The sequence below is a fragment of the Zea mays genome, chromosome 9 (genome assembly GCF_902167145.1).
Source record: "Zea mays cultivar B73 chromosome 9, Zm-B73-REFERENCE-NAM-5.0, whole genome shotgun sequence".
NCBI lineage: Eukaryota > Viridiplantae > Streptophyta > Magnoliopsida > Poales > Poaceae > Zea > Zea mays.
The window spans coordinates 106,050,528-106,122,616 of NC_050104.1; the positions used below are offsets into that span (position 1 = coordinate 106,050,528).

The 72,089-nt window shown below is 50.4% G+C and overlaps 1 protein-coding gene across 1 annotated transcript; it reads right to left on the reverse strand.

Moving 5' to 3' along the window:
- Positions 1 to 24,881: 24,881 nt before the first annotated feature.
- On the reverse strand, positions 24,882 to 25,999 carry LOC100382367 (uncharacterized). Its single transcript, NM_001175112.1, has one exon. The coding sequence runs from the start codon at positions 25,980 to 25,982 to the stop codon at positions 25,044 to 25,046; it is 939 nt and encodes a 312-aa protein (NP_001168583.1). The 5' UTR covers positions 25,983 to 25,999; the 3' UTR covers positions 24,882 to 25,043.
- Between the last annotated feature and the right edge of the window lie 46,090 nt (positions 26,000 to 72,089).

The window sequence follows — 72,089 nt, forward strand, 5'->3', positions numbered from 1 at the left end:
TGGACTGAGCCTTGACCTTAATCGCGCCCATCAGGCCTTTGCAGCTTTGTGCTGATGGGGGTTACCAGCTGAGATTAGGAGTCTTGGGGGTACCCCTAATTATGGTCCCCGACAGTAGCCCCCGAGCCTCGAAGGGAGTGTTGATACTCGCTTGGAGGCTTTTGTTGCACTTTTTTGCAAGGGGATCGGCCTTTCTCGGTTGCGTTTCGTTCCGGCGGGTGCGCGCGAGCGCACCCGCCGGGTGTAGCCCCCGAGGCCTCGGAGGAGTGGTTTTACTCCTTCGAGGTCTTAGTGCGTTTCGTGATGCTTCGGTCGGTCTGGTTGTTCCCTCATGCGAACTGGCCGTAGCCCGGGTGCACAGTCGAGTCCCAAGTTCTCGGGCTGGTATGTTGACGCTGTCAACGATTCGGTCGGAGCCGGGTTTGCGAGAGCAGCCCCCGAGCCTCCACACAGAGCGAGAGAACGGTCAAGGACAGACTCGGCTTTTTACATACGCCCCTGCGTCGCCTTTCCGCAAGGAGGAGGGGGGAAAGCGCCATGTTGCCCTCGGAGGGCGCCGAACATGGTGTCTCCAGTGAGTTGCTAACGGGTAATCCGAGTGGACGCCCGTGCCCCATTCGTTAGGGGTCGGCTAGTGGCCCGGAGGCGCGCTCCAAAAGTACCTGAGGGTGATTTGCCGGACCCGGTCCCCTTTTGACGGGGTCCGAGGGCTCGATGCCTCCCTCTGGTGGGATTCCGTTACAAAATCGTTCCCGTGGGTCTCAAAAATGTCCTAGGGTACCTCGGGAGCGTAGCCCGAGCCTTGGTTATGTATCGAACGTACCCAGGGTCACCCCTCGCTCTGCGTGCTCTGAGGCGGCTGTCAGAACCCTTCGGGGGCCAGCCTACGAACCCCTAATCAGTAGTGGGCGCGGAGCCCGAGTGGCCTGAGGCGGCCGTTGAACCCTTCCGAGGGGCCAGCCTTCGAACCTCTGACCAGTAGTGGGCGGAGAGCCCGAGTGCTCTGAGGCGGTTGTTGAACCCTTCCGAGGGCCAGCCTTCGAACCTCTGATCAGTAGGGGGGCTCGGGGCCCGCTTCCTTCACGGAGTAGGATCCCTTTCGGAGTATCCCCTTTCCCGGTCCTTGTGGCAAGAGAGAGAAAGAGGAAGTGGAAAAGGATATGAAATCGAATGACGTGGCGTACCTTTTTTGACGCGGTCATCATGGCGGAGGTGAAGTGTTGCCTGCTTCGCCTGCCAACGGTGTCGCCTGTCCTGCCGCAGAGTTAATGCGACGGGACGAGTGGTTCGCGGGGCGGCCGTTGTGTGTGTGCGAGCCGTTCGAGGAACGGGCGTCTCGCTTTGAGTTTTGAATCTCGCGGCGGGTTCGGGCGAAGTGTTGAACGGGTCTCGCCTGGGCCTTTATATATTCGGGAGAGGGACCGATGACGGTTCTTTACTCTGCTGCTCGCCTCCCACTCAGGTTTTCGCCACCCCAGGGAATAGCCAGAGAAAGGAAACCGCACACCCAGTCCTCTCTGTCGCCACCTCTTCTGTTTGGTGATGGCCGACCGGGTGACCATTGTTTCGCCGCGCGACCCGTGGCCTTTCTCCACCGTCACGACGGATGACCTGGAGGCCCTTGTTGCTGATGGTTTGCTTCGCCCTCTCTCCGGTGACTCGCAGCCGAAGTGGATGGCCCCTCCGAGCGGAGCCGCCCCGTCCCCGCCGTCGGGGTATGTGGTGAGCTTCGTCTCCTTTCACGAGCGGGGGTTCGGAGTGCCGGCAAGCCGTTTTATGCGGGCGATTCTGCACGTTACGGGGTGGAGCTGCACAATCTCAGTCCCAACTCCATCTCGCAAGCAGCCATCTTCGCGGCGGTTTACGAAGGATATTTGGGGATTGCCCCCCACTAGGACCTGTGGACCCATCTCTTCTCTGCGGAGCTTTTTGCCTCGCCGACGGGGGAAAGAAGGGTTCGCATGGCGGTGCGGGCCGGTGGCTGCATCCTCCAGTTGAGGCAGGCGTGGGCGCTGCAGTACATCCCTGCCATCCTTGCGTCTTCGAACAAAGGGTGGCAGCGCCGGTGGTTTTATCTCCGAAATGACGACGGGAGGCTCCCGTCGTTTTCTCAACGAGTGGTGACCGCCACCGCCGATAATTGGCGCTACGGGACCCCGCGCGAGAGACAGAAGAATCTCTAGCCCCTTTTGAAGGCCTTGGAGGAGCTGCGAGAAGGAGGGCTCACCGCCGTGGGGGTGGTCGCCACCATTCATCGCCGGAGGGTGCTCCCCTTGACGGAGCGGCGGCTGCCGCTTTGGGAGATGACGCCGGGGGTCGACTTGGAGGGTTTGCAGATGTCCTCGGACCCCCTTCCCACCGACGACCTCCACAGGCGGGTAGCCGGCACGGTAGGGAAGTTAGAGGCCGACGCCTTTTCCCAGCCCTCGATGCGTCCCGATCGCGGGTGTGTGTCTCTGGTGAGTATCCGCTCCTTCTTCCTTCTTGCGCCGGATTGCCCTCGGTTCTCACAGCCGAGACTTTTCGTCCGTCTCCAGGAGGTGGGGTTTCACAAGCCTTCCCTGCCACCGGTCCCAGAGGACGCGGTGGACCGAGCTGCACGGAGGGTCACCGCGGAGAAGAGGAAGGAGAAGAAGGACGCGAAGAAGGCTCGGGCCCGTGAGCGGATACGGGCTCAGGACGCCTTGGAAAGGCTTTGTCGTCGGCAGGAGAGGGATGGGCTCCCGAGGGAGCCGTCGCCGGAGACGCCTGATGACGACGACGACGATGAAGACGATAATGAAGATGACGACATGGCGGCCCGCCTCGGCCTCAGCCCGGATCTGAGGCTGGGCCAGGGGTCGTCGAGCCAGCCCCCGAGCGGGCTGGCACCGTCGGTATCCGGGGCCGGGATGTCAGGGTCCCGGTCCTTAGAACAGGGGCAGGCCGAGGGGGTACTTGACCCCTTGGCCGAGGTAGTTGAAGTGACCCCGGGGAGTCAGGCCGAGCCGCCCGTTTCCCGAGAACCGTTGCCCGTGCCGACTGCGCAGGAGGGTGATCCTCGGGTCGTCGTGGCTGCGCCTGGGTAGTCCGTCCCTCGGGCGCCCAAGGCAAGGATGGTGCCGAAGCCGGCAGCGGGGCAGACCTCGGTGGTACCTTCGGGGATCGAGGTTCAAGAGACCTCCCCACAGGCACGATTAATCATGGCCTGGAGTGGGTAAGTATCTTAGGATATCTTCGTCCTGGCTCCTCCTTCGTATGTCCTGATCCTGGTTTTCCCTTTCTCCTTAGCAAGCGGAGGCATGGTTCGACCGGTCTGGCTCCCCGGAAGGTCCTCAAGACGGCGTCGGCTTCTGCAGCCAGTGCCACGCCGGCCAGCTGAACCCCTCGCAAGATGCCCCAAAGCGGGGGGCTCAAGTGGCACCAGTTGCCGTGGGGCGAGCTCCCGAGGCTGACTCCTCTGTCGAGGCGGCCGTCGTGCTGGGGGAGGCTGCTGGCGCGGCTGTGGCCTCGGGCCCACCAGACGTGTTGCCGGCGCTGGCACCGGCTGCTGCCGAGGTCGTTGCCGTTCTGGCCGTGGAGACACCCGTCACCGCCGATGCTGAGATGGCCGAGGCGACGCTACCTAGTGCCTCGGAGGAGGGGGGCACGGAACCACGACCCATCCTGGGGAGCGACAGCCTCGTCCCCGCGTGGCGCAGTCCCGACGGGCGGCGTCAGTCGCTCCGGTTCTGGACCAGTGGGGCTTCGGATCCCCTCTTCATTCTTGACGATGAGCGAGAGGAGCAGTCTTGGGACGGGCTTCGTGAGTGTGCCGAGGCAACGGTGGGGTCGCTTCGGTCGACCTTGGAGGTCCTTCGCAGGGACGTTCCCAAGATCTTCCAGGTAATGAGTTCAAGCATACCTTTCACGTGTTCACGGCATTCTTTGTGACGCTCTGCTTCCTTTCCTCAGGATCTGACGGATCTGAGCGCCACCAAGTCGTCGTTCATCTGCCGCGAGGTCGATGTCTGGGGTTCGCTATGGTCCCTGAGGACCACGCTTGCCGGGGCTACCGAGCGCCTCTCCCAATGGAGCGCCGAGGTGGCGGACCTTCGGTTGCTCTGTGTCGATCTGGGAGCAGAGGCAGTGGCGGCACGCGCAGAGGCACAGCGGCAGCAGTCGGAGCTTGGCCAGGTCATCGGCGAGCGGGACCAATCTCGGGGCCGGGCCGCCAAGGCTGAAAGCCGGGCTGAGGCTCTTGGAGTCCAGTTAGCCGAGGCGTCTGCTCGAGCCGGAGCCCTTGCGGCAGACCTAGCTGTGGCCCAAGCCGCATCCTCGGAGCAGCGTGCCCGAGCCGAAGGTATGTCTTGGCTGTTTCAAGATTTTGATTCAGCTTCGTTCCTCAACTCATGTTTGAAGTCTTCTGCTTTGGTTGTTTGCAGAGCTCGAGTCTGCCCTTAATGAGTCCATCAAGGCACTTGCCCAGGCGGCCGAGCAGAGGGAGGCCGACCACGCGGCCATGTCCGAGGCCATCTCGGCCTTCTGCCGGGTCTTTGGTTCCGACGATGTCCCCTCGGGAAGCTCCCCTCAGAGTCGCCTGCAGGCCTTGGGTGACCACGCGCGAGGTAGACTCCGTGAGGCGCTGCATCACGGCGTCAGGCGGGCCTTCACCGTGCTCGCTTCCCACTATGACGTGGATCTGGAGCGGGTCAGCGAGGGGTATTGCCTTCCCGACGAAGATGAAGCTGCCCTGGCCGAAGTCCAGAGGCTTGACGCGGCCACCGCGGGCCCAAGCGCGATGCTGGCGACCACCTTTGAAGCAGAGATCCTCTCGCTTGCACCGTCGTCCGAGGCCGGGGCGGATCTTGCCGAGGGTGGGGACGAAGCTGAGGGCGCGGCTCCTTCTCCGGGCGACGCCTGATTCTGCCGGAGCAGTTTATTTTGAATGCATATGTGTCTTTTGCGGCCGCCGAGGCCCGAACACTTTATTATCGTAATATAAGGTTGTGTCTCTTTTTCTCCTGTTTTGCGTATCCGGACTCGTTCGTCAATAGCAGGATCGCTTACCCAAGTAAGAGTTATTTTTCGTGGTAGGCGACGAGTGAGGTATCCGTATCCCAGAGGCATAGGAGTCCCTCGGCTCGGTCGGCCTTGCCACTTACATGCACCCTTATTCGTTTCTTGGGGTCCTGTTACTGATATAGCCGGGAGACGCGAAAGTCATTTTGATGGAAGACTTTTTTCAAGGAAAATTTTGACACGGAGGGGGTTCGCCCCTTCTAGCCCCCGAGGGAGGGTCGGGCTTTGCCGAGGCAAGGCTGACCCTTCCTTGATGGTTAGACTTTGTATGTGAACGGGGTGTACGAATGACTTGAAAGCATCTTAAGGGTAGAAGCGACATAGCTGTCGGATGTTCCAAGCGTTGCTGTAGACCTCGCCTTGACTGTTGGCCAGCTTGTATGTTCCGGGCTTCAAGATCTTGGCGATGATGAATGGCCCTTCCCAGGGAGGCGTGAGCTTGTGCCACCCTCGGGCGTCTTGTCGCAGCCGAAGCACCAAGTCGCCCACCTGGAGGTCTCGGGACCGAACCCCTCGGGCATGGTAGCGTCGTAGGGACTGCTGATACCGCGCCGACTGTAGTAAGGCCATGTCCCGAGCCTCTTCCAGCTGGTCTAGTGAGTCTTCTCGGTTGGTTCAATTGCTTTGGTCGTCGTACGCCTGCGTCCTCAGGGAACCGTATTCTAAGTCTATGGGCAAGATGGCCTCGGCCCCATAGACTAGAAAAAACGGTGTGAAGCCCGTGGCTCAGCTCGGCGTTGTCCTTAGACTCCAGACCACCGAGGGGAGTTCCTTCATCCACCGCCTGCCGAACTTGTTGAGGTCGTTGTGGATCCTTGGCTTGAGTCCTTGCAGAATCATGTCGTTGGCACGTTCTACCTGCCCATTCGTCATGGGGTGAGCCACGGCGGCCCAGCCCACCCGGATGTGGTGATCCTCGCAGAAGTCCAGGAACTTTCTACCGGTGAACTGGGTGCCATTGTCAGTGATGATGGAGTTTGGGACCCCAAAGCGATGGATGATGTTGGTGAAGAATGCCACCGTCTATTCGGACCTGATGCTGTTTAGGGGTCGGACCTCGATCCACTTGGAGAATTTGTCGATGGCGACCAGCAGGTGCGTGTAGCCCCCGGGTGCCTTCTACAAGGGACCGACGAGGTCCAGACCCCACACAGCAAACGGCCAGGTGATGGGTATTGTTTGCAGAGCCTGAGCAGGCAGGTGGGTCTGCTTCGCGTAGAATTCACACCCTTTGCAGGTGCGGACAATTCTAGTGGCGTCGGCCACCGCGGTCGGCCAATAGAAACCTTGTCGGAAAGTGTTTCCAACAAGGGCTCGAGGCGCTGCGTGATGACCGCAAGCCCCCGAGTATATTTCTTGTAAGAGCTCCTGGCCTTCGGCGATGGATATGCATCGCTGGAGGATGCCGGAGGGGCTGCAGTGGTAGAGCTCCTTCCCCTCACCCAGTAAGACGAATGATTTGGCGCGCCGCCCCAGTCGCCGAGCTTTGGCTCTGTCGAGGGGTAGCTCTCCTTGGTGGAGATATTGCAGGTACGGGGTCTGCCAGTTTCGATTAGGCGGGACCCCATTCTGCTCTTCCTCGATGCGCAGAGCCTCATCCTCGGTAGCCGAGGGTGTCTCGGGCTGAGCCGAGGGTGCCTCGGGCCGAGCCGAGGGAGCCTCGGGCTGGGCCGAGACATTCTCAGGCTCGGGCGTGTCGTCGGTCTTGGCTGAGGGTTGATGTAGGTCTCGGGAGAAGACGTCGGGAGGTACGGTCATCCGCCCCGAGGCTATCTTAGCCAGCTCGTCCGCAGTCTCGTTGTATCGTCGGGCGATGTGGTTGAGCTCGAGCCCGTAGAACTTGTCCTCCTGGCGCCGAACCTCATCGCAGTAGGCTTCCATCTTCGGGTCGCGGCAGTGGGAGTTCTTCATGACTTGGTCGATGACAAGCTGCGAGTCACCGCGAGCGTCGAGGCGTCGGACCCCTAGCTCGATGGCGATGCGCAACCCGTTGACCAGAGCCTCATACTCAGCCACGTTGTTGGACGCCGGGAAATGGAGGCGCAGCACGTAGCGGAGGTGTTTCCCGAGGGGCGAGATGAAGAGCAGGCCCGCGCCTGCCCCGGTTTTCATCAGCAACCCGTCAAAAAACATGGTCCAGAGTTCCGGTTGGATCGGAGCTGCCGGGAGTTGGGTGTCGACCCATTCAGCCACAAAGTCCGCCAAGACTTGGGACTTGATGGCCTTCCGAGGGGCGAACGAGATTGTCTCACCCATGATTTCCACCGCCCACTTTGCAATCCTACCCGAGGCCTCTCGGCACTGGATGATCTCCCCCAGGGGGAAGGATGACACCACAGTCACCGGATGAGACTCGAAGTAGTGTCGCAACTTCCGCCGCTTCAGAATCACCGCGTACAACAGCTTCTGAATCTGTGGGTAGCGGATCTTGGTCTCAGACAGTACCTCACTGATGAAGTAGACCGACCTCTGGACGGGCAATGCATGCCCTTCTTCTCGTCTCTCAACCACGATCGCGGCGCTGACCACCTGAGTGGTAGCGGCGACGTAGATCAAGAGGGCTTCTCCGGCAGCGGGGGGCACCAAGATGGGTGCGTTCGTAAGGAGCGCCTTCAGGTTCCCGAGGGCTTCTTCGGCCTCGGGGGTCCAAGTGAAGCACTCGGTCTTTCTTAAGAGGCGGTACAGAGGTAGGCCTCTTTCACCGAGGCGCGAGATGAAGCGGCTCAGAGCCGCAAGGCATCCCATGACCCTCTGTACGCCTTTCAAGTCCTTGATGGGCCCCATGTTGGTGATGGCCGCGATTTTCTTCGGGTTGGCCTCAATGCCCTGCTTGGAGACGATGAACCCCAAGAGCATGCCTCGGGGGACTCCGAAGACACACTTCTCGGGATTGAGTTTCACGCCTTTCACCTTGAGACACCGGAATGTCGTTTCAAGGTCGGAGAGGAGGTTGGAGGCTTTCCTCATCTTGACTACGATGTCATCGACGTAAGCCTCGATCGTTCGACCAATGTGTTCGCCAAACACGTGGTTCATGCACCTTTGGTATGTCGCACCCGCATTCCTCAAACCAAATGGCATAGTAACGTAGCAGTACATGCCAAAAGGTGTGATGAAAGAAGTCGCGAGCTGGTCGGACTCTTTCATCCTGATTTGGTGATACCCTGAGTAGGCATCGAGGAAAGACAGGGTTTCGCACCCAGCAGTGGAATCCACGATTTGATCGATGCGAGGCAAAGGGTAGGGAACCTTCAGACATGCTTTGTTTAGACCAGTGTAGTCTACACACATCCACCATTTCCCTCCTTTCTTTCTCACAAGCACAGGGTTGGCAAGCCATTCGGGATGGAATACCTCTTTGATAAACCCTGCGGCCATCAGCTTGTGGATCTCCTCGCCTATGGCTCTGCGCTTTTCTTTGTCGAATCGGCGCAGAGGCTGCTTCACGAGTCGGGCTCCAGCTCGGATATCCAGCGAGTGCTCGGCGACATCCCTCGGTATGCCAGGCATGTCCGAGGGACTCCACGCAAAGACTTCGGCGTTCGCGCGGAGAAAGTCGACGAGCACTGCTTCCTATTTGGGGTCGAGCTCGGAGCCGATCCGTATATGCTTGGAGGCGTCGTTGCTGGGGTCGAGAGGGACGGACTTAACCATCTCTGCTGGCTCGAAGTTGCCGGCGTGGCGCTTCACGTCTGGTGCCTCCTTGGAGAGGCTCTCCAGGTCGGCGATGAGGGCCTCGGATTCGGCGAGGGCCTCGGCGTACTCCACGCACTCCACATCGCATTCGTACGCGTGTCGGTACGTGGGGCCGACGGTGATGACCCCGTTAGGGCCTGACATCTTGAGCTTGAGGTAGGTGTAGTTGGGGACAGCCATGAACTTGGCGTAGCATGGCCTCCCCAGTACTGCGTGGTAGGTTCCTCGGAACCCGACCACCTCGAACGTGAGGGTTTACCTTCGAAAGTTGGAGGGAGTCCCGAAGCAGACGGGCAGGTCGAGTTGTCCGAGGGGCTGGACGCGTTTCCCGGGGATGATCCCGTGAAAAGGCACCGCGCCGGCCCGGATCGAGGATAGATCGATCTGCAGGAGCCCGAGGGTCTCGGCCTAGATGATGTTGAGGCTGCTGCCTCCGTCCATGAGGACCTTGGTGAGCCTGACGTTGCCGATGACGGGGTCGACAACGAGCAGATATTTCCCCGGGCTCGGCACGCGGTCGGGGTGGTCGCCCTGGTCGAAGGTGATGGGCTTGTCGGACCAGTCTAGGTAGACAGGTGCCGCCACCTTTACCGAGCAGACCTCCCGACGCTCTTGCTTGCGATGCCGAGCCGAGGCGTTCGCCACTTGCCCATCGTAGATCATGAAGCAGTCGTGGACCTCGGGGAACTCCTCTGCTTTGTGATCCTCCTTCTTATCGTTGTTGTGGGCTCGACCACCTTCCGCCGGTGGCCCGACCCTGTGGAAGTGGCGCCGAAGCATGACGCACTCCTCGAGGGTGTGCTTGACGGGCCCCTAGTGATAGGGGCACGGCTCCTTGAGCATCTTATCGAAGAGATTGGCACCTCCAGGAGGTTTCCGAGAGTTCTTGTACTCAGCGGTGGTGACAAGGTCTGTGTCGGCGGCGTCGCGTTTCGCTTGCGACTTCTTCTTGTTCTTCTTCTTGGTGCCGCGCTGAGTGGACGCCTTGGGGACGACTTCCGGCTAGCGGCCCTAGGGCTGTTTGTCCTTCCAGAAGATGGCCTCAACCGCCTCCTGGCCAGAGGCGAACTTGGTGGCGATGTCCATCAGCTCGCTAGCCCTAGTGGGGGTCTTGCGACCCAGCTTGCTCACCAGGTCGCGGCAGGTGGTGCCAGCGAGGAACGCGCCGATGGCGTCCGAGTTGGTGACGTTGGGCAGTTCGGTGCGCTGCTTCGAGAATCGTTGGATGTAGTCCCGAAGAGACTCTCCCGACTGCTAGCGGCAGCTTCGGAGATCCCAGGAGTTCCCAGGGCGCATGTACGTGCCCTGGAAGTTGTCGGTGAAGGCTTGGACCAGGTCGCCCCAGTTGGAGATCTGCCCTGGAGGCAGATGCTCCAGCCAGGCTCGAGCGGTGTCGGATAGGAACAGGGGGAGGTTGCGGATGATGAGGTTGTCATCGTCCGTTCCACCCAGCTGGCAGGCCAGCCGGTAGTCCGTGAGCCACAGTTCCGGCCTCGTTTCCCCCGAGTACTTTGTGATGGTAGTCGGGGTTCGGAACCGGGTCGGGAACGGCGCCCGTCGTATGGCCCGGCTGAAAGCCTGCAGACTGGGTGGTTCGGGCGAGGGACTCTGATCCTCCCCGCTGTCGTAGCGTCCCCCATGCCTGGGGTGGTAGCCTCGGCGTACCCTCTCGTCGAGGTAGGCTCGACGGTTGCGGTGGTGGTGCTCGTTGCCGAGGCGACCCGGGGCCGCAGGCGCCGTGTTGCGCGTGCGCCCGTTGTGGACCGAGGCTTCCCGCATAAATCGGGAAGTCGCGGCGCGATGCTCCGAGGGGTACCCCTGCCTTCGGGAGGCAGAGCTTTCGGGCCGTCGGACCGCGACATCCTCCAGGAGATTCTTGAGCTCTCCCTGGATACGCCGTCCTTCGGTGGTCGATGGTTCCGGCATCACGCGGAGTAGTATTGCTGTTGCAGCCAGGTTCTGGCCGACCCCACTGGAAGCCGGTGGCGGCCTTGCCCTGACGTCATCGGCAATGCGGTGCTAGATGCCCTGGGGTAGATGACGCGCTTCTCCGGCCGGCGCTTGGTCTGCCCATTCCTGTCCGATGTTCCGTCGGAACTGCTCAAGTGTTCCTGCTCCCTCGTCGAGCCTGGCCTGCATCTCGCGGATTTGCTCGAGCTGTGCGTCCTGACCCCCCGCAGGGACTGGGACCACAGCTAGCTCCCGAAGGATGTCAATGCGAGGCGCAAGCCTAGGGGGATCGCCGTTCTCCGGTATACCAAGATGGTTGCCTTCGCCGGGACCCCCTAGATCGACGTGGAAACATTCACGACTTGGGCCGCAGTCCTCGTCGCCGAAGCTGCGGCTACCATCGGAACAATCGGAGAGGCAGCAGTCGCATGCGGTCATGAAGTCCCGCATGGCACTGGGGTTGCTGAGCTCGGAGAAATCCCAACAAAAGTCGGGCTCATCATCTTCCTCGGAACCTGAGGGTCCGTAGGTTGAGACGGCCGTCGGTCTGTCCCAGGGAGACCGCATATGGTACCCCGGAGGGTTGGTGCATGCCTCTATGAAGGCTTCCACCAAAGCGGAGTCGCTTGGTGGGTCGAGGCTGAATCCAAAAGGCACGAGATGGGAATCGGTCGGTACCTCTTGGTCGACGGGCGGCGACGAAGTCGCGTCAGGGGCGGACTGCACCGTTGTCTCAGGTACGAGGGCGACGCCCAGTAAGTCCTTCGCGAGTGTGCTGGTGTCGTCCATCTGCTTGGAGTTGGCGTGTTGCGGGGAAACGGCGCTCGTCTTCATCTCAGACGCGAGGTCGACGCCCGACGCGTCCCCCGTTGGGGCACCAGCGTCGTCGACTCGCTCGACAGCCGACGAGGTGCCGCCTCCTGCTTGGCCATGGTTGCCCCGCCTCCTCCTCCGTCTGCGGGGGAGGTGACGGGACAAACCCGAATGTTGTTCTTCCGCCACGTGGGGAAGACGTCGTTGATTCCGCCGCCGGCGGGCGGGCTGTCGGCCGCCATTGTCGCTGTCGCGCAGCGGAGGAAGGAGTATCATGTCGTAGCCGCCGTCGAGGGACATGAACTCAAGACTCCCAAAATGGAGAATCGTCCCGGGTTGGAAAGGTTGTTGGAGACTACCCATCTGGAGCTTGACGGGAAGCTGTTTGTCAACACGCAGCAGGCCCCTACCTGGCGCGCCAACTGTCGGCGTTTCGACCCCGGGGGGTCCCTGGACCGACGAGTAAATTGTCGCCGCGTGTTCCAGCCCAGATGGGTCGACGCGAGACGGAGCACGAAGGGGGGAAGGGAACAGGCAAAGGGGAAACCCGCGGCCTTCGTGTTGCCCTGCGCCCAGGTCGGGTGCGCTTGCAGTAGGGGGTTACAAGCGTCCGCGTGGGAGAGAGTGAGAGACTTACTCGTCGGCCCGTTCTCCCGCGCGGCCAACCTTCTCGTAGAGAGCCCTGGACCTTCCTTTTATAGGCGTAAGGAGAGGGTCCAGGTGTACAATGGGGGGTGTAGCAGTGTGCTAACGTGTCTAGCAGAGAGGAGCTAGAGCCCTAAGTACATGCCGTCGTGGCAGCCGGAGAGGTTTTGGCACCCTGTTCATGTGATGTCGTGGCCGTCGGAGGAGCGCTGGAGCCTTGCGGAAGGACAGCTGTCGGGGCTGTCGAGTCCTTGCTAACGTCTCCTTGCTTCCGTAAGGGGCTGAGAGCCGCCGTCGTCATGGAGCACGCGTGGCGCCATCATTATTTGTTTACCAGGACGAGCCAGATGGGACGCCGGTCTTGTTCCCCGTAGCCTGAGCTAGCTAGGGGTAGGGTAATGATGGCCCTTCCTGTGATGTGGTCGGTCCGAGCCCTAGGTCGGGCGAGGCGGAGGCTCCTCCGGGGCCGAGGTCGAGTCCGTCTTCCGAGGCCGTGGCTAAGTCCGAGCCCTGGGCTCGGGCGAGGCGGAGTACGTCGTCTTCCGGAGCCGAGGCTGAGTCCGAGCCCTAGGGTCGGGCGAGGCGGAGTTCGTCGTCTTCCGGAGCCGAGGCTGAGTCCGAGCCCTGGGGTCGGGCGAGGCGGAGTTCGTCGTCTTCCGGAGCCAAGGATGAGTCCGAGCCCTGGGGTCGGGCGAGGCGGAGTTCGTCGTCCGAGGTCGAGGTTGAGTCCGAGCCCTGGGGTCGAGCGAGGCGAAGTCCATCTTCCGAGGCCGAGACGGGGGCCGAGCCCTGGGGTCGGGCGAGGCGGAGCTTCCTATGGCGCCTGAGGCCGGACTTGGCTGCTGTCAGCCTCACTCTGTCGAGTGGCACAGCAGTCGGAGTGACGCAGGCGGCGCTGTTTTCTTGTCAGGTCGGTCAGCGGAGCGGCGAAGTGACTGCGGTCACTTCGGCTCTGTCGACTGAAGAGCGCGCGTCAGGATAAGGTGTCAGGCCATCCTTGCATTAAATGCTCCTGCGATATGGTCGGTTGGCGTGGCGATCTGGCCAAGGTTGCTTCTCTGCGAAGACTGGGCCTTGGGCGAGCCGAAGGTGTGTCTGTTGCTTGAGGGGGCCCTCGGGCGAGACGTGAATCCTCCGGGGTCGGCTGCCTTTGCCTGAGGCTGGGCTCGGGCGAGGCGAGATCGTGTCCCTTGAGTGGACTGAGCCTTGACCTTAATCACGCCCATCAGGCCTTTGCAGCTTTGTGCTGATGGGGGTTACCAGCTGAGATTAGGAGTCTTGGGGGTACGCCTAATTATGGTCCCCGACAATTATATTAATTGACCTTTATCAAATGTAAATTACTACTACTACTTAGTTTTGACTAAATTGCTATTTTACTAATAGACGATTAAATAGGCAGTTAATTATATGACAAGGGTGATTGTACGAGAACGATTAAATATCACGCGTAGACAGCACGTGATACGCAAAAAAATGGCGCGCGCGAAACACGCGAATGATGCGTGACGATGCACGACAGTGCTGAACAGCGTGCGGACGGCACACGAAACAACGCATGCGACAATGCACGAACGACGTGCGCGGACAACACGACAATGAGCACATCACGCTTGAATAGCGCTACGACATGTAAACAGCGTGTGAATGACACGCGAAATAACGCGCGAACAACATGCGCGACATACCAAAATAACGTGCATACACTAAGCGAGTATTAATTTCAAAATGTTTGAGTTCGCATTAATCAAATTAACGAGTATTTGTAAAGCACAAGTTAGAACTATCAATTAGTCTTAATTGGAAAGTCATTTTTTAACCACTATAACAAATAATTAATTACTTAAGACTTCCGACATACCAAAATAATGTTACTAATACGAAATTGATGTTGTTACGAAGTTAATGCAACTGGAACGAGTCGTGACGGGTTTACAACGTAAATTATATTGAATAAATAGCATTTCTCAAATTTAAACTACGTGGCGTGATTCTATTGGTCGAAGCGAAGCCACATGAACGGCCACACGGAATACAACCACATAGGATGAAAACGAGTGGGATCTAGTGTGGCTAGCATCTTGTTCCTCTATCTTCTCTGTTGGGCTCGTCCACGCAAGGGGAGGTTGGCCGGCCATGGGGGAAGGGATGGTGGCCGCATCGGCCTGGGGCAGGCTCGTCGGTGACCGATGGGGCAAGGCCGAGCTCACGCCACGGACTTGCCTGCACCGCGCCGCCACCGGTGGGGCTCCATCTGCTCGTCACTTGGCCATGGGGCCTGTTTCCCATGTCCATGCGGGCTCACGCAGGGGAGGAAAGAAGGCACGACACGACGGCCAGTGAAACTGCCCAAGCAGCTCGCCGATAGGAGAGAAGGAGAGGGGGAGAAGGAGAGAGAGGGGGGCTAGGCGAGGGCGCGCGGGGCCTGCACGCCGGGGCGCCGGGCTGGCCGCGCAGACCGAGCCGCCGGTGGCGCGCCACCGCGTCCGAGGCCGCCGCGCTGGGCTAGCCGCGGACTGGCTGCGCTAAGCTCGTGCGCACCCGCGCTGGGACGCCGCACCCGGGGACGTCGGGCAAGCCCCGTCGCGCCGTGGAAAACAGAGGGAGCACGCAGGGGAGGTTATGCGACGGCGGGGTGGATATTTATATAAAAAGAGCGAGCGCAGGAGATGGTTGCCGAATTCGTCGTCAATTGCGTTGCGACCGAGCGAGAGAGGCGGATACGAACACGACGAGGGTAAACACGAGCAGCATGACGTTTGCGAGGAAAAACATTTTAATTATCCTGTGAAAAGGACACGAGATCTAGAACGGGCTCGGCGAGAGGAACATTTATATATATATATATATATATATATATATATATATATATATATATATATATATATATATATATATATATATATATATATATATATATTATCGAGTTTCTAAGATTTTGTTGTTTTCGCAAATACTAAATGTTAGGTATTAAATTATTATTAGAAAAACTAAAAATAAGTATTTTAATACTCGAAGAAACATTTCGAAGGTTCCCGAAAGCCTCCAGGAAAAAAGATCAAGATAATTCGATATAGTTTGAAAAACCTTTACACTCATAAACACTATACAACAACATGAATGCAACAATCAAAGCTTCTCCAGGATTTTTTTACTACGCCAAAAACTCATATATATATATATATAATAAAGTTAATGTCCATTATTTAGAAACAAAAAAAGAGAGAAGAAAAGCAAGAAGAGGGTAACACCTGAATTTGGTTGATATTAGAAAAGAAATTTTATACCCTCAAATTCAGGTGTTACATCAACGTACTTAGCAAATGTCTTGTTTGGCTAAAGTGGACTAGTTGTATGTGTAGTTAAGGTTAAGCAGTTGCATTTAGTTGGTCAAGTATTTATTACTATTAGTAGAGCCAAGTTTTAGTAATAAACTTAGTTATTACCCAAATGTACTCCCTCTAAAAGGAAATACCAGAGATCAGAATTATAACCATCATTATTAATCATCATCATAAAAGTATCCAAAGTTCTTCTAATCAAAGAGGATCCCAAGGCCGCTCTTAACTGTGAGCTCGGTTGATATACCAGTTTCTAACACTCTGCAGAGGTTGCACACTTTACCCACGAGCGTGATCCCTTTCCAGTCTGGGTTGTACAGACTCGATCTTCACTACCGAGGTGAATGGCCAAGCATACACTACGTAGCCTTTACAAAGACTCCCCTGGTGCATAGCTGCTTGTTAGGTTTCGCCAGTCGTACAAACGTAGTACACCTCCCCAAGGTGGGTGAGTAACAAAACCAAATCGAATGAACCTCTGCACCCGCTTGGCAGAGCGAGCACTACGCCCCGGCCCCCATTGACGGCCCTCAGGCAAATCCAACTACACCCCAGGTTCATCTAATTAATCAGCTATGGGCGTCTCATTCTACCCTCATGGTTGCACTGTTATCCCGGGTGGTCACTCAATGAACAGGTCCTTACGGAGAGATACTCAGGAAAATGGTCTGAGTCCCCTAAAATATCACAAGATCATCATCGGGATAACATCATCGTATCATAAATATTCACACCATGTTCGTTGATTAAGTTAAAGCAATAGCATAAGCTAACCATGATTAACCCAAAAGGTAACAAGGATAAATAAATACAGACTAGTCAATCCTTAGGTTTCAATAATGTAATGTGGGACAGTGAATTATAAAGTACGTAGGACATAATAGGTCAGAGGACACTTGTCTTCACCAGGTTGTTGCTCAGGAAGATCTTCGGCAACACACTCAGAAATCATGGACTGCTCGTTGTCTAAATAAAACGATCATACATTCAATACATTTGGATAACAACAAATAAACAATACACCAAACATAATCAACCAAGTGGACACAAGCTTGACAGGACATTATAAGCTCAAAAGATAAATCTAAGTGCTAGGGATCAGTACATTTAGATATTAATGATTCCCTGGACATTATGGATTACATAACTTAGTTCTACTAATTTTAGCGAGACACAAAATTATACCAGAGATCAACTCATACAAGGAACATTATTAATCTCACAAAATTAAACATCTATGTACCATTAGGGTTTCCTTTCTATTTATTTTATTTCATCAACTAATCATTACATACACTAGTCTATATGTTAAGCATAAAATTAAAGTGCACAGACTGTGGATGGACATCATTTATTTGAATAGAGAATATTGCTATGAACATTTTTGCAATTTGAACCACTCAATTTGGAGTTCATATGAAAAAGATATGAAATAAACAAGTTTTGAAGTTTGAAATACAAAATTAGGCCCAAATATGTGATTATTTAAAAGGGCAGGGGTCTGTTTATAAGAAACCAGGGGCCTGCGCGTAAAGCCTAGGGACACTGGGTTCTATTACTCGAAAACTGAGGGTCCTTTTTACAAAACCGAAACCGAAGGGGTATCAGACAATCTCGACCGCTCGATCACAAATGAACGGTTGAGATTAGATCCGCGGACGAGCGCGCGCGCGGACGAGCGAGCATTGACAGGCGGGCCGACAATGTCAGCGACTGAGGGAGGCGGGCTGACCAGCCGGGCCCAGCGCCACGGGGCGCAGGCACTGACTGGCGGGGCCCAAGGGCAGAGCACGGGTGAGGGTGCGAATCCGAGCGGTCAGGTGCGAATCAGACAGTTAGTATTAGATTAGGTTTGGTTAGATCTGGGCCGCCCGATCTCAGACGGGCGTCTAGGATCTAATGGCCAGGTCCCTCGGCCATCAACGGTGGCGCCATTCGCGTCCATGGCGGAGGCCCACCGGAGACGAGGGCGAGAGCGCGCTAGGGCCCGCTGGGATGTCGCGAAGGACTCGGGGAATTCAGGGGAGTGCGGCAAACTCGGCTAGGGGAATAGCACCGACACAAAGGCGCTGGAGGGGGCGGTTCACAGCGAGGCGGCTCGACGACGGCGCAACACTACTCCGGCTAGCAATCGCGCATGACCGAGGGAGATCAAGGGAAAAATAGGGGCACGGCTGGGTTGCTTACCTCGAGAGAAGACTCCGGGACCGTTGAACGGCGGCAGGGACACGACGAGGGCTTGGGTCGACGACGGCGGCTCTCCGGTTGCGCGAGGGAAGGTCCGGTGAGCACGGACAGAGGGAACCAGAGAGGGAGAGAGTAAATTGAGGCACGTCTCAAGTTGCGGGCATCGAGGCGGGACTCACTGAGGCGAAAGGCACGACGAAGCCCCAATGGTGGCGATGGAACGGGCGCGCGGGCACGGCGAGCGGCGGCGGTCTTCCGAGAGCTCTGAGAAGAGACGACGCATGAGCGAAGGCGAGCTGGAGTGTCTGTGAGTGGGGGGAATGGCCGAGGGGACATGAGGGGGCTTGAGTAGGGGTTGGGCGCGTGGGTGGTGGCCGGGATTTGCACGGACGTGGGTGCGGCCATGGCAGGCGCGCAGACTGGAAGTTAGAGGAGGGGGAGAGCTGACAAGCGGGGCCCGCCAGATAGCGGCTCAGGGACACAGATGCGCGAGGGAACGCGCCGACAAGCGGGACCCAGGCGACAGAGAGAGGGAGGGAGGGAGCGTGCGGGCGCAAGAACTACCGCTGACAGGTGGGCTCCACCGGTCAGACGACGCGGGCGCTCGCACGTGGAGCTAGGCTGGCTTGGGCTAGCTGGGCCAAATTAGGATTTTCTATTTTCCTGGAATTTCTAATTGCTTTTCTATTTTATTTTCTCTAGGGTTTTCAATTCAAATTCAAACCAAGTTTCAAATTCAAACCAAATCAAACATGTGCATCAAATCAAATAATATCTTAGACTCAGCATGATGCAACAATTCATGACTTGCATTGTTTTGACAAAATAAATAATTAACTCCTCTCCTAATTAACCTAATTCTAACCAAAAGAAAAAGAGAGAGATTAGAGAGAGACAAGAGTATCACCTGAATTTGGTAGATAGTTAGAAAGAAATTTTATACCCCCAAAATCAGGGTGTTACATATTGACCCGCGACTACTACAACAAGATGCGTCATCATCAACCCACGTCTGAATATACGCGTCACGTGCCGAAGGGGCGCAGGGAGATCATCGTCAACATGACTGTACATCCCCACGAAAGGTCTCAAGCGCATCCCCACTGACCTATGGGGTCAGTCAACCTGAGTCGTAGGAGGACCTCAGCCCCTGAGTTCCAACAATGTCCCATATGTTGGAAAGATGGGACAACGCGCCATACCGAGCGTGCGCTTGTGAATGCTGGCAAGTGACGAAGGGCTCATGACTACTGGAGAAGCCACGTCACATATGACTGATCCGAGGGACCGACTGCACATCACTACGAAGACGTCAGCAATAGACTCACTATAGGAGTCGAAGCAACAGGCGATGCCATACCTGGAGTACAGCTACACGTGACCCTAGGAATGGCCCACCACACTTACCCGCGGATCCAAGCTCTCTCGTAGAATACTAGTCCCATTGTAAGGTCCTACCCATGAGATATAAAAGGGCAAGGCCCCCTTCTTCTTCCACACAAGCACACCAGTTGTAACTTTATGCTCTAGAGCAATACTACAATTAGCACTACACTGAACTAGGGTGCAAGCCTGAACAGTATAAACCCTATGTCTCAATTCCCACGTTCGAGTCTCAGCGATTCACCATTCGGAGTTAGTCCGCGCTAGCATCCCCACCAAACACAAATATTATTGTCCCCCGGTTTCTGAAACCATGACACATAGACTGGACTGAGAAAAGTCCATTTTGATGAGCCCCCCTCAAAGAAACCTATCTCTCGTAGAGCTCAGATTAATTGTGGCTAACAAAAGCGACAGATTTCGCCACTCAACTAATTTTACCCCATTATTGATATGCGAAAGGACAGATTGGGGATGGCACCAGATAATACATTTGCAACTAGAGCCATATTATTTCTCACTATGTTAAAAAGCTTTGGACATTGCTCTTTAAGAGGTCTATTTATAAGCCATTTGTCCTCCCAAAACCTGGTAGATTGTCCATCACCTACCCGAAACTGTCCCCAACTCAAAAATCATCTTTAACATTCATAAGGCTAGACCAGAATTGAGAATCACCTAGTCTTCTCGAAACATGAGTAAGCGCTTTGGTTCCTAAATACTTGTTTTTTAGAATTTGTTGCCAAATACCATCTTCATTAAGAAGCTTAAAAACCAATTTTTGAGGAAACAAATGTTCTTGATAGTGAGGTTAGCCACCCCTAGGCCACCTACCTTCTTTGGTTGACAAATAATTTTCCACTTGACAAGTCTATATTTGTTTTTGTGTTGTCCTCCTTGCCAAAAGAATCTGGATCGTATAGCATCCAACTTTTCTAGCACTCTGACTGGTATCTCAAAGAAAGACATCATGAAAATAGGAAGGCTACTTAGAACTGAATTAATAAGCACTAAGCATCCACCTGAGGAGAGAAATTTTCCTTTCCAATTACTAAGTATTTTCTCAAACCTAGCAATGGCATTTTGCCGCTCACTATTTCTCAACCTGTGATACCCCATAGAGATTCTGAGGTATGTAGAAGGCATCAAACCAATACCACAACTAAAAAGACATGAGTAATGGTCTACAGATTCCTTAGTCAATCAATAACAGAAAAGTTTGCTTTTATGGAAGTTAATTTTCAAACCTAACGTTTGCTCAAATGCGATCAAAAGTAATTTCACATTACGAGCGTGTTCCAAGTTGTGGTCCATAAAATAGATCGTGTCATCTGCATATTGGAGTATGGACAACCCCCCATCAACCAAATGGGGCACTACTCCTGTAAATTGACATGACTCTTTTGCTCCTGAAAAGGAAATTGCCAACATATCTGCAACAATATTAAAGAGGATTAGTGAGAAGGGATCGCCTATCATAGACCTTTTTGTGTACTAAAAAGGGCCAACATAATTGTTGACTTTCACCCTAACATGGTCTCCTGGTACTATAGATTAAATCCAAGTGCACCATTTTGGTGAAATACCTTTCATGTGCATTACTTGTCGAAGGAAATCCCATTTAATTTTGTCATAGGCTTTATTGAAGTCTAATTTTAGAATAATACCATCTAATTTCTTCTTATGCAGCTCATGAATAGTCTCATGAAGCACTATAACTCCTTCGATAATGTTTTGTCCGAACATAAAAGCTATCTGTGAAGGTTTAGTAATCCTATCCACGACCATACCAATTCTATTCATGAGAAATATATAGCTATTGTTGATCAAATTTTAATTCGAACATAATATCTCGTCTCTTCCATCCCACCTTTTCCCTCATTACTTATGTGTGGACAATTTCTAGTGATACTAAATTATGAGAGCTTGTATCTTTTGGTTAGCTCCACTGCTAAATAATATCACTAACCAAACCATTCGTTGTAACTCTTCAAACCTTAGGCCTCCTTTGGATCAAAAGATAATTTCGTGTTTGGTATATGTTTTTCAAATAATTTCTGTGAAATTTTTATACCATTCCTACGAAATTATTGTGTTCCAAAGAAGGCCTTAAAGTTTAGACCATCTTGTGCATTCTATGGTGGATCGTTGCTTTTTTGCCCAAAACATAGCCAAATTCATCACAAAACTGCATGTCTGTTGAAGCCCCTACTACCTCAAACCTTTTCTGAGACCATAGTTGCCGAATACCAACCCCAAGTATAACAATGTCTTACAATGTCAGACCCTAGAAAGGTTTTAGACCATCTTGTGCATTCTATGGTGGATCGTTGCTTTTTTGCCCAAAACATAGTCAAATTCATCACAAAACTGCATGTCTGTTGAAGCCCCTACTACCTCAAACCTTTTCTGAGACCATAGTTGCCGAATACCAACCCCAAGTATAACAATGTCTTACAATGTCAGACCCTAGAAAGGTCAAACAGTACACAACCCCATCAGCAAATGGGCATCGAATCCTAGAAAGGAAGCCTGTTTGAGTGGTAGTGTTATTTGTTACTATTAGGCCGTCCAGCAGCTCCTCTATCTCATCCCCTATCTCAAACTTCACTCTGCAAACAATATCAAATAATGTCATCTACAGTTTTGTGTCCCCTATTTTACAAGATACACCAAAGACAACCTAAGAGTATCTTAACTATTTCCTAAAAAAGCTCCTTAAACTTAGATTTAGCAAGTTGATAAATATAAATTGGAAACAAAATCAACATCAGTCTCCAGTTTCTAATTTTTAGGTTGTTAATTATTTTTAAATTAGGTTAACTCGGCTTTTTCTAGTTATTATTTGAACTTCAAATTTGATTTCATTTGTACAATACAATTCAATAATCATCGTTCTTCTTTTCATTGATATTTTAATTCTATATGAATCACGGTTGGTCATTTTTCTCTAAATTTATAGATGGGTATCTTCAGATTTATCAAACAAGAATGATGGGTTCATCCTTCCCGCTGCTCAAATCATTTAAAGTGCATCTCTTGTAATCTGATGCGAGCTCGATGGCGAGAAAGTGATTTTACGATGTGATTGAAGCATGAAATAGTCCAAGAGGTCCCCAAATCTTGGGGACTAAATAGGGATATTTAGGAAGTTGGTATATTTGGAAACATCATTTAAGGAACTGTTGAAGGATGATTTTTGGTTTATAGCATTCTAAATTAAATTTAGGAAGTCCTTTTGGGAACTAGTGGAGATGCTCTAAGTGCATATTTGAGAACAAGGGATTCAAAGGGATTTGATGGGGCTAAAATACTCTTCATATTCAAAATTGAATATGAAAAGGATTTTATGCCCTTCAATCCCCTCCAACCCCTTCTTCCAAACAAGCCATAATTGTTTTGAGACATTTGCTTTATTGTTTATTGAGTTAGACAAAGTAGTTACTATTGTTAGAAATTTAGATATTTTAATATTTAATTTAATTTAAATATAGGAGCAAATCAGTGATAATATATGTGTATGTGTGAACTACACAATTAACCTCTACATGAGCAAGTAGAGATGAAAATGGGTGGAAGCGGTCTCTTTACCGGTTTCTATTTACACATTTTAATACAAAATTAAAATAGAAAGTTGTAAAGCGAGACATGAAAAAAATAGGAACTAATACAATGTCTGTGTGTTGCCACGGTCTCTCCACCTCCCTTGTCCCCTTCTCCCTCTAGGCCTTTCTCGTGGCCAATTGCGGCATCACCCTAGCCTAGGCCAGGAGCATGTCTAGAAAGACGCTCGACAGGCATCCAAGTCGTATGATAGGGAGTTCAACGATCTCACCTCCTCTCGCTTTCACCTCGACTTTGAACCCGATGTTGTCCTCATTTTGCTATCTCGCATCAGTCTCACCCACGATGACATTGTCGACGTCGTCGTCGCCGACACTCTTCTCCTCTAGTCTCGGGTGTACATATTTGAGTTGTGCACCCTCGCCCTCCATGACCGCATCGCCTGCCCATTCCCTAGATCACTCGCTTTCTCGTGCTCAACCCCTGCGGGCATTAATACTGCCACGATGTCACACCCAAAATCCAGTCTGTCGTCTCCTTGTACAACCACGGTGGTAGAGGCGCACCACTCCAGCTCTAGTGAATCTAAGGAAATCGTGAGTTATGGGGAGGTGAGGACAACACAACTTATTTGTCTAAGGCACAATGAGGGCAATTTCTACCTAGTAGCTCGAGGATGAGATTTATAGTGTGTTGTTTGTCTCTAATGAGATAAGTTTAATCAGAAGCATGATTAGCTCTTTATTATGTTGGTTAGGTGGAGGAGAGGGGGAATGTGCGAACACAAGGTTGACTTGTCCCTTGTGGTTTGGGTTAATGATGAGTGATTGTCACAGATAGCACTCTGGGTTAGTCGATGGACTGACCAGAGTGTGAGATTATGCTTGTGCAACCATGTCGATCGTCTTGTGGTGTACAGGTGTGGTGAACAGAGATGGTGATCGACGACTGAGGTGAAGGTCATGCGGGCTTGTGCTGATGGACCGAAAGCAGTGAAGGGCGAGTGCAGGGTCTTGACTAATGGACCGGAGCAGCCGGGTGACCAGCCGTGGTGGCTAACACTTGGGACACACACTCACACAAGGATGTGGTGGAGTGGACCGTGTTGTCGGCGTGGTCGAGGATTGGCGGGACACGCGTCTGGCCATGGAGGACGTGCATGCGGCGCGGGACTCACGATGGTTTGGTGGTTTAGGCCTCAAAACCACCCAACGCTACGGATGACGGGTTTTGCTGAGTTTGGGCCACAAAACTCGGTGGCGGTGGTTTCAGAGGGAACTAGTGGCGGCATGTGGCAACATAGCGAAGCGTGCGTCAAGGCGAAGCAATTTCATATGGAGCGCGTGGCCGTCGGATAAAAAACCTAGTAGTTAGTCCATTTCACCCCTGATGGAGTGGATAAGCTCTACGTAAATAGAGCTAGTTTAGGAAGTGGAAATAACCCTCTATAAATAAAGGGGTAGGTTGTTTAGTTCAATATTACTTGGCTGCCATTTGTTTTGACTTAGGGTTTTAGTACTCATATTTCCTATCCCTAAGACTAGTCTAGGTTCAGCCAAAGATCCACAGCGATTTTGTACTTCGACTGTGATTGTGTTTCTTCAAGTTTAATCCGAGGAAGGGTCACTCGTATGGGCCACAGGTTTTGATCACTTCTCAGTTTTAGTTTTGCACACTTTGCTGGAAATTCTGAAGTTGAGTGTTCTTGGTTTCTCCCTCCCTGTTTTGCAATTTTATTTCTTGTTGTTCGGGTTCATACTTTACCGGAGAACTTCTTTTACCCCATGCAAACTATCTGTCAAATTTGAGATCATTCTGGCCATTTTTGCTTGCCTGGCACTGCCGCCCGTGTGCGCGGCACTGCCGCTCTGACTTTCTGGTGCTTTTGACTCTGAAATTTTCTATGAATGTCTACAGTTTTAGGGTTTTTGGTGCATACAAAAGGCACTGGTTTATGTAGCACTCTGATCTGCTGCTCTGAGTCCCTAGAAGGTTTTCGGGTTAAATTTTGGGATCAAAGTCACGTACTCGCAGGATGAGAATTTTTAATGGCTCCCATTCACACACCCCTCCCCCGTCGCCTCACCGACCCTACATTTAGTATCGGAGCCGGTTAAGGATTTTCATATCCTATCGGTTCGAAATCCACGTATTTGACAATTTAAAAACTAAAATAAAATAAAATGGAGGGACTAAAAAATAGTCCCTAGAAATCAAACACCCCCTAGCTAACTTGCCACTAACTCTGTTTTCACAAGCTGTACATAATGGTCTTTGGATATTTTTTTTATTTGCAAAATAAAGTCTTTGCATACAAGTCTCGTCACAAACCTCCATAAAGGCACACTGTTCATTTCTAGTGGACAAATATTATTCATCATCACCATACAAAAATTTATTATTTCCCTACCATTCAACAATCAATCACACAGTTGCTTCAACGGTGGGGATGTTGACGTAGTCATGGGCCATCACCTCCTTGCTCTCCATGGCTAAGTAGTAGTACACCATAATTCCGGCGAAGTAGAAGAGCTGTACCAAGCCGGAGAGCAGTGCGTATACGGAGAACAGAGCCAGCCCCATGGGCATGTTCTTCTTCAAGCATGCAAGCGCAACCGCGTAGAGCAGGGACGGAACCATCGCCACCAGGTGGACCGCGACGACCAGCACGAAGCCTTCCTTCCTGCACACCCGTGTCATCAGCCGCCACGCCAGCCTGAGCGCGCTCACGCCGCGGCTGTCCTCGTCGGCCACCGACGCGGCTACGGCGACAAAGAAGACGACGTCGAGGTAGAGGAACGCGAGGAACGGGAGCACGAAGAGGATCGCCGTGTACAGCACCCCCAACTGGCGCATCGCGAGCTGGAGCAGCGCGGCGAGGAGGAGCGCGCATGCGACGTTGAGGACGCCCACCATGGCGACGGTTATGAGAGGGCCCCTGAGGTGACGCCCCTTCATGATCACCTTGGTGAAGAGCTCAGGGAACGAGTAGCGGTCACCGGCGTAGGTAGTGGAGGTGGCGAAGAAGGCTATGATCTGTTTAGCAAAGCTTCCTGCAAAGGTGATGACTAGGAGCGCGATGGAGATCATGGCAAGCTCCTTGGCTTCCTTCATGATCTCCACCATGAGCTTGGCGTAATCGGCGCTTGAGGGGTCCATGTTCTTGACCTCGTTGATGTGGTGCAGCATGTCGGCTGTGCGCGGCTGGATGTAGAAGACATTGGTGATCTGGAGAAGAATGAGGGGAGCGGTTACCAGGAGGAAGACAGGGACGAAGAGCTTGGCGTTCTTGGTTGGAAGGAGCAGTGCGTCCTTCAGGAAGGAGAGACATGACGAGGAGCTTGATTTGGCTTTGGTAGCCATGGCTGCCTGATCAGTGCGATGATCAACCAAACGGTGGCTATGTGCTAGCTGAAGGATAAGCTAGGCTTAGCAATGAAGGAGCTGCCAAAGCTGAAGAAAATTTTTTAGATGGCCGTTGCTGTTGGTGGAGACATAAATGTCACATATGAGGTCTAGTCTACCGGGAAGACTTGGAAAATTACACCGGGAAGACTTGGAAAATTACGTGCCGTGTACTACAGGAGTCAATGGACGGCCTCAAAAATTAAACTTAGGCTATCGTGTACGCGTGGTTGCGTAAAACACTATTTTATACGGTAAATTGTAAGTAAGGTTTAAAATAGTATTACCTTCGTTTTCGAATATTTATTATCTACTAATTTATTTTTTACTAAAACATGATAAATAAAAAATAGAGAAAATATATAAGATATGATAGATAAGTCGAGACAGTCTTTGACTATTGTAATTTTAAAAACTGATATGTAGCTTCTCACTCTACTAAGTGAGTATTCGTGCGCTGCAACGAGAACGTATAATACCATGATAACTTATGTATAAATATATGTTATATTTTTACGAGAAAATGTTTTATAATTTATATGACTATATGAGATCTAGTCTACCTAGAAGACGTGGAACATTACGAGGGTGTTTGGTTTGAGGAATCACTTTATCCAAAATATGGTGGTACATCATGGGTCCATTCCTCAAATTTGGTGGGATTATCCCATTGCTCGTATTAGTACTAACTAAATAACTATAAGTAATGAGGTGATGATGGATTGACTCATTCCATTCCACAAACCAAACAAAAAAGTGAGGAGTGAGAAAATGATGGACTAGCTCAATCCTCCAACCAAACAGCCTATACGTGTGCCTTGCCTTACTATAGGAGTCCATGCACGACCTCAAAAGATATGCTCAGCCTAGCAGCCTAGTTATTGTACGTATTCTATATCTATAAATCTACTAGTTCAGTCCCTGCGTTGCTCTACGGTTTCTATAAGTCACGTAGCAAATAATTTACAACTCAACATTTAAAAAACTGTTTCTACTAACTGAAAAACAGCTGGTAGGTAGGAGTAGATGTAGATCATGCAAGAACATGAAAGAAACTACCAGCCTGAAGAGCATGATGAAGCCTACGACTGCACCATCATGCCAAAAGCAAGCCATCCAATGAGGACTAGGAAAAAGCAAAACCCGAAAAGACTGAACGCGGCAAGTTTGAAACTCATTTGTCAGCTACTCAGCTAGAAATATAAAGGCAAGTTTTGCACCGAGAAGATCAGTACCTTGTGATTCTTAGGCTTGGTAAAGAAGTACACAGTTGGCTTCAACCCAATGGTTAGCAAGACGCCAGAAACAAAGAGAATCTGACAACATGACAAACAACCGTGCTTATCAGTAAACAGAAGGCTAGATTAAAGTCAGAATCAACCGAGAGGATGAATTATCCTTACATTCCCCATCGCTAAAAAAATCGCCATAATGCATACCATAATTCAGTTCCATGGATCGCATGGGTCTGACAATACATATTTTCTTCTTTTCTCACTAGGAACTCAGAAGGGCTTACCAACCAGTAACCAAAACCTACACATCTGCACAAAGATCTGCAAATCAGACTACCACTAAAGTGCTAAGTTCCATATCAAGCAAAACACATAAAAAGAACAGGGATACCAGAACACTTTCTTAAAATGTCAGATTATGTCCTCATCTAAAACTTTATTCCCCAAGTTCTGGTTTTTATTTGAAGTTGCAGTTCCATCATTGAAGCCAAACATATACACCCATCCAATGCAAGTACATTAACCACAACTTAACAACTCAAGCACCTAGTATAGGGTATATTGAGAGCCCTAGACTTCTAAATGTCAGAGGAAGCCCTGGCCCACCACCTTCGCCTGGCTAGACCACACCAGCGTGCGCCCCTACACCCCACGCCAGGCTGTCAGATGGGTCCCCCCGCCCATGCATCAGGTAAACCTTGTCCACGTGCGTCAATCAAACCCTCGGCCTAACAACTGACCTCCCACGTGGGACGCAAGCCATAAATTACGATTCTGTTTTTTTTGCGGGAATAGCGTAAATAGTTCACAGAAATAGCATAAAAACCCCTCAGTTATGTGTTAAATATCGAGCCATGTGAGAGAGGTTGATAACTCTGGTGTTGTATTCACAATCCTATTTTTATGGTAGATCCAAAAATTATGGGAGTCGAATGCATGCGGTTTCTATTTTTATACAAATCTAAAAATTATGGCAGATCGTGGGAGTTTCCATTCATTGCGCGCAAATTTTGGAAGATATTTTCATTTCCACTACACACATGTGAAAAAATAGGATGACATGATTCACGCAGAGCATAAATTCTTATACAAAGTCGCATAAATATATACACCGTGTAACATAATTGATAAAAAACCTAATATCGGTTCAACTAACAGCCCCGCGGGAATTAGGGACAATTTTATGGCAAACGTAAAAATCGTATTCATCATTGTAAAAATCATCACTTGAATGCATAAATAGTGTAAATAGAAGGCATAAAACATAATCATTGATGGCAAAAACATGGATCGGATAGTTCGTCGTTGGAGGATGATTCGAAGGCCGCTAGATCAAAGGACGTCGTCGAAGCCACCGAATGGGAGGAGCTAGTTATCGAAGGACGCCAGAGCCACCGACGCCTCACGTGGCCGCCATCGTCGGAGACGGAAAGTCGCCTAGAGGGGGTGAATAGGCGTAATCTGAAATTTACATCTTAAAACACAAGCTACGAGTCGGGGTTAGCGTTAGAATTAAATCCGAGTCCGGTAGAGAGAGGAAAACAAATCAACCAAGAAATAAAGCGGATGAACACGGTGATTTGTTTTACCGAGGTTCGGTTCTAAAGAACCTAGTCCCCGTTGAGGTGGTCACAAAGACCGGGTCTCTTTCAACCCTTTCCCTCTCTCAAACGGTCACTTAGACCGAGTGAGCTTTCTCCTTAATCAAACGGGTCACTTAGACCCCGCAAGGACCAACACACATTTGGTGTCTCTTGCTTTGATTACAAGTCTCTTGGAAACAAGAATGAGGAAGGAAGAAAGCGATCCAAGCAACAAGAGCGCAACACTCTCAAGTCACTAGGTGGTTGGAATGATTTAGCGGACTTAGAGAGGCTTTGATCTTTTGATTTGTGTCTAGGAGTGAACGCACTAGCTCTTGTATTGAATGAAAACTTTAGAAGACTTGGATGCTTGGAGTTGTGGTGGTTGGGGGGTATTTATAGCCCTCAACCACCAACAAGCCGTTGGGCCCTCAACCACCAACAAGCCGTTGGGTAAGGCTGCTGTCGATGGGCGCATCAGACAGTCCGGTGCGCCAACGAACACTGTCCGATGCGCCACCACGTCACCCAACCGTTAGGGTTCTGGAGCAGTTGATCGTTGGAGGCTTTGTCCTCTTGTGGCACCGGACAGTCCGGTGCTGCACCGGACAGGTCCTATTCACTGTCCATGCGCCTCTGACTCTGCGCTCTGACTCTGCGCGCACTGTTCTTCACTATTCATCAGAGTCAGCGGCTTTTGCAGCTGACCGTTGCGCGATGTAGCCGTTGCTCTGCTGGTGCACTAGACAGTCCGGTGGCACACCGGACAGTCCGGTAAATTATAGCGGAGGGCGCCTGGAAAAACCCGAGAGTGGCTGGTTTGAGCTGTACGGCTCTAGCACAACGGACACTGTCCGGTGCACCACACTTGGTTTCTTTGCTCCTTTGAATTTTGGATCCCTAACTTTTATATTTATTGGTTTGTGTTGAACCTTTATGCACCTGTAGAACATGTATTCTAGAACAAACTAGTTAGTCCATTTGTTTGTGTTGGGCATTCAAGCACCAAAATTAATTATGGGAAAAGGTTAACCCTATTTCCCTTTCAATCTCCCCCTTTTGGTGATTGATGCCAACACAGACCAAAGCAAATATGTAAAGTGCAGAAATGAACTAGTTTGATTATGGTTAGTGCATAGGTTACTTGGAAATAAACCAATCTATAATTTTACTAGATATGAATGGATTGCTTTCTTCTATTTAATATTTTTTGGACCACATTTGCACCACTTGTTTTGTTTTTGCAAATTCTTTTCGAAAATCTTTTTAAAGTCTTTTGCAAATAGTCAAAGGTATATGAATAAGATTGCAAGGTGCATTTTCAAGATTTAAATTTTCTCCCCCTATTTCAAATGCTTTTCCTTTTACTAAATAAAACTCCCCCTAAACGAAATTCTCCTCTTAGTTTTCAAGAGGGTTTTTGAAATAGATACCAATTGAAGTAATCGTAATTTAGATGCCAATTTTGAAAATCTTTCTTTAAATATACCAATTGAAAATAAACATACCAATTTGAAATATACCAATTTAAAATTCTTTGAAACACAATTAAAATTAGGTGGTGGTGCGGTCCTTTTGCTTTGGGCTTAATATTTTCTCCCCTTTGGCATTAGTCGCCAAAAATGGAGACTTTGAGAGCCCTATATTACTTTCTCCCCCAATGGTACAAGTAAATAAGAGTGAAGGATTATACCAATTTGGAGTGAGCGGAGTAGTGACGTAGGATAAATGATACCGTTAGAGTGGAGTGGAAGCCTTGTCTTCGTCAAATACTTCATTTCCCTTTCAATCTACGACTTAGTATAGAAATATACTTGAAAACACATTAGTCGTAGCCGAGGTACATAGATAATAAGAGATATGCATTTGTACCAATTGAAAGAGATATGCTCAAAGGTATAAATGAGCTATGTGTGCAATGTTTCAATCAAAATTTCGAGAATCAAGTATATTTAGCTCATTCCTGAGTTTGCTAAAGGTTTTCTCATCTAATGGCTTGGTAAAGATATCGGCTAATTGATTCTTGGTGTTTACATAAGCTATCTCAATATCCCCCCTTTGTTGGTGATCCCTCAAAAAGTGATACCAAATGTTTATGTGCTTAGTGCGGCTGTGTTCAATGGGATTATTTGTCATACGGATTGCACTCTCATTGTCACATAGGAGAGGGACTTTGCTCAATTTGTAGCCATAGTCCCTAAGGCTTTGCCTCATCCAAAGTAATTGCGCACAACAATGACCTGTGGCAATATACTCGGCTTCGGCGGTGGAAAGAGCTACTGAGTTTTGTTTCTTTGAAGCCCAAGACACCAGGGATCTCCCTAGAAACTGACAAGTCCCTGATGTGCTCTTCCTGTCAATTTTACACCCTGCCCAATCGACATCGAAATATCCTATTAAATCAAAGGTGGATCCCTTGGGGTACCAAAGCCCAAACTTAGGAGTGTAAACTAAATATCTCATGATTCTTTTCACGGCCCTAAGGTGAACTTCCTTAGGATCGGCTTGAAACCTTGCACACATGCATACAGAAAGCATAATATCCGGTCGAGATGCACATAAGTAGAGTAAAGATCCTATCATCGACCGGTATACCTTTTGATCTACGGACTTACCTCCCGTGTCGAGGTCGAGATGCCCATTGGTTCCCATGGTTGTCTTGATGGGCTTGACATCCTTCATTCCAAACTTGTTAAGTATATCTTGAGTGTACTTTGTTTGGCTGATGAAGGTGCCGTCTTGGAGTTGCTTGACTTGAAATCCTAGCAAATACTTCAACTCCCCCATCATAGACATCTCGATTTTTTGTATCATGATCCTGCTAAACTCTTCATAAGTTGATTTGTTAGTAGACCCAAATATAATATCATCAACATAAATTTGGCATACAAACAAATCTTTTGCAATAGTTTTAGTAAAGAGAGTAGGATCGGCTTTACCAACTTTGAAGCCATTAGTGATAAGAAAGTCTCGCATGCATTCATACCATGCTCTTGGGGCTTGCTTGAGCCCATAAAGCGCCTTTGAGAGTTTGTAAACATGGTTAGGGTACTCACTATCTTCAAAGCTGGGAGGTTGCTTAACATAGACCTCTTCCTTGATTGGTCCATTGAGGAAGGCACTTTTCACGTCCATTTGATAAAGCTTAAAGCCATGGTAAGTAGCATAGGCAAGTAATATACGAATGACTCAAGCCTAGCTACGGGTGCATAAGTTCCATCAAAGTCCAAACCTTCGATCTGTGAATAACCTTTGGCCACAAGTCGAGCTTTGTTTCTTGTCACCACAACATGCTCATCTTGCTTGTTGCGAAATACCCACTTGATACCTACAGCATTTTGATTAGGATGTGGAACTAAATTCCATACCTCATTCCTCGTGAAGTTGTTGAGTTCCTCTTGCATTGCCAACACCCAATCAAGATCTCTTAGTGCATCCTCAATCCTGTATGGCTCAATAGAGGACACAAAAGAGTAATGTTCACAGAAATGAACAACTCGAGATCTAGTGGTTACCCCCTTATGGATGTCACCAATGATGGAGTTGACAGGGTGATCTCGTTGAATTGCTTGGTGGACTCTTGGATGTGGCAGTCTTTGTCCCTGTATTTCTTGATAATCTTCCTTGTCTTTATTATTGTCATCTCCCCTTGATCATTATCCTCCTCTTGAGGTGGCTCATCCTCCTGATCTTCATCATCTTGAGCCTGATCATCATCTTGTGGAGATGCTTGCATGGAAGATGACGGTTGATCTTGTGCTTGTAGAGGCTCTTCGGATTCCTTAGGACATACATCCCTAATGGACATGTTCCTTAGCGCGACGTATGGAGCCTCTTCATCATCTAGTTCATCAAGATCAACTTGCTCCACTTGGGAGCCATTAGTCTCATCAAACACAATGTCACAAGAAACCTCAACTAATCCAGTGGATTTGTTGAAGACTCTATATGCCCTTGTGTTTGAGTCATATCCTAGTAAAAAGCCTTCTACAGCCTTAGGAGCAAATTTAGATTTTCTACCTCTTTTAACAAGAAAAAAACATTTGCTACCAAAGACTCTAAAATATGAAACATTGGGCTTTTTACCGGTGAGGAGTTTGTATGATGTTTTCTTGAGGATTCAGTGAAGATATAACCGGTTGATGGAGTAGCAGGCGGTGTTAATCTCCTCAGCCCAAAATTGGTCCGGTGTCTTGTACTCATCAAGCATGGTCCTTGCCATGTCCAGTAGAGTTCGATTCTTCCTCTCCACTGCACCATTTTGTTGTGGTGTGTAGGAAGAAGAGAACTCATGCTTGATGCCCTCATCCTCAAGAAAGCCTTCAATTTGTGAGTTCTTGAACTCCGTCCCATTATCGCTTCTTATCTTATTAATCCTTAAACCGAACTCATTTTGAGTTCGTCTTAAGAATCCCTTTAAGGTCTCTTGGGTTTGTGATTTTTCCTGCAAAAAGAATACCCAAGTGAAGCGAGAATAATCATCCACAATAACTAGACAGTACTTACTCCCGTCGATGCTTATGTAAGCGATCTGGCCGAATAAATCCATGTGGAGTAGCTCGAGCGGCCTGACAGCCGTCATAATGTTCTTGTGTGGATGGTGAGCGCCAACTTGCTTTCCTGCTTGGCACGCACTACAAACCCTATTTTTCTCAAAATGAACATTTGTTAGTCCCAAAAGTGTTCTCCCATTAGAAGCTTGTGAAGATTCTTCATTACAACATGGGCTAGTCGGCGATGCCAGAGCCAACCCATATTAGTCTTAGCAATTAAGCAAGTGTTGAGTTCAATTGTGTTCTCATAAAAATCAACTAAATATAGCTGGCCTTCTAACACTCCCTTAAATGCTATTGAATCATCACTTCTTTTAAAGATAGTTACACCTATATCAGTAAAAAGACAGTTGTAGCCCATTTTACATAATTGAGAAACAGAAAGCAAATTATAATCTAAAGAATCTATAAGAAAAACATTGGAAATAGAATGGTCAGATGATATAGCAATTTTACCCAATCCTTTGACCAAACCTTGATTTCCATCCCGAATGTGATAGCTCTTTGGGGATCTTCATTTTTCTCATAGGAGGAGAACATTCTCTTCTCTCCTTCATGTGGTTTGTGCACCCGCTATCGATTATCCAACTTGATCTATCGGATTCATAAACCTGCAAAACAATTTAGGCCTTATTCTTAGGTACCCAAACAGTCTTGGGTCCTTTCATGTTAGAAACAAGCACCTTGGGTACCCAAACACAAGTCTTGGAGCTCTTGTGTTTGCCCCCAACATATTTGGCAACTACTTTGCCTGATTTGTTAGTAAGCACATAAGATGCATCAAAAGTCTTAAATGAAATGTTAGGCTCATTTGATACAGCAGGAATTTTCTTTCTAGGCAATTTAATATGAGTGGTGTGCCTAGAGCTAGAAGCCTCATTTTTATACAATGCATGGTGAGAAATGTTATGAGGTTTCCTAGCATGAATTCTCCTAATTTTGGGCTCAGGATAATTAGTAGGATATAAAATGTAGCCCTCATTATCCTGAACCATGGGAGCCTTTCCCTTAACAAAATTAGACAATCTTTTAGGGGCATTAAGCTTGACATTGCTTCCCTGTTCGAAACCAATGCCAGGCCGTCTCTCATTATAGAGCATGCTTCTAGCAAATTTAAATTTTTCATTTTCAATTTCATGCTCATTGATTTTAGCAGTTAATTGAGCTATATGATCATTTTGTTGTTTAATTAAAGCAAGGTGATCATCAATAGCCTCAACATTTATATCTCTACATCTAGTGCAAATGGAAACATGTTCGACAGTAGATGTATAGGGTCTGCAAATATTTAAATCATTTATCTTAGATTTTAACATGGCATTTTAATTTTTAAGACAGGAAATGGAATCATTGCAAACATTCAATTCTTTAATCTTAGAAACTAAACTAGCATTCTCATTTCTAAGACTGGAAATTGAATCATGACAAACATTTAATTCTTTAGCCTTGGAGATTAAGCTAGCATTTTCATTCCTAAGGCTAGAAATAGAATCATGACAAATGATAAGCTCTTTGGTCGTTTTTCACATTTCTCTACTTCCTGAGCATAAGCATTTTTTATCTTAACATGTTTCTTGTTTTCTTTAATAAGGAAGTCCTCTTGGCTTTCCAAGAGATCATCCTTCTCATGAATAGCTTCTATTAATTCATTTAATTTTTTCTTTTGTTTCATGCTAAGGTCGGCAAAAAGAGTAAGTAAATCATCTTCATCTTCACTAGAGCTACCCTCATCACTAGATGTTGTATATTTAGGGCTGGCTGTAGAGTGTACCTTTTTTTTCTTGTCGTCCTTAGCCATGAAGCACTTGTGGCCGACGTTGGGGAAGAGGAGGCCCTTGTTGATGGCGATGTTGGCGGCGTCCTTGTCGGAAGATGAGTCGGTGGAGCTCTCGTCGGAGTCCCATTCCCGACACACATGGGCATCGCCGCCCTTCCTCTTATAGTACCTCTTCTTCTCCTTCTTCTTCCCTTTCTTGTCGTCGCCTTTGTCACTATCACTTGAAATTGGACATTTAGCAATAAAATGACCGGGCTTACCACACTTGTAGCACACCTTCTTGAAGCGGGGTTTGTAATCATTCCCCCTCCTTTGCTTGAGGATTTGGCGGAAGCTCATGATGATGAGCGCCATTTCCTCGTTGTAGAGCTTGGAGGCGTCGATGGGAAGCCTACTTGATGTAGACTCATCTTTCTTCTCTTCCGTCGCCTTTAATGCGCCGGGTTGTACCTTGGGTGTTGAGGTGGTGCCTTGCTCCAAGTTGATAATATGTTTGGAGTCTTTGATCATAAGTTCAAAGCTCACAAACTTGCCAATAACCTCCTCATAAGACATTTGTTTATATCTAGGGTCTCCACGGATTAGTTGCACTTGAGTGGGATTACGAAAAATAAGTGATCTAAGAATAACCTTGACCATTTCATGGTCATCCCACTTGGTGCTCCCGAGGTTGCACACTTGGTTCACCAAGGTCTTGAGCCGGTTGTACATTGCTTGTGACTCCTCTCCCTTGTTGAGGACGAATCGACCGAGTTCTCCCTCGATCGTTTCACGCTTGGTGATCTTCGTCACCTCGTCCCCTTCGTGCGCCGTTTTGAGGACGTCCCAAATTTCTTTGGCACTCTTTAACCCTTGCACCTTATTATACTCCTCTCGACACAAGGAGGCGAGGAGTATAGTCATGGCTTGGGAGTAAAAGTGCCTAATTTGGGTGACCTCGTCCCCCACATTAGGTACCTGCGCTCCAAACTCAACAATGTCCCAAATGCTTGCGTGGAGTGAGGTTAGGTAATGCCTCATTTTATCACTCCACATACAATAATCTTCACCATCAAAATATGGTGGTTTGCCTAATGGAACAGAAAGTAAAGGAGCGCACATTGAAATACGAGGATAACAAAGTGGCATCTTACTATACTTCTTGCGCTCATGGCGCTTAGAAGCGACGGACAAGTCGGAGCTTGAAGACATGGATGGCGACGAAGAGTCGGTCTCGTAGTAGACCATCTTCTTCATTTTCTTCTTTTTTCGCCTTTCCGATGCGTCTTGTTGGAGGGAGAGGATTCCTCCTTATGCTTGTGGCCGGACTCCCTTGAAAGGGTTCTTCCCGAGCTTGCGGCTTGTCGCCAGTCACGATCTCCCTCTTGGCATGATCTCCCGACATCACTTCGAGTTGTTAGACTCTAATGAAGCACCAGGCTCTGATACCAATTGAAAGTCGCCTAATGGGGGGTGAATAGGCGTAATCTGAAATTTACAACTTAAAACACAAGCTACGAGCCGGGGTTAGCGTTAGAATTAAATCCGAGTCCGGTAGAGAGGGGAAAATAAATCAACCAAAAAATAAAGCGGAAGAACACGGTGATTTGTTTTACCGAGGTTCGGTTATAAAGAACCTAGTCCCCGTTGAGGTGGTCACAAAGACTGGGTCTCTTTCAACCCTTTCCCTCTCTCAAACAGTCACTTATACCGAGTGAGCTTTCTCCTTAATCAAACGGGTCACTTAGACCCCGCAAGGACCACCACACACTTGGTGTCTCTTGCTTTGATTACAAGTCTCTTGGAAACAAGAATGAGGAAGGAAGAAAGCGATCCAAGCAACAAGAGCGCAAAGAACACGAACAAACACTCTCTCAAGTCACTAGGTGGTTGGATTGATTTAGGGGACTTGGAGAGGCTTTGATCTTTTGATTTGTGTCTAGGAGTGAATGCACTAGCTCTTGTATTGAATGAAAACTTCAGAAGACTTGGATGCTTGGAGTTGTGGTGGTTGGAGGGTATTTATAGCCCTCAACCACCAACAAGCCGTTGGGGAAGGCTGCTGTCAATGGGCGCACCGGACAGTCCGGTGCGCCACCGGACTCTGTCCGGTGCGCCGCCACGTCACCCAACCATTAGGGTTCTGGAGCAGTTGATCGTTGGAGGCTTTGTCCTCTTGTGGCACCGGACAGTCCGGTGCCGCACCGAACATGTCATGTTCACTGTCTGGTGCGCCTCTGACTCTACGCTCTAACTTTGCGCGCACTGTTCTTCACTGTTGATCAGAGTCAACAGCTTTTGCAGTCGACCGTTGCGTGATGTAGTCGTTGCTCCGCTGGTGCACCGGACAGTCCGGTGGCATATCGGACAGTCCGGTGAATTATAGCGGAGGGCGCCTGGAAAAACCCTAGAGTGGCTGGTTTGAGCTGTACGGTTCTAGCACACCGGACATTGTCTGGTGGCACAGCGGATAGTCCGGTGCGCCACACTTGGTTTCTTTGCTCCTTTGAATTTTGGATTCGTAACTTTGTATATTTATTGGTTTGTGTTGAACCTTTATGCACCTGTAGAACATGTATTCTAGAACAAACTAGTTACTCCATTTGTTTGTGTTAGGCATTCAACCACCAAAATTAATTGTGGGAAAAGGTTAACCCTATTTCCCTTTCTGAGACGACCACGCCTCACGAGACCGCCGGAGCGACACGCGTCTCCCGTGGCCACCACCACTATTGTCGAAGCCTATCGCACAACCGCTGTCACCACCGGGCCTGGGGTGTGCCGCCACTGCTCATCTGCTTCGAGAGCGCCGTCGTCGCTTGCCCGCCTGCCTCGGGTGCGTCGCCGTCGCTCGATCCTAGGAGAGCGCCGCTGCCGATGGCCTGCCTCGGGGTGGCACCTGTGGCAGGCCTCCCAAGTTATCGGGCCCACGTGCACAAATCCTTGCCTTGATGGCCTCAAATGGCTATGCAAGTGTACCAGATAACTTAACAAGGCTATCACGAGTTCAACAACTTGAACTCATCATCCCAAGGATCTCCCACCATACATGCATATTACAGTAATCACATTCGATACACACACTTCGGAGATAAGAGCGGAAGACTTTATAAAACATTATTTTCATTTCTAAAACTAAAGTTTATTACATAGAAAGAGTTACATTTATTACAAGTCTTGATATACCCAAAGTGCATAACTTATTACAAAAGCAGGAAGGTAGAAACCCTCCAAAGCTCATACATAAACCTAGCTAGTCCTCCTCCAGAACTGGAAACGCTCTCCAGCCACAGGAACACCTAGAGTACTTTATATCACCTGCAACATGGGTTCAAAAACCCTGAGTATGGAGTGTACTTTCGTAAGTCTTACCCGACTAAGGAAAAATGACTCTCAAGGATATGCTGGTTAAATAGGAATCAAGGAAAAGGCTTTAGCAAGAATCAACTTAGATACTTTTGCAGAAATAGCTTACTAAAGTGAGTCCCTACTTTCAATATTTTAACGCCAAATTAAATATTAATAGACTCTAGTTGCATCTAGTCTAATTTCATTATCTCATCAATACAACATCATTTTTATTCATAATGTTTACATCCTGACCTAGGTTGTAGGTCAGAGATCAAGTCTCCACTGTCCGAGGATATAACGGCGATCCGAATCAATTTACTCAGTTGAGGATCTCTAACCACACGACATATGTTTCTCGTAACTCTTGCATATGTCTACCATTCCCACGGATCCTCCACTGCATGAACAGGTACGCGCCACCCGAGAGCACACCACCCCTTTTAGGCGGTCCTTTGCCAGGAGGGTACGTGCCACTCTCACCATCTATCCACTCCCAGTGCGCGATTGTCTTTTCATGTATGGAATAGCCAGGTTCAAGCTTACCCTGTCCCATGTTCAGGGCATGTGGCCAGTTAAGATAGTCCTTGTTCACACAGGCCTACATACGCATCTAATCATAAATTAACCTTAGTGGAGCATCATCTGTTCCTAGCCCAAGCGTCGAGTTAAGTACTTCCATCTTTAGGATTGTTTTGTGTTCCTAAGGATGAAAAGAGCATTATAGGGAACTTTGCAGTAAGATCCCACCATGCTCCCAATGAAAATATTCTTGCATGTAGAAGCCATCCTTCCTCAGGATATATAACCCCTGAGCTACGCATTTGTCGGGGACCATAATTAGGGGTACCCTCAAGGCTCCTAATTCTCAGCTGGTAACCCCCATCAGCACAAAGCTGCAAAGGCCTGATGGGTGCGACTAAGTCAGGGATCGGTCCATTCGAGGGACTCGATCACGCCTCGCCCGAGCTCAGCCTCGGACAAGGGCAGCCGACCCCGGAGGATCTCCGTCTCACCCGAGGCCCCCCTCCAGCGACGAACATACTTTCGGCTCGCCCGAGGCCCACTCTTCGCCAAGAAGCAACCCTGGCCAGATCGCCACGCCAACCAACCAAATCGCAGGGGCATTTAATGCAAAGGTGGCCTGACACCTTTATCCTGACGCGCGCCCTTCAGTCGACAGAGCCGAAGTGACCGCAGTCACTTCGCCGCTCCACTGACCAGCCTGACAGAAGGGCAGCGCCGCCTGCGCCGCTCCGACTGCTGTGCCACTCGACAGAGTGAGGCTGACAGGCAGTCAGGCCCGGCCTCAGGCACCATAGGAAACTCCGCTCCGCCCGACCTAGGGCTCGGACTTGGGCTCAGCCCTGGAAGACGGCGAACTCCGCTCCGCCCGACCCAGGGCTCGGACTCGGGCTCAGCCCCTGAAGACGACGAACTCCGCTCCGCCCGACCCAGGGCTCGGACTCGGGCTAAGCCCCGAAAGACGGCGAACTCCGCTCCGCCCGACCCAGGGCTCGGACTCGGGCTCAGCCCCGGAAGACGGCGAACTCCGCTCCGCCCGACCCAGGGCTCGGACTCGGGCTCAGCCCCTGAAGACGACGAACTCCGCTCCGCCCGACCTAGGGCTCGGACTCGGGCTCAGCCCCTGAAGATGACGAACTCTGCTCCGCCCGACCCAGGGCTCGGACTCGGGCTCAGCCCCTGAAGACGACGAACTCCGCTTCGCCCGACCCCAGGGCTCGGACTCAGCCCTGGCTTCAGCCGACGGTCTCCGCCTCGCCAGACCCAGGGGCTCGGACTCGACCTCGGCCACGGAAGACGGACTCGACCTCGACCTCGGAGGAGCCTCCACATCGCCCAACCTAGGGCGCGGACCGACCTCGTCAGCAGGAGGCGCCATCATTACCCTACCCCAAGCTGACTCAGGCTACGGGGAACAAGACCGGCGTCCCATCTGGCTCGCTCCGCCAGATAAGCAATGATGGCACCCCGCACGCTCTGTGACGACGGCGGCTCTCAGCCCCCTTACGGAAGCAAGAGGACGTCAGCAAGGACTCGACAGCCCCGACAGCTGTCCTTCCGCCAGGCTCCAGCGCTCCTCCGACAACCACGACACCACACGAACCGGGTGCCAAAACCTCTCTGGCTGCCACGATGGCATGTACTTAGGGCGCTAGCTCTCCTCTGCTAGACACGATAGCACTCTGCTACACCCCCATTGTACACCTGGATCCTCTCCTTACGCCTATAAAAGGAAGGACCAGGGCCCTCTTACAGAGGGTTGGCCGCGCGGGGACGAGGACAGGACAGGCGCTCGCGTGAGGCCGCTCGCTCCCTCTCCCGCGTGGACGCTTGTAACTCCCTACTGCAAGCGCACCCGACCTAGGCGCGGGACGAACACGAAGGCCGCGGGATTTCCACCTCTCTCACGCCCGTCTCCGGCTGCCTTTTCTCCCCCCTTCGCGCTCGGCCTCGCGCCGACCCATCTGGGCTGGGGCACGCGGCGACATTTCACTCGTCGGCCCAGGGACCCCCCGGTCTCGAAACGCCGACAACATTATTGCAAAAGACAACCTCTATCCACAAGATCTAAGCAGGGCTAAGCATTTTTTGTAAATGATATTTGATACTTCCAAAGAAGTATCTATAACAGGAATGGATATCAAGGTAGTCGATGCATCAAATAGTTTCCAAGCATTTCCTTTTAACTTAATGCACATTTCACTAGACTTAAGTATATAAAAGTCTTTTTAAAAATACAAGGAAGGGGTAAATGCACCGGGGCTTGCCTTTATTGCAGTAAAGATGTTATAGATCCTTCTATCAAATACCCAGTTAGATGGCTCCTCCACTTGATCAGCAGCCACTGGAGTAGACTCCTCCTTTAAACACCACTTCTTCTAGGTGTTCTACAAGTCAATTACAAATACATGTATGCTTATGTAATGATATGAAATGCAAACTCTCACAAGGAGAGGTGGGGAACATAAACACTCCTAAATAAACACATGACAAGAATACACATGGTTCTACCCACCAACACTTGCTAAAAGTGGCCAAATTGAATTTACTTAGGCAGACCATAGAACTAATCCATCTTAGATCTCATCCAAAATCTTAAAACTTCTTAAGCAACTTCATTAGGTCATTAAACAACTAGGTGTCCTTGCTTCAAGGTGAAATCCCTTTCCTTTTTGGGCAACAATTATTTCACTAAGCAAATCATATCCAAACAGTTCTAAACATTGCCCAAGAGTTAATATTCTGATAACAGGTCTATCCAAAAAATTTCTACAGTTTTTAGTGTTATCCTCTTATTTATAAAATTCAAATAGGCCTTTTAAGAGCACCTTAAATTCACTTAAATTTTGCTAAATGATCTAAAAATCCAAAATCTATCTTTACTAGAGATCTCTTGATTTTAGACATCCAACAAAATTTGTCCCATGATTTTTGGAATTTTCCACTATTTTTGGCACTATGATCAAGTTCTCTAGAAAAGGAATAAGGCCAAACTGTGAACACTATTAGGCCCAATCTCGCCACTTGGCCCACGCAAGAGGACAAAGTCGGTCCATGGCTGGCGGCACGCGCACTGCGCCTGCTCTTTTGCACAAAAGACCCCGCGTTCAAACTAAACAAATCTGAGTTCCATTCACTATTCACCAGGGTCACTGACACTCGCACATACACCCACGACTTTGGCTAATTCACAACGTCTCGGCCATGACTCTCGCCGCCCTATTCCGGCGAACAAAGAGCCAGGGCACAGTGGCGCTGATCTTTGGCATCCTTAGACCACTACTGAGACGTGTCCGCGGCACACACAAACAAGTCACCAAGCTTCAATGCCCGAGCCGAGCACGCACGGATTCTGACCACGACGCTAGTGAGATCTTCGACTTGACGAGCCTGATCTCGAGCCATACATGCAGGATGGTTCCAATCAAGGGCTCGGAGAGCATCACTCACCTTCCTAAATCATGGTGCCCTCACGAAGTTGCGCGGGGAAGTCGCGAGTGGATAGGTCGGCATGGAGACCGCTCATGGCACCGGTCTGCAGCGGCGCAACCACGTTCCAATCAGGTGATAGTGGTAAAGTTCAAAATACCAACTGGGCAAGCTTCACTGACCTATGTAGATCATGGAACAAGTTTCCCCTGGGCATGAAATTCTTCGAAGCGCCCTGGCCACGGTGAACTGAGAGGAACAAGTGTGTGGTCACCACTTTCAGGTTTTTCAGAGGCACTGGGGTTTCTTGGGTGGAGGGATGGTTTTAGTTGGCCATCCCTGTGCACAAGGGTGATAGCAACTGATGCTCTATCAGGTGGTGGTGGAGGAGCACAGAGATATTTGAAGTACCCCTTTATGGGAGTTGAGGGTGGTGGCATGAAGTGAAAAGGGTAAACTCTATTGGCCTCCACATGTTCACAGGAGGGGTGGACTTGAGGCCTAGCTAGTGCATGAACATATGCACGTGGACACCTTCACCATAACCCACACTAGCCCCAAGCACAGGAACAAGTTGAAGCATTCCTTTGCATGGCGGACAGGGGAGGGTAAAAGAATGAGAGCTCAAGTTGCTGACAACATAGCAGACCAGCAGCTGAGTCATCTCCCAGGAACAGGCTCCAAACTTATCTCCTTTCTCTTCTCAGGGCAGTAAAAATGTACTCCAAATATTCTCATTTCTAATCCCAAGTTAGTTTTTGTAAGGCCTAAAATCCTATTTTTTTTAAAGAAAAAATTCTCCAAAGATTTCTTTTTGAATTAAATATCATACTTACTTTATTCTGGAAGTTAACATCCCTTGAAACAAATATTGTTTCTAATAAAAGATTTAATAAAAGTACCCCCTATATGATTTTAGTTACCCCTCAGCGGAAATAGACATTTATAATTATTCTCAAAAGGATTTTATAAACTAGAGATTCTAATTCTTAAACTACCTATTCTTTGTTTTAGCGTATATGAATTTCATATTTAAAATCATTTGTGTAAATAGTATAATAAACAAAATAAATTAAAACAATCATATTCATACTAGAATACTTTTGTTTGTGCATTTATTTTTGAAAATAAAACTCAGACCTAAATTCAAATTGTAATTTGGATTTGAAATAGAAAAAAAAGAGCACATAAATAGAAAAAAGAAAAAAACCTAACCTGGGCTGAATCCACACCTTGGCCCATCTCCACTTTTATCTTTCCCGCGGCCCATCTACTTCTTATCCCCTTTTCACCCGCGTGGCCACTCCCAATTTGCCCCGCTCTCGCAGCCGTCCGCGTGCCTGCGTTGTGGTGTCGCTGTCAGGTGGGGCCCACGACCTAGCCTCAGCGCACTCGTGGCACTGATGTATGGGTCTGTGGTGTCAGCTTCGCCCCCATCTCGGCCGCAGACTCAAATAGAAAACGCCATTGTTGAGATGATGCCGGACACCGCGGATCTTCAACACCACCCAACCGAATCCTCAACCGCCGCCGTGAACCGCGGACCTGACTCCGCGCGTGCTTGGACTCAAGTTCGTCCCCGGCTGGTGGGGTCCCACCTATCATCATCTAGCGCCGTCGGGGTAAAAACCAGGCAGAGCTCACGGTGAATTCTCCGGCGATGGCTTGCGCTCCTCAACGGTCTCCGCCCATCTATAAAACCATGGCGTGGGTTTTCCCTCCCCTCATCCTTCTCCTCTGTGTACCGCGCGACCTATGAGAGTGTGGGCATGGTAGACCGAACCGGGGCGGAATCCGTTCACCGCCGTTTGGCCTTCTCGCCAGCGTCTTGCTCCTCGTGACAGCACCGGAGGGGCCGCCTAGGAGGAGGGAGTCTAGTGCTGACCTCGGGCAGAGGTGATGGCCACTGTCGCGGCGGCGATTCCTCACCGTCGTGGTCACGGTGTCGTAGTTCCGCTCCGCGCCGTGGACTGGGTCAGCTACGTCTCCATCCCTGGTATGATACCCATGACTAGGTTCACCTTAAGCTCCTCATCAATTAGCACCGATCAGTCTTGTGTTTGGGGAACCAGAGCCTCGACGGGTGTTCTCCAGCCATGGTGCCACCGTCGGCCCGGGTAGCGCTGTCGTAACTGGGCGACTGGAGGATAGGGTCACGACCGTAGGGTTAGATGGGGGGAGAGCGCTCGACCGCTGATCTAATGATGAACGACTCCGATTAGAAAACGGGTACCGCCCCTTTTGTGGGATTGTCCTGGGTCCTCGGATCACGATCCTGCGACTTGGATCTGATCTCGTGGATTTTAAATCGTCACCATCGATAGAGTATCCAATGGCCACAAATCCTTAACGGGATTACGGTAGAGTAGATCTAATCATGGGCGCCGGTTTCAGATCGAATGGCCCAGAATGTGGGATACCCTTTGGCCATGACATTATGCTAAACAGCCCCCATGGAAACTGTGAAACAACCCATCGTCCTGGCCATAGTCAAAGCCTTACTTTGGGTCCCTGAAACTTGTAAAACAACCCCTGTGCTCTCTGGTTATTATGCACGTAGTCCAAGAAATACAGAAAATAGGAAAAAGGAATATAGAAATTGGTTTTTAAACAAAAATAATTCTAGAAACTTGAAAAATTCATATTTAATTCATTTTAAGTCCAAATTAATCCATTTCAATTTCTATAATTTTGTAATATTATTGTTTATCATTTAGTACCACTGTTTTGACATGAATATCACAATAAAATTTGTATCCTAATTAATCTTGTACAAAACACATAGAATCTTTGGAAATCCATAACTTAAAATCTATAACTCCAAAATTAATAATTCATGTTCCTGTGATCTTATTTCAATATGTAGATTATTAATATGTATTATATATATATATATATATATATATGTTTGGTGTGATGTTAATTTTGCCTATACACTGTTTGTTTGCATTGCTACGACTAGCGTGAGGTCACGAGTCACCTGAAGAGCAAGTTGGTACCTGCAAACTCAAGTGTCAGGCAAGTTGTGCCCTTGATCACTTCTTTTTACCCATTCATGTTCTGATTAATCATAATGATCTGCATAGGTTAATTTTGATGGGACCCAATAGGTCACCCTAGTTTGACTATCTTTATGCCTTGTTTACCACTGAACTTTTTGGGTAGTACTTGCTAGTGCTATATGTGGATTTGGGCATTGAGATACACATTATTCATACTTTTGTTATCAGTTGTTATTTACTATTCATGCTAATATCATTATGTTAATTGGAACATGGAGCGACCACCCGGAAAAACAGTGCTACCACAAGGGTAGTATGGGATGCCCTTGGCTAATTAACTAGGAAAGCTAGTGGATGACTACCTTACCCGAAAGGGGCAAGGGCAGTAGGGGAGTGGTCAGTGTAGGGAGGTCCTTGGGTTGATTTTGCTGCGATGGTGGTCAGGCGAGGGATCCCTGCATTGGAGCTTCCTATAAACTGTAGCGGTTTTTCTGAAGCTAGTGGAACTTTGTAAAAGCCTCGTAGTGTTACCATGCCTCGCTTCCTTGGTAAAGGTGTATGGGGCCCGTACAACCCCGTGGCAGATGGGTAACATGACTTGTGGGTAAAGATGCGCAACCTCTGCAGAGTGTAAAACGGGTATACTAGCCGTGCTCATGGTCATGAGCAGCTCGGACCCTCACATGATTAATTTATGGAACTAAATTCAATTTGTCATATGCATTGCATCGCAGGTGATGTTTTTACTTTTGTTCTACTACTTAATTAGGTTGGTATTTACTTATACTTAGTAACTGCTAATAAAATTTTGACCAACTTTAAAAGCAATGCTCAGCTCTAACCATCCTCTCTGGTAAGCCTTACACTTCACGTGAGCTCTCACCTTTGGTGAGTTCATGCACATTATTCCCCACGACTTGTTGAACTATGAACGTATGTGAGCTCACTCTTGCTGTCTCACCCCCCACAGGTGAAGAACAGGTACCACAGGATGAGGCGCATGGAGGATGCTGTGACGAGTTCGTGAGAGGTCTAGGCCGTCGTCTCCCAGTCAACTTTGGGGTTGTTGGACCGTTGTTTCCTTATAATGTAATTATTTATTTATTTTGTATAGAACTTGTATTATATAGTAAAGATGTGACATTCGATCCTGTGTCATGATTCATCATATGTGTGAGACTTGGCCTCAGTACACCTGGTGATTATGTTCATGCCCGGGTTTTAGACCCTAAAATCCGGGTGTTACAGTTTTATCTACAAGCTGCCCAGAATCTGCTAGAAAAAGTAGTGGGTCAGGATATTATTCAGATATTTTGAAATACCTAGAATCTGATCAGTCGACTGTAGTGTTAACTTTCTCTCTTCTTCCCTTCTAATTCCACATAAGGACATACCTTGCCCATTACACCAAACTTGTTCACCAAGTATTGGTCTTTCACTTTGCTATAACATTCCAGAGCCAACAACACATGGATTATGAGTTACATTGCCCCAAAGTCGAGCACACTGCACTGATTTTCATTTCTGTTAACTGAAACAAACTCCACCTACACCGTCTGACAAGGCAATTTGGGGGTCATTCTACTCCAATTTTTGTGTAACATCAAGCCCTACAACCTATAAGAAGTTTGCAATACTTACTATGGTCTACCAACTTACTATAGAAATTTCAGCCAAAAACTACATGGATTGAGCACAAAAGAGCTCCAAACTAGATGCCACACACAGTCGTATGGTTTTTCAGTTACTAAACAAAATTCAATTACCACAACCTGCCAGTCCATCTTAGCATCGATTTCTTTTTTGATTTTGGTGTAGTACCAAGCTTACTCACCTCAGTCCCTTTATTCCCCTTGAAATGAGCTACCAAGTCACTAAAGACATCTTGGTCCAAAGCTCTATGAATTAGTCACAAGAACTCTCCAAAGTTGAGCCAACTCATTAACTTCCAATCAGTGTATTGTTCATCTGAAAATTTCAGAGTTCTGTCACTCTGTTGTTGGACTGCCCTTTTGCACTAGTAGCATATAGTTTTAGGGCTATCACACTTAATGAAATTTATTCTCCTATAGTTACTTTACAACTTTGACATAATAATCATTAACCCAAATCCTATGAATTGAGTAGTAAAGAACTCTAAATTTGGACCAAACACACAAATTCAGAGCCTGAATTTGTACTAAGTCTGGGAATTCAGATTAGGGTATAGGATCTTTGGACCAAGTTTTATACCAGTTATATACAGCTTTAGGGGCATGACCCTTGATTAAAGTTATACACTAACATGTGGTATTCCACTTTGTTATAATACACCAAGTCCAGAACTGCATGGATTGGACACTAACAGGCTTCCAAAGTGGCTTCAGAACATAAAATCTTCATAAATCACACTAAGTCTGAAATCCAGCTTCTGACATACCACCTTTGAGCAAGTTTTACAAGCAGTTCCATACGTTTTTAGGGATGGGCAACTTAATCAAACTTGTGCCCTAGTAGAGCTCTACAGATTTGATACAGTAATTATCTTCAAAGCATCCACAGATCAAAAGTTATAAGGTTCCAAATACAGCTAGTTACTAATATTTTTAGAAACCCAAACCCTAGGTCAAAGCTACTTGTGAGCCTTTCTCCACTTTTTGCTATAAAACTTGGAAATCTCCACACATGATACTTGTTTGGTTTAGGAAACTCTATAACTTTGGTATTTTTACTTTTAGCCAAATTTTGCCAGATCACAAAACACACTTTTGGGGTTAAAACTGAAGTTTCTCAAACTAGGTTTTCTGGTCTCCACTGATCACCTCCTGAAATTTAGATTTTCTTTGATTCTATTGAATTCATTCTAGATGTATTACAATACAATCATGCCAATGCATATGATGTCATGCCAAGTTTTAGTTTTAGTAATACCAGGGGTGTTACAGCACCGCTGCTGGTTCCCAGGAATCGCCGCCGCTCACGCCCGAGGGAACCGCCGTTCTCGCTAAAACCTAATCCCTAATGGTCTAGGAGTGTTTTTATAGCCGCTCGAACCTGGTGTGGCTGAACCGGGTGACAGCATTGGCCCAAGGCTTCCTCTAGTTATTGGAAGCCCAGGGCTTATAATAATATATAAACTATATATGTGTTCTTTCTGAAAAAGGTTAAAAGTCACTTTCGATAACCAGTGTCACCATAGGTGCATTTCTGCCTGTCTTCTTCACACACCACAAGCTTATCTGAATAATTAAAACGTAGGCTACATAGAAAATCAATTCTATTTCTCTTCCCCTATTATAAGGATAAGCGCAAAAACAAACAGAATCAAAGTAATCAAATCTAATAGACAATTGGAGAGGCTTACAATTTAGGATAAACTTTCTCTGGCTAAACAAGTGCAACTTACAAGGTGCCCTCAAACAAGAGAGTTATTCATCTCATTTGCTGCAATCTTTGCCATCTGGTACACGAAAGCACATGAGCGACCAGGAAATATCATACATTTGTTGCAATGAGATATGAAATAAAGTCCTTACAATAGGGCTCTCAAACTCAATGATATCTATAAAAGATTCATCGTACATTTACGAAGTATAACCGTACATTTCTTTAATCCTCTTTGCAACATTAAAAGATTCTTCTGCTGGAATGTTCTCACCTCTTTCCTGGATGCAAGAAGAGGGGACCCAGTGACTTATGCATATAATATAGTTGTTTAGTGTCATTTTCTGAAAGAAAATTATACGAAACCATATAAGAAATAGATGTATCCTTTGTATCTCTGTTAAAGTGAAATTGTAAATCAATTCACCAAACAAGTTACATGTCAATGGAAAAATGGTTTTAGTCATATCATAGGTGTCCATTTTATCTCGAAAGGCATAACTACAATCTTTATTAGAGAACAACAATTATGTGTAAAGAATTTAGAAGATACATCTTGAGGCAAGTTCAAGTGATAACCCAACATACCTATGCATTTAAAGAGAGAGCAGTTACAGATTTATTGCATGATGCGGCTATCAACAACATGTTTAGGTTGAGCTTTTTCTTGAACGATTGTTCAAGTAAAACTTATTGTTTGATATATTATTACACAACAAATATACCATTATGATAGCCACTTCTCCAAATTAACCATAATTTCATAATTATATTCTCTGTTGAACAAAGTATCGTTTTCTAGAATCTTTTACTTCCTCAATTTGCAAGCCTATCTATAAGAGTGTTAAATGTAGATAGTATTGTTATCTAGACAAATTGAGTAATGTGTTTCAACAGTCAACAAGAAAGCAGAGGAAGCTACCTTTAGAAGTTGATGAATAAATTGGGTAACATCCTTGCCTGTAATTGGAATAGATCTGATACTGCTCCCAATGGCATAACCATCAGCAACCGGAACGATATGCATAGCCACATTTTCCACATCAACTACAACACTTGTCATTTCACACTTAAAACAAAGCATGAAGTTTCTCATAAATATAAGAGTGTGATGATTGCCAACAAGGAAGAAAGGAAAACAACGATGACACATTTTTTTCAGGGCGATATACCCTCTGTATCGGTATCAAAAATGTGTTCAACCATTACAAATCAGTCATGAAACGTTTACTGAACAACAAACCCTTTGTTGTTTCTTGTTTGTAAACGACACATGGGGCCATGGGGGCATTCGTCAACAAAATAAACAGATATTCAATATCTCTAATGACCCTAATATACTCATGTAATGTGAGTTGTAAACTCACATTTTGTGACTACCCAATTATATAGATAAAAATGCACTAAACTTAATTGAGCCTAAAATCTACTAAGCAGATAGTTATCTGAGCCTACTGTAAGTCTACTAAAATATATTGTAACTCTACTAAATTTACTAAGGTCAGTTACCTATTTCAGTCAAGGGCGTGGGCATAAGATTAACATTCCTTGAAAATTTTTACAGGCTGCGGAGCTGCTGAGGCACCCACATCTACAATAATACCTGTTGGATCATGCAATTGTTCACCAATCTTGTATTCCAGTCAAGCCCACCAAAGGTAACCTGGATGACAAGTAATTAAAGAAGCTAAGTAGTGGCATAGATGGAATTGTCGAAGCAATATACCTTGGTGCCAGTGCCAATAGCTAATTTATTTGCAACAGATGATGTATCGAGAGAATACCACTTACTCTGAAGCTTCTTATATGAATCAGCTCAACGGAACGAAGCAAACCAGAGACTCTAATATGACCTGCTCGTCCCAAATTTTGATTGACCACGAATGTTTGTTTATTTTTTTTAAAAGCCTATTGTCAAGTGTACCTAACTATACAGTTGGACAAAGATATAGCAGGAAGAATATTGCAGAGCACAAAGGTCATGGGGTTGCAGTGATCTTATCCTTGTTGAACTAATTCAGAGACGAGGGTTCACCTGCTATTGTTTTCCTTCAGTCCATACACAACATGCTTTTATGTACCCCTGACTTGCTAAATGAGTATTGACAAATACAAAAGATAGTAAATGGTAAGCTACAGCTAACAAAAAAGTGCAAAATGTAGAATTAAATGGAAACATGGTTACCTCACACAATGCTTTAGAAAGGTTATACATGGTTAATACAAGATGTTTATCATAAAAATAACATTTTTTAAGAAAAAATAATGAACAATACCCATGTAAACCGATAAAACCACGCTTACCAATTTAGAAAGGTATGGAGTGAGAGAGGGAAAGAGGCGGGTCCGACGTAGGGGTGGAAACGGATCGAATACGCACGGATACGAATTCGAATGTTACAGTTTACCATATTTTAGTTTGGATTTGGATATGAATTCGAATATCTTCGGATACAAATATAAAACGGATAGTCGAATCCGAATTCTTATTCGGATATTTACTCAATTCAACTCAAATAGCATACCCTAAAATTTAACATATGTATCTGTGGATTTTTATTTAAGTACAAGTTTATAGATAGTCAAAACAAACTTAAATAAAAATAGATTTCTCATGATCCTCCATATCTAAGTCAATAAAACTATATAAATAATATTTTTAAACTATCGAATCATGTAATAAAAGGCAAACAACAACACATGATATTTAGTAAGTGACATTTGTACAAATACAAGTAAACTAAAATTGATATAAAATAGTAAATGTACCAACAAAAACAACTTTTTTGTTCTAAAATGAATGAATGTCTTATATAAATGTGTGTACCAAAACTTTAATGAAAACATGAAGAAATTTTATATATTTATTGTAAAATGGAGAATTATAGTTGAATGTTTATGGAACTTCGTTTAGATGTGTTCACTATATAGATAAAGTGGAGAGTTATAATTGAATGTTTATGAAACCTATTGAATTTTATTATTGAATATCACTAGAAATATATGATATATTTAATTATCATATCAATAATTTTTTAATATTTTAAATGATATATATCATTTTTCTAGTATATTATTAAACTTAAAAATCATTTTTAATTAGTAATTAGTGATAAAGTTAAGTTTTAAATGGTTTGATGGAACATTTTTTCACGAATACGGATAGCATCGGATGTTTCGTGGTTTTTTTAATACGAATATGGAATCGGATAGAGAAAAGTACTATAAATCGAATTCGGATATATCCATTTGACATCCATATTGAAATCGAATACGGATACGGATATCCATATTAGCAGTTCTAGCGAATACGAATATGGATAATCGGATTTCCAGACATCCATTTCCAGCCCTACTTGTGATGATGGACACAACATCCAGAGCAATATTGAAGTAGTTGGTCCTCACAGACATGGACTTCCTAATCTCCTTCCTAACGGTCTGCATTGGAATTGAATGCATGAATGAATTGTTGACACATCATAATCTCATACAATTCTAGCAAGACAATCTTTATCTAGGGAACATGTCTAGGTGTATGAAATGGTACCTCTCTTTGTGTCACCAGCTGACTGTCATTGTATTATATGTATAAACCTAGTCGGTTTTTGTAGGGGACTATAATTAGGGGTACCCCCAATACTCCTAATCTCAACTGGTAACTCCCATCAGCACAAAGCTGCAAAGGCCTGATGGGCGCGATTCAGGTCAAGGCTCCGTCCACTCAAGGGACACAATCCCGCCTCGCCTGAGCCCAGCCTCGGGCAAAGGCAGCGGACCCAGGAGGATTCACGTCTCGCCCGAGGGTCCCCTCAAGCAACGGACGCACCTTCGGCTCGCCCGAGGCCCAGGCTTCACGGAAAAGCAACCTTGGCCAGATCGCCACGCCGACCGACCGTATCGCAGGAGCATTTAATGCAAGGATCGACTGACACCTTATCCTGACGCGCGCTCCTCAGTCGACAGGGCCGAAGTGACCGCAGCCACTTCGCCGCTCCACTGACCGACCTGACAGGAAAACAGCGCCGCCTGTCCTGCTCTGACTGCTGTGCCACTCGACAGAGTGAGGCCGATAGCAACTAAGTCCAGCCTCGGGCGCCATAGGAAGCTCCGCCTCGCCCGACCCCAGGGCTCGGGCTCAACCTCGACGCCGGACGACGGACTCCGCCTCGCCCGACCCCAGGGCTCAGACTCAACCTCGATCTCGGAAGACGGACTCCGCCTCACCCGACCCCAGGGCTCGGACTCAGCCTCGACGCCGGACAACGGACTCCGCCTCGCCCGACCCCAGGGCTCGGACTCTACCTCGACCTTGGACGACGATCTCCGCCTCGCCCGACCCCAGGGCTCGGACTCTACCTCGACCTTGGACGACGGTCTCCGCCACGCCCGACCCAGGGCTCGGACTCAGCCTCGACCTCGGAGGAGTCACCGCATCGCCCGACCCCGGGCTCGGACCGACCACGTCACAGGGAGGCCATCATTACCCTACCCCTAGCTAGCTCAGGCTACGGGGAACAAGACCGGCGTCCCATCCGGCTCGCCCCGGTAAACAAGTAATGATGGCACCCCGCGTGCTCCATGACGACGGTGGCTCTCAGCCCCTTACGGAAGCAAGGAAACGTCAGCAAAGATCCGACAGCCCCGACAGTTGTACTTCCACGGGGCTCAAGCGCTCCTCCGACGGCCACGGCATCACATGAACAGGGCGCCAAAACCTCTCCGACAGCCACGACGGCATGTACTTAGGGCTCTGGCTCCCCTTTGCTAGACATGTTAGCACATTGCTACACCCCCCATTGTACACCTGGGCCCTCTCCTTACGCCTATAAAAGGAAGGTCAAGGGCTCTCGTACGAGAGGGTTGGCCGCGCGGGAGAACGGGTCGACGCGCAAGGCTCTCTCTCTCTCCCAAGCGAACGCTTGTAACCCCCTACTACAAGCGCATCCGCCCTGGGCGCAGGACAACACGAAGGCCGCGGTTTCCCCTTGTTGGTTTTTCCCCCCTTTGTGTTCCGTCTCGCGCCGACCCATCTGGGCTGGGACACGCAGCGACAATTTACTCGTCGGTCCAGGGACCCCCTGGGGTCGAAACGTCGACAGTTGGCGCGCCAGGTAGGGGGCTGCTGCGTGTTGACGAACAGCTTCCTGTCAAGCTCCAGATGGGTAGTCTCCAGCAACCTCTCCAACCCGGGACGATGCTTCGTTTTGGGAGTCTTGAGTTCATGTCCCTCGACGGCAGCTACGACATGATACTCCTTCCTCCGCCGCGCGACAACGACAATGGCGGCCGTCAGCCCGTCCGCCGGCGGCGGAATCGACGACGTCTTTCCCACGTTACGGAAGAGCAACATCCGGGTCTGTCCCGTCACCTTCCCCGCCGACGGAGGAGGAGGCGGTGCAGACATGGCCAAGCAGGAGGCGGCACCTCGTCGGCTGTCGAGCAAGTCGACGGCGCCGGCGCCCCAACGGGGGACACGTCGGGCGTTGACCTCGCGTCTGAGACGAAGACGAGCGTCGTCTCCTCGCAACACGCCAACCCCAAGCTGACGGACGATGCCAGCACGCTCGCGAAGGACTTGTTGGGCGTAAACCTCGCAGCTGAGACGGCGGTGCAGTCCGTCCCTGACGCGACTTCGTCACCATCCGTCGATCAAGAGGTACCGTCTGTTTCCCATCCCACGCCTTTTGGATTCAGCTGCAACCCACCAAGCGACCCCGCTTCGGTGGACGCTTTCATAAAGGCATGTCCAAACCCTTCGGGGTATCATATGCGGTCGACCTGGGACCGATTGACGGCCGTCTCAACCTACGGGCCCCTGGGTTCCGAGGAAGATGACGAGCCCGACTCTGGTTGGGATTTCTCCGGGCTCGACAACCCCAGTGCCATGTGGGACTTCATGACCGCATGTGACTACTGCCTCTCCGATTGCTCCGATAGTGGCCACATCCTCGGTGACGAGGACTGTGGCCCAAGTCACGAATGCTTCCACGTCGATCTAGGGGGTCTCGACGAAGGCAACCATCTTGGTATGCCGGAGGACGGTGATCCCCCTAGGCCTGCGCCTCGCGTTGACATCCTTCGGGAGCTAGCTGTGGTCCCAGTCCCTGCGGGGGGTCAGGACGCATAGCTCGAGCAAATCCGCGAGATGCAGGCCAGGCTCGACGAGGAAGCAGGACAACTTGTGCAGCATCGGCAAAATATCGGGCAGGAGTGGGCAGGTCGAGCACCGGCCGGAGAAGCGCGTCATCTAGCCCAGGACGTCCAGCACCGCATCGCCGATGATGCCAGGGCAAGGCTGCCCCCAGCTTCCAGTGGGGTCGGCCAGAACCTGGCTGCGGCAGCGATACTACTCCGAGCGATGCCGGAACCATCCACCACCGAGGGGCGGCGTATCCAGGGAGAGCTCAAGAATCTCCTGGAAGATGCCGCGGTCCGATGGGCCGAGAGCTCTGCCTCCCGAAGGCAGGGGTACCCCCCGGAGCATCGCGCCGCGACTTCCCGATTCATGCGGGAAGCCTCGGTCCACACCGGGCAAACGCGGAACACCGCGCCTGCGGCCCCAGGTTGCCTCGGCAACGAGCACCGCCGCCGCGACCGTCGAGCCCACCTCGACGAGAAGGTGCGCCGAGGCTACCACCCCAGGCGTGGGGGACGCTACGACAGCGGGGAGGATCAGAGCCCCTCGCCCGAACCACCCGGTCCGCGAGCTTTCAGCCGGGCCATACGACAGGCGTCGTTCCCGACCCGGTTCCGAACTCCGACTACCATCGCCAAGTACTCGGGGAGTCAAAGCCGGAACTGTGGCTCGCGGACTACCGGCTGCCTGCCAGCTGGGTGGGACGGACGATGACAACCTCATCATCCGCAACCTTCCCCTGTTCCTCTTCGACGCCGCCCGAACCTGGCTGGAGCATCTGCCTCCTGCGCAGATCTCCAACTGGGACGACCTGGTCAAAGCCTTCGCCGGCAACTTCCAGGGCACATACGTGCGCCCTAGGAACTCCTAGGATCTCTGAAGCTGCCGCCAGCAGCCGGGAGAGTCCCTGCGGGACTACATCCGGCGATTTTCGAAGCAGCGCACTGAGCTGCCCAACATCACCGACTCGGATGTCATCGGCGCGTTCCTCGTCGGCACCACTTGCCGTGACCTGGTGAGCAAGCTGGGTCGCAAGACTCCCACCAGGGCGAGCGAGCTGATGGACATCGGCACCAAGTTCGCCTCTGGTCAGGAGGCGGTCGAGGCCATCTTCTGGAAGGACAAGCAGCCTCAGGGGCGTCAGCCGGAAGACGTCCCCGAGGCGTCCGCTCAGCGCGGCACCAAGAAGAAGGGCAAGAAGAAGTCGCAAGCGAAACGCGACACCGCCGACGCAGACCTTGTCGCCGCCGCCGAGCACAGGAACCCTCGGAAGCCTCCCGGAGGCGCCAACCTGTTCGACAAGATGCTCAAGGAGTTGTGCCCCTATCATCAGGGTCCCGTCAAGCACACCCTTGAGGAGTGCGTCATGCTTCGGCGCTACTTCCACAAGGCCTGGCCACCGGCGGAAGGTGGCCGAGCCCACAACAACGACAAGAAGGAGGATCACAAGCAGAGGAGTTCCCCGAGGTCCACGACTACTTAATGATCTACGGTGGGCATGTGGCGAATGCCTCGGCTCGGCACCACAAGCAAGAGCGCCGGGAGGTCTGCTCGGTAAAGGTGGCGGCGCCAGTCTACCTAGACTGGTCCGACAAGCCCATCACCTTCGACCAGGGCGACCACCCCGACCGCGTGCCGAGCCTAGGAAAGTACCCGCTCGTTGTCGATCCCGTCATCGGCAACATCAGGCTTACCAAGGTCCTCATGGACGGAGGCAGCAGCCTCAACATCATCTACGCCGAGACCCTCGGGCTCCTGCAGATCGATCTGTCCTCGATCCGGGCCGGCGCGGCGCCTTTCCACGGGATCATCCCCGGGAAACGCGTCCAACCCCTTGGACAACTCGATCTGCCCGTCTGCTTCGGGACTCCCTCCAACTTTAGAAAGGAAACCCTCACGTTCGAGGTGGTCGAGTTCCGAGGAACCTACCACGCGGTACTGCGGAGACCATGCTACGCCAAGTTCATGGTCGTCCCCAACTACACCTACCTCAAGCTCAAGATGCCGGGCCCCAACGGGGTCATCACCGTCGGCTCCACGTACCGACACGCGTACGAATGCAATGTGGAGTGTGTGGAGTACGCCGAGGCCCTCGCCGAATCCGAGGCCCTCATCGCCGACCTGGAGAGCCTCTCCAAGGAGGCGCCAGACGCAAAGCGCCACGCCGGCAACTTCGAGCCAGCTGAGACGGTCAAGTCTGTCCCTCTCGACCCTAGCAATGACGCCTCCAAGCAGATCTGGATCGGCTCCGAGCTTGACCCCAAATAGGAAGCAGTGCTCATCGACTTTCTCCACGCAAACGCCGAAGTTTTTGCGTGGAGTCCCTCGGACATGCCTGGCATACCGAGGGATGTCGCCGAGCACTCGCTGGATATCCGAGCTGGAGCCCGACCCGTGAAGCAGCCTCTGTGCCGATTCGACGAAGAAAAGCGTAGAGCCATAGGCGAGGAGATCCACAAGCTGATGGCTGCAGGGTTCATCAAAGAGGTATTCCATCCCGAATGGCTTACCAACCCTGTGCTTGTGAGAAAGAAAGAAGGGAAATGGCGGATGTGTGTAGACTACACCGGTCTAAACAAAGCATGTCCGAAGGTTCCCTACCCTATGCCTCGCATCGATCAAATCGTGGATTCCACTGCTGGGTGCGAAACCCTGTCTTTCCTAGATGCCTACTCAGGGTATCACCAAATCAGGATGAAAGAGTCCGACCAGCTCACGACTTCTTTCATCACACCCTTTGGCATGTACTGCTACATTACTATGCCATTCGGTTTGAGGAATGCGGGTGCAACATACCAAAGGTGCATGAACCACGTGTTCGGAGAACACATTGGCCGAACGGTCGAGGCTTACGTTGATGACATCATAGTCAAGACGAGGAAAGCCTCTGACCTCCTCTCCGACCTTGAAACGACATTCCGGTGTCTCAAGGCGAAAGGCGTAAAACTCAATCCCAAGAAGTGTGTCTTCGGAGTCCCCCGAGGCATGCTCCTGGGGTTCATCGTCTCCGAGCGGGGCATCGAGGCCAACCCGGAGAAAATCGCGGCCATCGCCAACATGGGGCCCATCAAGGACTTGAAAGGAGTACAGAGGGTTATGGGGTGCCTTGCGGATCTGAGTCGTTTCATCTCGCGCCTCGGCGAAAGAGGCCTACCTCTGTACCGCCTCTTGAGGAAGACCGAGCGCTTCACTTGGACCTCCGAGGCCGAGGAAGCCCTCGGGAACCTAAAGGCGCTCCTTACAAGCGCGCCCATCTTGGTGCCTCCCGCTGTCGGAGAAGCCCTCTTGATCTACGTCGCCGCTACCACTCAGGTGGTCAGCGCCGCGATCGTGGTCGAGAGACGAGAAGAGGGGCATGCATTGCCCATCCAGAGGTCGGTCTACTTCATCAGTGAAGTACTGTCCGAGACCAAAATCCGCTACCCGCAAATCCAGAAGCTACTGTACGCGGTAATTCTGACGCGGCGAAAGTTGCGACACTACTTTGAGTCTCATCCGGTGACTGTGGTGTCATCCTTCCCCCTGGGAGAGATCATCCAGTGCCGAGAGGCCCCGGGTAGGATTGCAAAGTGGGCGGTGGAGATCATGGGCGAGACAATCTCGTTCGCCCCTCGGAAGGCCATCAAGTCCCAAGTCTTGGCAGACTTTGTGGCTGAATGGGTCGACACCCAGCTTCCAGCAGCTCCGATCCAACCGGAACTCTGGACCATGTTTTTCGACGGGTCGTTGATGAAAACAGGAGCGGGCACGGGCCTGCTCTTCATCTCACCTCTCGGGAAGCACCTCCGATACGTGTTGTGCCTCCATTTCCCGGCGTCCAACAACGTGGCCGAGTACGATGCTCTGGTTAACAGGTTGCGCATCGCCATCGAGCTAGGGGTCCGACGCCTCGACGCTCGCGGCGACTCGTAGCTTGTCATCGACCAAGTCATGAAGAACTCCCACTGCTGCGACCCGAAGATGGAAGCATACTGCGATGAGGTTCGGCGCCTGGCGGACAAGTTCTACGGGATCGAGCTCAACCACATCGCCTGACGATACAACGAGACTGCGGACGAGCTGGCTAAGATAGCCTCGGGGCGGACAACGGTCCCTCCGGACATCTTCTCCCGAGACCTACATCAACCCTCAGTCAAGACCGACGACACGCCCGAGCTCGAGAAGGCCACGGCTCAGTCCGAGGCGCCCTCGGCTCAGCCCGAGGCACCCTCGGCCCCCGAGGGTGAGGCACTACGCGTCGAGGAAGAGCGGAATGGGGTCATGCCTAATCGAAACTGGCAGACCCCGTACCTGCAATATCTCCACCAAGGAGAGCTACCCCTCGACAGAGCCGAAGCTCGGCGACTGGCGCGGCGCGCCAAGTCGTTCGTCTTGCTGGGTGACGGGAAGGAGCTCTGCCACCGCAGCCCCTCAGGCACCCTCGAGCGATGCATATCCATCGCCGAAGGTCAGGAGTTATTACAAGAAATACACTCGGGGGCTTGCGGTCATCACGCAGTGCCTCGAGCCCTTGTTGGAAACGCCTTCCGATAAGGTTTGTACTGGCCAACCGCGGTGGCCGACGCCACAAGGATTGTACGCACCTGCCAAGGGTGTCAATTCTACGCGAAACAGACCCACCTACCCGCTCAGGCTCTGCAAACGATACCCATCACCTGGTCGTTTACTATGTGGGGTCTGGACCTCGTCGGTCCCTTGCAGAAGGCACCCGGGGGCTACACGCACCTACTGGTCGCCATCGACAAATTCTCCAAGTGGATCGAGGTCCGACCCCTAAACAGCATCAGGTCCGAACAGGCGGTGGCGTTCTTCACCAACATCATCCATCGCTTTGGGGTCCCAAACTCCATCATCACCGACCACGGCACCCAGTCCACCGGCAGAAAGTTCCTGGACTTCTGCGAGGATCACCACATCCGGGTGGACTGGGCCACCGTAGCTCACCCCATGACGAATGGGCAAGTAGAGCATGCCAACGGCATGATTCTGCAAGGACTCAAGCCACGGATCTACAACGACCTCAACAAATTGGCAGGCGATGGATGAAGGAACTCCCCTCAGTGGTCTGGAGTCTGAGAACGACGCCAAGCCGAGCCACGGGCTTCACGCCGTTTTTCCTGGTCTATGGGGCCGAGGCTATCTTGCCCACGGACTTGGAATACGGATCCCCGAGGACGAGGGCGTACGACGACCGAAGCAACCGGACCAACCGAGAAGACTCACTGGACCAGCTGGAAGAGGCTCGGGACATGGCCTTACTACACTCGACGCGGTATCAGCAGTCCCTGCGACGCTACCACGCCCGAGGGGTTCGGTCCCGAGACCTCCAGGTGGGCGACTTGGTGCTTCGGCTACGACAAGACGCCCGAGGGCGCCACAAGCTCACGCCTCCCTGGGAAGGGCCATTCATCATCGCCAAGATTTTGAAGCCCAGAACATACAAGCTGGCCAACAGTCAAGGTGAGGTCTACAGCAACGCTTGGAACATCCGACAGCTACGTCGCTTCTACCCTTAAGATGTTTTCAAGTCGTTCATATACCTCGCTTACATATGAAGTCTAACCATCAAGGAAGGGTCAGCCTTGCCTTGGCAAAGCCCGACCCTCCCTCGGGGGCTAGAAGGGGGGAACCCCCTCTGCGTCAAAATTTTCCTCGAAAGAAGTCTTCCACCAACACAACTTTCGCGTTTCCCGACTATATCAGTAACAGAACCCCGAGAAACGAATAAGAGTACATGTAAGTGGCAAGGCCGACCGAGCCGAGGGATTCCTACGCCTTCGGGATACGGATACCTCACTCGTCACCTACCGCGAAAAATAACTCTTGCTTGGGTAAGCAATCCTGCTACTGATGAACGAGTCCGGATACGCGAAACAGGAGGAAAAGAGACACAGCTTTATATCACAACGACAAAGTGTTCGGGCCTCGACGGCCGCGAAAGACACATACATCTACAAAATAAACTGCTCCGGCAGTATCAGGCATCGCCCGGGGGAGGAGCTGCACCCTCGGCTTCGTTTCCACCCTCGGCAAGATCCGCCCCGCCCTCGGACGGCGGCGCAAGCGGAAGGATCTCTGCCTCGAAAGTGGACGCCAACACCGCGCTTGGGCCCACGGCGACCGCGTCAAGCCTCTGAACTTCGGCCAGGGCAGCTTCATCTTCGTCGGGAAGGCAGTACCCCTCGCTGACCCGCTCCAGATCCACGTCGTAGTGGGAAGCGAGCATGGCGAAGGCCCGCCTAACGCCATGATGCAGCGCCTCACGGAGTCTGTCGCGCGCGTGGTCACCCAAGGCCTGCAGGCGACTCTGAGGGGAGCTTCCCGAGGGGACGTCGTCAAGGCCAAAGACCTGGCAGAAGGCCGAGATAGCCTCGGACATGGCCACGTGGTCGGCCTCCCTCTGCTCGGCCGCCTGGGCAAATGCCTTTGCGGACTCGTTGAGGGCAGACTCGAGCCCTGCGAACAGCCAAAGCAGAAGTCTTCAAACGCAAGTTGAAGAATGAAGCTGAATCAAAATCTCGAAACAGCCAAGACATACCTTCGGCCCAGGCACGCTGCTCCGAGACTGCGGCTTGAGCGGATTGAGCGGACCCGACGGCCACGGCCAGGTCCGCCGCAAGGACTCCGGCCCGGGCAGACGCCTCGGCTAGCTGGCCTCCAAGGGCCTCAGCCCGACTCTCAGCCTCGGCGGCCCGGCCCCGAGATTGGTCCCGCTCGCCGATGACCTGGCCAAGCTCCGACTGCCGTCGCTGCGCCTCTGCGCGCCACCGCTGCCTCTGCCCCCAGCTCGTCACAGAGCAATCAAAGGTCCGCCGCCTCGGCGCTCCATTGGGAGAGGTGCTCGGTGGCCTCGTCAAGCGCGGTCCTCAGGAACCACAGCGAACCCCAGACGTCGGCCTCGCGGTGGATGAACGACGACTTGGCGGTGCTCAGATCCGTCAGATCCTAAGGAAGGGAAGCGGGACATTACAAAGAATGCCTCGATCACATGAAAGGTATGCCTGAAATCCTTACCTGGAGGATCCTGGGAACGTCCCTGGAAAGGGCCTGTAGGGTCGACCGAAGCGACCCCACCGTCGCCTCGGCGCACTCGCGAAGCTCGTCCCAGGTCTGCTCCTCTCGCTCATCGTCAAGAACGAGGAGGGGTTCCGAAGCACCACGGGTCCAGAACCGGAGCCTCTCCCCACGCCGCTCATTGGGACCTCGCCGCGCGAGGATGAGGTCGTCGCTCCCTAGGACGGGCCGTGGTTCTGCGCCCCCCTCCTCCAAGGCGTCGGTGCCTCCTGCAGCCGGCGCATCGGATACCTCCTCGGTCAAGGGGGCAGGTTTCCGATCGCCGACCTCAAGTGGCAGCGCCTCGGCCGCCTCAACATCGGCGGCGACGGGTGGCTCCACGGCCAGAATGACAACAGCCTTGGCGGAAGCCGGTGCCAGCGCCGGCAACGCGTCTGGCGAGCTCGAGGCCGCGGCCACGCTAGCAGTCTCCCTCGGCACGGCGGCCGCCTCGACGGAGGGGTCGGCCTCGGGAGCTCGCCCCACGGCAACTTGTGCCGCCTGTGCCCCATGCTTGGAGGCACCTTGTGTGGAGGCTAGCCGGCCGGCGAGGCCCGGTGCGGCACTGGCTGCAGAAGCCGACGCCGTCTTGAGGACCTTCCGGGGAGCCAGACCGGTCGAACCGTGCCTCCGCTTACTGGGAAGAAAGGGAAGAGCAGGATCAAGACACACGAAGGAGGAGCCGGGACGAAGGTATCCTGAGATACTTACCCACTCCGGGCCACGACCAATCGTGCCTGCGGGGAGGCCCCTCGAGCCTCGGTCCCCGCGGGTGCCACCGAGGTTAGCCCCGCTGCCGGCTTCGGCACCATCCTTGCCTCAGGCACCAGAGGGACGGACTGCCCAGGCGCAGCCACGACGACCCGAGGATCAGCCTCCCGTGCAGACGGCACGGGCAACAGCTCTTGGGAAACAGGCGGGTCGGCCTGACTCCCCGGGGTCACCTCAACTACCTCGGCCAAGGGGTCAAGTACCCCCTCGGCCTGCCCCTGTTCTTCGGACCGGGACCCTGATGTCCCGGCCTCGGATATCGGCGGCGCCAGCCCACTCGGGGGCTGGCTCGGCGACCCTTGGCCCAGCCTTAGATCTGGGCTGAGGCCAAGGCGGGCAGCCATGTCATCGTCTTCATCATCGTTATCATCGTCGTCGTCGTCATCGTCAGGCGTCTCCGGCGACGGCTCCCTCGAGAGCCCGTCCCTCTCCTGCCGCCGATGACGCCTCTCCAAGGCATCCCGAGCCCACGTCCGCTCGCGGGACCGAGCCTTTTCCGCGTCCTTCTTCTCCTTCCTCTTCTCCGCAGCGACCCTTCGCGCGGCTCGGTCCACCGCGTCCTCTGGGACCGGTGGCAGAAAAGGCTTGTGAAACCCCACCTCCTGGAGACGGACGGAAATCTCAGCTGTGAGAATCCAGGGGCAATCTTACACAAGAAGGAAGAAGGAGCGGACACTCACCAGGGATATGCACCCGCGCTCGGGGCGCATTGAGGGCTGGGTAAGAGCACCAGTGTCCAGCTTTCCTACCGTGGCGGCTACCCGCCTGTGGAGGTCATCGGCGTGGAGGGGGACCGAGGACATCTGCAAACCCTCCAAGTCGACCCCCGGTGTCATCTCCGAAAGCAACAGCCGCCGCTCCATCAAGGGGAGCACCCTTCGGCGATGGATGGCGGCAACCACCCCCACGGCGGTGAGCCCTCCTTCTCGTAGCTCCTCCAAGGCCTTCAGAAGGGGCTGGAGATTCTTCTGTCTCACGCGCGGGGCCCCATAGCGCCAGTTGGTGCCGGCGGTGATCACCACTCGTTGAGAAAACGATGGGAGCCTCCCATCGTCATTCCGAAGGTAAAACCACTGGCGCTACCACCCCTTGTTCGAAGACACGAGGATGGCAGGGATATACTGTTGCGCCCGCGCCTGCCTCAACTGGACGATGCAGCCACCGGCCCGCACCGCCATGTGAACTCTTCTTTCCCCCGTCATCGAGGCAAAAAGCTCCGCGGAGAAGAGATGGGTCCATAGATCCCAGTGGGGGGAAATCCCTAAAAACCCTTCGCAAACCGCCGCGAAGATGGCTGCTTGCGCAATGGAGTTGGGGCTAAGATTGTGCAGCTCCACCCCGTAGAAGTGCAGAATCGCCCGCATGAAACGACTTGTCGGCACTCTGAACCCCCGCTCGTGAAAAGAGACGAAACTCAGCACATACCCCGGCGGCGGGGACTGGACGGCTCCGCTCGGAGGGGCCATCCACTCCGGCTGCGGGTCACCAGAGAGGGGACGAAGCAAACCGTCGGCAACGAGGGCCTCCAGATCGTCCGCTGTGACGGTGGAGAAAGGCCACGGGTCACGCGGCAGAATGACGGTCACCCGATCGGCCATCACCAAGCGAAGGAAGTGGCGGCAGAGCGGACAAGGTGTGCGGTTTTCTTTCTCTGGCTATTCCCTCAGGTTGCGGAAACCTAAGTGGGAGGCGAGCGACAGAGTAAAGAACCGCCACCAGTCCCTCTTCCGAATATATAAAGGCCCGGGCGAGACCCGTTCAACACTTCGCCCGAACCCGCCGCGAAACTCAAAACTCAAAACTCAAAGGCGAAACGCCCGTTCCTTGAACGGCTCGCGCACGCACAACGGCTGCCCCGCGAACTACTCGTCCCGTCGCATTAACTCTGCGGCAGGACAGGCGGCACCTTTGGCAAGCGAAGCAGGCGACGCTTCACCTCCGCCATAATGACCGCGTCAAAAAAGGTGCGCCATGTCGTTCGATTTCGTATCCTTTTCTCTTCCTCTTTCTCTCTCTTGCTACAGGGACCAGGAAAGGGGATACTCCGAAAGGGATCCTTCTCCGTGAAGGAAGCAGGCCCCAAGCCCCCCTACTGATCAGAGGTTCGAAGGCTAGCCCCTCGGAAGGGTTCAACAGCCGCCTCAGAGCACTCGGGCTCCGCGCCCACTATTGATCAGAGGTTCGAAGGCTGGCCCCTCGGAAGGGTTCGACAACCGCCTCAGAGCACTCGGGCTCCGCGCCCACCACTGGTCAGAGGTTCGAAGGCTAGCCCCTCGGAAGGGTTCGACAGCCGCCTCGGGCCACTCGGGCTCCGCGCCCACTACTGATCAGGGGTTCATAGGCTGGCCCCCGAAGGGTTCGACAGCCGCCTCAGAGCACGCAGAGCGAGGGATGACTCTAGGTACGTCCGATACATGGCCGAGGCTCAGGATACACTCCCGAGGTACCCTAGGACATTTCCGAGACCAGCAGGAGCGATTCTGTAACGGAATCCCATCAGAGGGAGGCATCGAGCCCTCGGACCCTATCAAACGGGACCGGGTCCGGCAAATCACCTGCAGGTACTTTTGGAGCACGCCTCTGGGCCACTAGCCGACCCTTATCGAATGGGGCACGGGCGTCCACTCGGATCACCCGTTAGCAACTCACTGGAGACACCATGTTCGGCGCCCTCCGAGGGCAACATGGCGCTTCCTCCCCCCTCCTCCTTGCGGAAAGGCGACGCAGGGGCGTATGAAAAAAGCCGAGTCAGTCCTTGACCGTCCTCTCGCTCTGTGCGGAGGCTCGGGGGCTGCTCTCGCAAAACCGGCTCCGGCCAAACCGTTGACAGCGTCAACATACCAGCCCGAGAACTTGGAACCTGACTATGCACTCGGGCTACGACCAGTTCGCATGAGGGAACAACCAGACCGGCCGAAGCATCACGAAACGCGCTAAGACCTCGAAGGAGTCAAACCACTCCTCCGAGGCCTCGGGGGCTACACCCGGCGGGTGCGCTCGCGCGCACCCACCGGAACAAAACGCAACTGAGAAAGGCCGGTCCCCTTGCAAAAAAGTGCGACAAAAGCCTCCAAGCGAGTACCAACACTCCCTTTGAGGCTCGGGGGCTACTGTCAGGGACCATAATTAGGGGTACCCCCAAGACTCCTAATCTCAGCTGGTAACCCCCATCAGCACAAAGCTGCAAAGGCCTGATGGGCGCGATTCAGGTCAAGGCTCCGTCCACTCAAGGGACACAATCCCGCCTCGCCCGAGCCCAGCCTCGGGCAAAGGCAGCCAACCCAGGAGGATTCACGTCTTGCCCGAGGGTCCCCTCAAGCAACGGACGCACCTTCGGCTCGCCCGAGGCCCAGGCTTCGCGGAGAAGCAACCTTGGCCAGATCGCCACGCCGACCGATCGTATCGCAGGAGCATTTAATGCAAGGATCGACTGACACCTTATCCTGACGCGCGCTCCTCAGTCGACAGGGCCGAAGTGACCGCAGTCACTTCGCCGCTCCACTGACCGACCTGACAAGAAAACAGCGCTGCCTGCCCTGCTCCGACTGCTGTGCCACTCGACAGAGTGAGGCCGACAGCAGCTAAGTCCAGCCTCGGGCGCCATAGGAAGCTCTGCCTCGCCTGACCCCAGGGCTCGGGCTCAACCTCGACGTCGAACGATGGACTCCGCCTCGCCCGACCCCAGGGCTCGGACTCAACCTCGACCTCGGAAGACGGACTTCGCCTCGCCCGACCCCAGGGCTCGGACTCAGCCTCGACGCCGGACGACGGACTCCGCCTCGCCCGACCCCAGGGCTCGGACTCTACTTCGACCTTGGACGACGATCTCCGCCTCGCCCGACCCCAGGGCTCGGACTCTACCTCGACCTTGGACGACGGTCTCTACCTCGCCCGACCCAGGGCTCGGACTCAGCCTCAACCTCGGAGGAGTCACCGCCTCGCCCGACCCCGGGCTCGGACCGACCACGTCACAGGGAGGCCATCATTACCCTACCCCTAGCTAGCTCAGGCTACGGGGAACAAGATCGGCGTCCCATCCGGCTCGCCCCGGTAAACAAGTAATGATGGCACCCCGCGTGCTCCATGACGACGGCGGCTCTCAGCCCCTTACGGAAGCATGGGAACGTCAGCAAAGATCCGACAGCCCCGACAGCTGTACTTCCACGGGGCTCAAGCGCTCCTCCGACGGCCATGACATCACATGAACAGGGCGCCAAAACCTCTCCGACAGCCACGATGGCATGTACTTAGGGCTCTGGCTCCCCTTTGCTAGACACGTTAGCACATTGCTACACCCCCCATTATACACTTGGGCCCTCTCCTTACGCCTATAAAAGGAAGGTCCAGGGCTCTCGTACGAGAGGGTTGGCCGCGCGGGAGAACGGGCCGACGCACAAGGCTCTCTCTCTCTCCCACGCGAACGCTTGTAACCCCCTACTGCAAGCGCATCCACCCTGGGCGCAGGACAACACGAAGACTGCGGTTTCCCCTTGCTGGTTTTCCCCCTTTGTGTTCCGTCTCGCGTCGACCCATCTGGGCTGGGACACGCAGCGACAATTTACTCGTCGGTCCAGGGACCCCCCCGGGGTCGAAACGCCGACAGTTTTCAAATGAAATCGTTAAACTTCTACATAGATTCGTGGGTTTGTACACATCGTGCGAGACAACTTTTACGAAACAATGTTAATTTTTTATCACAGCCTCTATATATGATGTCATGACATCTTAACAAGTTTCATGATTTTCTGACTTCGTTTGCGTTTTATGCAACTTAAAAACAGTTAGACCGCAAGTTCGTTGTCATGTTTTGTGAACAAATGTTCGAATTTTATGGTTTGTTCTCGAATAAGGCTACAACTTGTGTTCAATAACTTGAATATCAATTTTGTATTCATTGTTTTTTATTATTCGAGTGACTTGCTGTTTAAATTTGAATTATCTGAAGAAATTCAATTAAATGAACTAAATTTAATAGATATAGCAAACACTTTGAGAAATAAGCCAAAAAATCCATATGTAGGAACACAGTAGAAAACGTTTGGGGGGGAACGAAAAAAATCTAATAAACATTACTGAGTGTCAGAAAAACACTAAGCAAAAGTCTTCTATGCTGATTGTCTACAAGTGACACTCGGTAAATTAATTTAAAAAATTAAAATTTTATTTGTCGAGTTCCTGTTAGAGGGCACTCGACAAAGTGTTTTTTTAAAAAATAAAAACAAAATCTTTGCCAAGTGCCAAATCTGTAACACTCAGCAAAGTATTTTTTAACAAGTAAAAAAATCTTTGTTGACTTCCAGATCGAGGGGACTCGACAAAGAGGTTCTACGTTAACCCTAACTGGCCGGCCCCATCCTCCCACTACTACACAACGTATATAACACTCTTTTGTAACACATATATCATTGTGTTACAAGAATTTATATAGGAACATAAAACTATGTGTTACTGAAGAACACAATAACACATAACGTTTGTTTAGTAAAATTCTCTTATAGACAACAATTATAGTAACACAAAATTAATGTTAAACCTAAAATGTTACAAAGATAGTGGTACTTTGTAAAACATATAAAATAGCGTTACGATAAAGTGTTACAAAGAAATATGTATATATTTTTATTAATAAAGGTACCTACTTCATTTAAAAAGCTACATATTTTGTCTACTACTTTCTTGTATTATTTGGTTCAATACATAAGTAATAATAGACTTATCTGCTCTTTGAAAGCACCAGTTTCATGCATCGTGTGTCACATGCGAAGCGCGTAGGTCTGCCCCTCTCCTACGCTTCTCGTTTAACAATGGGCCATTACACCAAAGATACACTATGATAAACGTACCAGCATTGTGATGGCATGTCATCGCAACACACCGACATTGTGACGAGTCAAGTTCCTTAAAAAGATGACCCTGATTCACTCGCTCTCCGTGCTACACAGGGTTTTCGTTTATCGTCGATGCTCGAACATAACAAACCCGAACATTTTATCAAATTAGGGTTTCCTTAAAAAATGCACTATCATAACAAACTCAAACATTTTATCAATTCGGGTTGAGTCCGCTCACTCCGACCCTTCTCTCCCTCCCAAACCCCCGTCGTGTGCCACCAACTCTTGTCGTAGCTCACGTGCCAGCCACCGATTCACATGCCCTAGCCCACTCAATCTATTCTCCACTGCCGCGTTGTCTAGATATTGCCTCTCATTGTCACTCCCTTCGCTGAATGCTCGGTCGCTCTCTCAATTGTTCTTCTTGTCGCTCAACTCGCTACCACCGTAGTCGTACGCTGATATGAGCGCCGAGCCCGCAATACAAGTGTCCTCTACGCCATAATATTTTTATGCCATTTCTTCTTGTCTCCTTATTAATATCTATGCTAGTTTTGACATCTCGACCGCGTTCCACAGAGCAGACGATGGCTCACCGTTTCGACACGTGTCGGGGTCGAGGGGTACATACCCGATTTTTCATATGATCAAGCAAACCTGGGAACGTTTACGTCCATATTCCCAACCTCGGTCGTGTCGTGTTTTCCTCACCTCGGAAAAATTAATTATTTGCCACTATTTGTGGTGGGTGGTAAATTTTTTGCCATGTCAATGAGACAGTGACTCATGTGTCTGTGACACATGATTAAGGGGATTTTGTAAAGATGACAAATAATTAAATGTCCCCCTCACCTCGCCTGCCCCGAGGCCCATCAATCCCTTCTACTGCCCATCTACACCCCCACTAGGGATAAAAACGTTCGGAAACAGTATTTATTCAGTAATCAGTTTTTAGTCGTTTTCTTTTATTACGAATAAATAGGATATAGAATCTACTATAAAAATTTGTATACTTGTTATTAACAAAAAGAATCATAAAAGGTAAACTCACATTCATCTTATATTTCCTAAAATGTTAGATATAAAAATCAATATGGATTCGGAAACGAATTCAGTAACCTTGTACTCCCATGGCTTCAGATCTTGTTCACCAGGGTCTTGAGCCTGTTGTACATGTCAGTTGGATCCTCACCCCTCTTCATGGAAAACCTCCCCAGCTCACCTTCCAGCAACTCCATCTTGGTGATCATTGTGGCATCGTATCCCACATGAGAAATTTTGAGGTTGTCCCATATCTCTTTGGCATTGTCCAAGCCACTAACCTTGTTATATTCATCCTTACATAGAGATGCTAAAAACACGGTAGTGGCCTGGGAATTTTATGAATTTGCTCATGAATAAAAATAGCATTATCGGTACTATCAAAATGCATTCTATTTTCTACTACTTCCCAAATGCTCGGATGAAGAGAAAATAGATGACTACACATTTTATGACTCCAAAAAGAATAATCATCCCCATCAAAGTGAGGGGGCTTGTCAAGAGGAATAGATAATAAATGAGCATTGGAGTTGTATGGAATTTGGGAATAATCAAAAGATTAGTTTTGGTTAACCGCCTTTTCTTGGAAGAAGAGTCGTCACCGTCATCCTTCTTTGGTGAAGATGAAGAGGCATCGTTGTCGTAGTGGATTATCTTCTTGATGTGCTTATTATTCTTCCCGTCCTTCTTCTTGTTGTTTGAGCCTGAGTCGATGGGCTTTTCTCCCTTTGGCTCGTTGTTGTTGACGGTCTCCTCCTTCTCGTCGATCACAATCCTCTTACCTTTAGGATCCATCTCTTCGAGCGATTAGTCTCTTCATGAAGAGAACGACTGTGATACCAATTGAGAGCACCTAGAGGGGGTGAATAGGTGATCCTGCAAAACTTACTCAAACCAACACAAACTTGGGCTAAAATGTGAGTGAGAGGGAATTAGAACAAAGTTTGAGAATAGAGAGAAGTTCCTTTCACTTAATTGCTCTATCAAGATTTCATTTAGACTTAGAGCAATATCACAAGTGAAGAATTGGAACAAGAAAGAGATAAAGATGACAATAATATAAATGACATAAGAGACACGACAATTTTATCACGTGGTTCGGTCAAGCGTAATATGTTTGGCTACTCCACGTTGTGGCGTCCCAATGGACGAGGGTTGCACTCAACACCTTTCAAGTAATCCAAAGATCAAACTTGAGTATCACAGTTCTTTCTTATGTTTCATAATATCCCTTTTGTGAGGAATCTCCACAATTTGGAGTCTCTCACGCCTTACACAAGTGATCACAATAAAAAACAAGAGTAAGGGAGGGAATAGAGTACGTACACAAGATGCACAAATGTGAATAAAAAGAGAGCGCAACAACAAAATAACAAAGTAACGACTCAAGAAAACCAAAACGACCTCGAATGGAAGGGCATTGCGAGGTTCAGGCACCGGAGCACATGAGTGCATCTATTTCTATTTGATCAAATATAGCCATCCGTATACACTTAGCATATCGTATCTAATGTATTCTGAGCCAAAAAAATCCTCACCAGTAGGATTCAAAACTGCATAGGGAAAATCCATCAGGTTTCAAGCTTGTCTCCTTAACCACTAGGACACATCAACTTCATGATCGAAGTAACCAAAGTATTTTATATATTTCTATACAGAGTTCAGATTAGAAGAAGACACATTCTGATTGGAGTCACGTGTTACATGCATTGCATGCATCAGTGCAAGTCGATCTTCAGAAAGGCAACTACTGCAAGAAGAGATAATCAACTACAATTTAAAAGAGCAGAGAATGTGCATCATCAGGTCCTTGAAGAAGCCCGCTGCGCTGTATCTTGGTTGCAGATGTGTGCACCCCACTCGGCGTGTAGCTGCACATTCTCCGTAGCTGGATGGACATGGACCGGCCGTCGTCGTGCTCCGGCTCAGCGACTGTAGTTGGCTGCTGCATTCCCTCAAAGTCGAAGCTGACTTGGGCGGCCAACGCCGGACCACCAGATAGTGGATGGACGGACTGGCCGTCGTCGTGCTCCGACTCGGTGACTGTAGTTGGCTGCTGCATTCCCTCGAAGTCGTAGCTGATTTGGGCGGCCAACACCGGACCACCAGACAGTGGATGGACGGACCGGCCGTCGTCATGCTCCGACTCGGCGACTGTAGTTGGCTGCTGCATTCCCTCGAAGTCGAAGCTGGCTTGGGCAGCCAACAACGGATCACCAAACATAGGATGGATGGATCGGCCGTCGTCGTGCTCCGGCTCGGTGACATTAGTTGGCTGCTGCATTCCCTCGAAGTGGAAGCCAACACCGTGCCCGTGCCCGTGCTGTTGCACATCTGCTTCTTGCTGCTGGATCAAGCTAGCTGGCGTCGCTTCCGGGTGGTCCGGCTCGTCTGGCATCATCTCCATGATGTCTATGTCATAGTCGTCGACGTTTA

Bases quoted from the DNA above. Each gene is read 5' to 3' on its own strand.
- LOC100382367 (NM_001175112.1), bottom strand. From the start codon at position 25,982: ATGGCTACCAAAGCCAAATCAAGCTCCTCGTCATGTCTCTCCTTCCTG.